Source organism: Trichosurus vulpecula, assembly GCF_011100635.1.
Source record: "Trichosurus vulpecula isolate mTriVul1 chromosome X unlocalized genomic scaffold, mTriVul1.pri SUPER_X_unloc_3, whole genome shotgun sequence".
NCBI classification, from domain to species: domain Eukaryota; kingdom Metazoa; phylum Chordata; class Mammalia; order Diprotodontia; family Phalangeridae; genus Trichosurus; species Trichosurus vulpecula.
The window spans coordinates 313,656-385,744 of NW_023494379.1; the positions used below are offsets into that span (position 1 = coordinate 313,656).

The following is a 72,089-nucleotide window of genomic DNA, read 5'->3' on the forward strand; positions in this document are numbered from 1 at the left end:
TTTTTATTTGTGGATGATAACAATTTTAGACTATGCACCTGAACCAGCAGGGTAAGATGGAATGAGTGTTAGATTAGATATGAGAGAACCTAGATTCAAACCCTAGCCCTGCATCATGATATAGCAGAAACTATGCTGCATTTGGAGTTGGGGGCTCTGGGCTCAAAATCAAGCTCTGCTCACTACCTGTGGAGCCTAGTACAAGTCAATTAATCTCCCTGGGCCTCAGTCTCTTCACCTGTAAATTGGGACAGATTAGACTAGCTCACCTCTATGGTACCTTCTAATTCTTCATCTATCATCCTATTACCCATGTGATATTGGGCAAATCATGTGACTCCTCTGGGCCTCATTTTCCTCATCCATAAAATGAAATTGTTGTTGCTGTTTCTGCTTCATTCTTGTAGAGGACATGGCATCAGGAAGGTGATGCCATGACTTGCAAGTGAATTGGATTTAAGTGAGGGAGGGCTGCGCAAAGTCACCGGCCTCACTCTCTCCTCTGGAACCATCTGGGTCCAGTGGCCAAATATGGATCAAAACAACTGGAGATGGCCCTAGATGCACTGAGAGACCTTGGCCTTTTTAAGCTAAGGTCCTTCCTAGGTCTCAGTTTGACTGAGGCAACACCCATTCAGTGATTAAGGCAAGGTAAGAAGAAATGAGGCAAAGAATAATTTCTTTACCTAGTCAGAAAAAAATCAACCTGGGAGGAGAAGACCTTCAGGGTTTCTGGCCAAAACAAAAACAATTGCTATTTCCACTGACAGATAGTTTGTGTGTCAAATGAGCAGTAGTTTACTTAACTTCAGAAAGGGATATCACGTGTTTGGCTTCAGCGTGATGAACGTCTTTGGTCATACAAAAATTTGAAGACCATTTAGCAAGTTTTAGAGTATTCTATAATTTATACATTAATTAAGGAATGTCCATACCAACAAAATCACTGCTCTTGGAAGCACTGGAAGTATTTAGATGTACTCAAATATTCACTTCCAATATTGGCTTTGAGATCTCTTAGATTTGGAAGTCAACAGTGTAGACAGATCACAACCACCCATGTCTGCCTATCATCTGATACTCTTGTCTGTGACCCTCATAAATTCTTCCCCCTGAGGTTCTGTCCAGTATGCCAGAGGCCTTCCTTGCTTTCTCCTGATGTCATGAGGATATCAGTAGAAGGGATTGGTTGTCCATTGGTCATTCCTCATTTGTTACATGACCAGCCATCATCTTTTTTATATCACACATTTCTTTAAATATATGCTTTGCTCTGTCTTTTTGTAATTTTTTATTTGCTAAATGCTGCAACTTGCTTATCCACCCCACATTTACAACAATGTGCATACTTTGATGTCCTTGTCACAACGGTATTAAAGAGTACCATAAAATGAAAGAGTCAGACTGGATGAACCCCTGAATACCTTATAGCTTTAAACTGATGATCTTACAAGTTACTCTAAAGAGTTTCTGGGATTTTCCAATTCAAGTGCATAGGTCTTTAGCATATTGAATGTGTACTGGGAATCTCTATCATTTATCCTGAAGTAAGTATCCTGTATCTAGAGCATTTAGACTGAGCATCATTGTCGACAAATTAGAGAAGTGTCTTTTTCACAGGGGCCTTCCCTCTGGATTAGGAACACTAATGTCTGCAGTCTTCTGGCCAAGTAGACAGGGATAACAAGCCTCTTTCAGCAGTCCTGACCCTGATAAAAGGTCATTGCAGCCAATTGTTCCTAATATTTCTCCTGAGACATCAACTACTTTAAATAACTAACTAAAATCCCAGTCATCTCCATTCTGCCAGACTCTTTGGGGATCCACAATTGCCTGGGATTGGTCTCATTTTACTAAAGGTCACTAATGAATTCCATTTTGTGGCATGGACAGGATAGGTACAAGCTGAGTCCTTCAAGGTCTGGAACTCTAAAAAAAAATACAATAAATAAAACTCACAAATGATTATATAAAAGCTTCAACGAGGGCTGCAGTCACCTCTAGCTGACACATTCTTGTGAAAATAGTAATAACGGCTGACATTTGTGTTGAGAAGCCAAAAATCCCCTGGATTTAGAGTCAAGTGTCAAGTGTCAAGTACTGCGCTGTCTCCTTGGTACCCACCTGACTGTGGACAAGTAAATTAAACTCTGTAAGGCTAAATTTCCTCATATATAAAATTCACCTCCTAACAGAGATTATGGATTCAGAGTGCAGAATTTTATGAGTGTGTATATATATGTACACATATATATACACATATATATACATACATACACACACACACATATATATATATATGTATATACATACATATATACATACACATAGACTCCACCTCTGACTCTAACCCTAAATGGGCCTCTAACTCATGTGCCTCCAACTCTAACCCTAACCCTGACTCTATATATGTATATGTATACACACACACACAGAGTCAAATGAAGAAATTTATTTTATTTGTTTGCATTCATACTACAGGGAATTTGTCTTTCTTGCCCTCCCACTGTCCACTTCACCCACTACAGTATAGGACAGGGTGGGAGAGAAAAGAGATTTTTATTATTTTTTTTAAAAATAAAACTATATTTGAAATAAATAAAATAAGGTAGGTTGGTCTCATGACCTCTAAAAGCCCTCTCTAGCTTTAAATTTTATAAAGCACATTGTATTATTTCTTTTTTTAAGTAGGATTTATTTATTTATTTGGAGGGGAGAAGGCAGAGCAATTGGAGTTAAATGACTTACACAAGGTCACACAGCTAATAAGTGTGTCAAGTGTCTAAGACTGGATTTGAACTCAGGTCCTCCTGCCTCCAGGGCCAGTGTTCTACTCACTGTGCCACCTAGCTGCCCCACATTGTATCATTTCATTTAAAGCAACCCTATGAAGTAGTTACCATGGACAGAGCTATCTCCATTTTACTCATGAGGAAACCAAAGCTCAGAGAGATTAAATGGCTTGCCCTTGGTCAAATAGCTAGTTAAATGGTGGAGGAAGAATTCAAAGCCAAATCTTCCTGACCTCTCAAAGCACAGCTGAGATAACCATATTGTTAAAAAGAAGTAAAACCAAATCATTTCAGAAGTCACATAAAAGACCTCTGAAGTTCTCTTTCAGCTTAGCACTGGGGCTTCCTGGCCTTTCTTGGGAGCAGAACAAAGGGCATTATAAATGGGAATGTGTTAGCTTTCACCCAGGTAGATTCCATAGAATTACCTCGATGTCATCATTAGGGCAAGCAATTAAGGCTCAGAAGGACTAAATGCCTCGCTGAAAGCCAACCAGTGAATTAATGCCATGCAGACCCAAATTCCCTGACTCAGCATTCAAGAGATTCAAATCAGCTGATTTTCATAAATTATTGTGAGCTGATGGCAAACATTCCACCTCCCTCATTCCTGAATGTAAACATCTGGCAGCCTGGATTTGGGACCCAATTTTTTCATGGTCAAATATTTTTCTTTTTGCAGTACAGGTGCTCCCCCAGCCTCATTGCCAGATTTTGAAAAAATGTGACACAGAACCAACATCATAAGAGACAGTCAGGGCGCAGATAATTAAAAAGACAAATAACGCATAATTATTTTATAAGACTTATTTACCTTTGGCTGAATGAAGATGTCAACCCGACAAGCCCCAAACAAATCTAATTACAATCATTGCATATACACTCAGTCTTGGCTCTTCACTCTTAAAATCTTGTTCAGATTATTATAAAAAAATTGCACCTAATCTGCTTCCAAACAGGTTATCATTCAGGTTTACAGCTTGAGCACAAACTGACATCAGGATGTATTTACTGAAATAAGTTCTAGACTGGAATGGCTCATACAAATAGTTGAGATAGAATCTACTCCCACTGAGGACAAGGAAGTTATCATTCCCATTTTATACATAGTGAAATAGACAAAGAAAGGTTGTTACTTCCTGAAGGACATACAGATACCCAATAGCCAAATCATTCATTCAATCAATGAGAATTTATTAAGCATCTACTAATGTGCCAAGCATTGTAGTAAGCTATGAAAATACAAATACAAAAGTGAGAGCATACCTGCCCTCAAGAGGCTTATGCTCTATTGTTCTGGAACCGACCTTGATAGATTAATTCCTAAGCAAGTGCTTTTCCCCCACTAGGCCAAGCAGACCACCAGAAAACTTCTATTGTAAATGATTGTCTCCTTTGAAAATCTCCAAATGTAAAAAACATTCTAGTCAGGACCCAAGTAGCATGTGGCTAAGATAAACCTTTACCCCATAGTCTAACAGCAACACTGTCTTCCAGAATAAGAGAAAGCTACTTAAAGATATGTATAAACCATGAGAATTTATCAGTAATGACTTTTATTCTGAGAGTAAGACAAGAAAGGACAATGGCATTATGTCTGCTTCCATTTAGCTACCAAATAATAAATTTGAACAAAAACCTCCACATGAAGAATGACCATCTTTTGCCATGTGGTTAAAGGATATATTTTCTATTTTTTCAAATTTCACTAATTTTTATGTTTCTACAAATAACTAACGAGGAAACAAACGAAAAAAATACAGAGGGGAGGAGAGAGATTTTTTAAAAAGGAATTATTCGGAAATGGCATTCCTAAAGGCTTTGCCTAATTCAAGCAGTGTGGAAGTGCTGGTTCTACAGTTAGAGGACCTGGCTTCAGATTCTGACCTTCGGCCTTTAGAGCTTACTTCTGATGGTGCCTTTAGTGGCTCACAACCTTTCCTGGCCTCATTTTCCTCCCCCTTTCCTTATAGGTCCTTTCTAGGAGGCTGTGACCAAATCCAGCGTGGCCTAAAATTCTCAGTGCAGTTTTAAGCTTAAAAACTTCAGAAGGCTAAATGCTACAAACTTACACAAACAACATTTGAAGGATTAATTATTATTATTTTTAAATTTCATTTTCAAAATATTGATGTTTCTTTTAAAAAATTCAACATAACCACTATCTTGTGCTAATAGATGGCTCTACTTGCTTTTCATAGTTTGTAAAATCTTGCATCCATCGATGCATTTGTCACCCCACCCAAAAAAGGAGATTTTGAGACATATGCCAAAGTGTTGACATGATCCCATGAGAACAAGTCTAATGGAGCTAGAATAGATGACTGAGAGGGTCAACAAAGCAAGAGGCCCTCCTCCACCAATTCCCATACACAATGCATAATGACAGGCTGCCCAAGCTTGTGAAAATGTAAAGGAAAAAATGTATTATTTGCAATTCACAAAGCTAAACAAGTGTTAAGGAAATGATGTGATTAAACTTGCAAATGATTTTTTGGTAAGTTTGTAGCATTTCTACTTCTGCAGTTATTAAGGCTTAAAAGTACACTCTTTGGGACACACTGTATCAAGTAAGGATCCAACTGGAGTCATGAGACCTGAGAGTCTCATCTCTTCCCCTCACTAGCTCTGTGAGTGTGAACAAGTCATTTAAACTCTAGGAAATCCACTTTCCCCATCCTGAAAACCGGGATGAATCACAGCCTCAGTATTGAAAAGGATCCTATAAGGCATCTAGACCAACCCCCTCATTTTACAAATGGTGAAGCAAAGGCCCAGCAAGGGAACTGACATCCCCGAGGACACACGAGTAGCAAGTAACTGGCAGCAAGAGCTGGGATTGGAAATCAGGTCCTCTGATTATAAATCTAGGCTGCTTTCTTCTATCATGCTATCTACTGCATGAAGTTGTGAGGAAAATATAAACATGATATAAAGATTATTGTTAGGATTATTTTAGTTTCTGGATGATTTAATTAAATTAAATAAGCATTTATTGGCATCCTATGTGCAAAGTACAAGCTAAGAAGGGAAAAGAATTTCTTTTACCCTCTATATATTTTTTATTTTAGACAAATACTAAAACTTAAATACATAATAGGAAAAGAAAAAGAAACATTATAAACTTAAATATTAAACTTAAATATAAAATAAGAAAAGGAAAAAATGTCATGTGCACAGCAGAACATAGGAGAGGATTCAAAATATATAGCAATAGCTTATCATTTCAAGAGAGCCTATATATTAAATATTGTGTGTTAAGTTGAAAGCTGTCCAACTTTTCTTTGCTTCCTTGTAGGTTTTCTTTTGTTCTCTGCTGCGCACTTTTTACTTTGTTCCTTTGTCCCCCTTCCTTCCCCCTACCTGTCACCCCAAGGCTACAATTGAGCATGGATATATTTATATATAGGTATTGATACATACATACATGTACACATACATACATACATATATAAACATATAATTTCCTTAAGAGATTCTACTTCTAATCTTGTTTTTATGTTTGTGCATATCTCTTTTTTTCCTATCTCTCCTAACTCCTCTGCTTTACTTCTACCTGCTACTTTCCCTTCCTGTTACTTAACCTATGCCTCCTCCAGCAATCCCTCCCTTATCCTCCCATTCCCCTAAAACTAAGTTCCCTTTTGTACACCCCTTTGACCTATTCGGTCCCCCTCCCCTCTAAAGCTCCTTTCTTTATCCTCCCATTTCCCTAAATCTAAACACCCAGTCTTAAAAGGTTATGATACAGCATGCAAGACAGATACATAAATAACATACTTTATAACACATCTTACGAAAAGGAGACAGCCAAATAAATGTTCAAGGAAGGACTATACAAAGTATTAGGAGAGTTCACAATCCTTTGGAAGAGAAGGATGTCATTTTTTGGTTAAGGAAGATGAAGAATGATTTTAAAAGGTGACATGAGTTGGGCTTTGATGAATGGTTAGTATTTCACGGCCAATGGAATTAGAAAATTGAAGAGTAGTAAGATGTCTTCCAACCCAAGCTACACCCAAAGAATCGATCCGACATGGAACAGCTAACGTTTTTTTTGAAGACTCCCATTGACAGGAGTCGTACTGAGCCATTCCAGCTTTGCGATCTCAAATTGTCAGAATGTTTTTATTGTTGAGCTAAAATCAATCTCCCATTCAATTTCACCCATTGCTCCTAACGAGATGCTCTGAGAAGAAAAAAATCGAATTCCTCTCCCATTTGACAATTCTTCAAATATTTCATGACAGTTGCCATTACATTTCCCCAACCACGCGCACACCATGTCTTCTCTAAGATAAATATTCTCAGGTCCTCCAACTGGTCTGACATGATTCTGCTACCTTGCCTTCTTAGGATCTCTTGATCCTCTGAACATACTCCAGGTTGTCCCCAGAAACAGGCCCCTTACTTCAGACACGATCTGAGCACATGAGCACTGTAGGGGACTCTAGCTTTTCTACCCCCTTGGATCAGTGGGATCACCCTGCATGGTCATATGGAGCTTGCAGTCCACTAAAATCTTGGGCTTTTTTCCACCTAGCAATGTCTCCCTCATATCTTGTCCAGTTGATTTTTAAAATCCAGGTGGACAACAGTATACTGATCCCTAAATAGTTTCATTTTATTTTCCTCAGCTCACCATTATAATGTCTGGAATTTTTTTGGTGGGGTGGAGGGGCACACCAACTATATCATTCTATATATTAACTATCCCTTTATCACTCCCAGATTTGTGTTTTCCACAAATTTAGTAAGCATATCATCTGCCTGATAATTTGATCATTTAATAACTAGAAGCAGCTGGTGGCTCGATGGATAGAACTCTGGGCCTGCAGTTAGAAAGACCTGAATTCAAATCTGACCTTAGACACCTACTAACTGTGTGACCCTGGGCAAGTCACCAAGCCCCTCTTTGCCTTGGTTTCCTCAACTGAAAATAGGGATGACAATAGCAACTGCCTCACAGGGCAATACTTGTAATACTTGTAAAAAGCACATAACACACACAGTACCTGGCAAATAGTAGTTGCTATATAAATCCTTATTTCCTGCCTCCCACCTTCTCACCCATGTCATTGATAAGAATGTTGAATAGAATTGGGTAAAAGATACTATTCTGAGGGCAGCTAGGTGGCAGAGTGAATACAGAACTGGCCCTGGAGTCAGGAAGACCTGAGTTCAAATCTGGACTCAGACACTTGACATACTTACTAGCTGTATGATCTTGGGCAAGTCACTTAACCCTGACTGCCCTGCCTCTTCCCTCCAAAAAAAAATACTATTCTGGGGCACTCCATTACTCTAATTAACCAACACTCTTTTTAGGTGTTGCGCTCCAAATAATTCTAACCATTCTATCAGATAGTCTACTTCTCTTGTTGTTGTTTCAACAATCCAGCTAGCAGCTTTTGTGGGGGTGCAAGATCCACCAACGGCCAGCACCCGGCAAGCTGCCAACAGCACAGGTTCTTTTGATCTGCTTAACTAAGGAAAGCTACGTGAAGCGGTTGGCAAGCTTACTTTAATTCAGAACACAAATATCATTCACTTAGTTCAGGGGAAAAAGCCAGCACCCTGAACTTCAGAGAAAATTACAAACAAATTACAAACATCAACAGACGGACTCAATACAGATTCATAGTTACCAACATCTAGGTTCAGCCCGGGAGCTCAGAACAAGGGCTGGACCAGAGTCACGAGCGCCACCACTGCTGCAGCAAAGAGCTCCAAAGAAGAGACAGCCAACCCTTGGTTTTATATCTTTTTCAGGGTCAGGGGTGAGTCACACATGCGACTCACCCACGTGACCTAGAATCGTCACAAAGAGGCGACTTAAACCCACGTGGTCTAAAAGCCTCTGCTCTCCCAGACATGTAAACTAGGCCCTCCCTGGAGTTAGCCCCACCTTAGTTGCCAATCCATACCCACATAGGTTTTACATCTAATAGGGCTTTGGGCCTGGGGCTTAGCACTTAGTAAGGCTCCATGAAATACACTGAATCACTCAAAGAGAACAAAAGCCAAACTCTTCAAGGGCACTTGGTTGATCTAAGTGCTAAGGAGCCCATTTTGCTTACCAACACAACACAGTGGTCCATAAGAATATCATCAGATACTTTACCAAATGACTTCCAGAAATCCAGATATACCATGTCCATGGTATTCTATTTAGTCACCAGTCTAGCAACCCTGTCAAACTATGCTAATCAGGTGTAGCTTGTTCTTAATGAACCCATGCTGGCTCATAGTAATCTTTTTAAAAAATTTCTAAGTACTCATAAACTATTTAAAAAAAATAATCAACTCTAGAATTTTATCAAGAATTGGAATTAAGCTCATTGCCTCAAAGTTCTAAATATCCATATATTATGCTTTGGAAAACTTGGCATGAGGTTTGCCTGTGTCCAGACCTGAAGCACCATTTTTCCTTAAGAGGTACTGGACTTGCTTAAGGTCACTAGGCACTATTCAGCAACTCTTTCAATACTCTAGGCTAAAATGATCTTTATTAAAGTCATTTCAGAAGACTTGAGCTGAGCGAAGGCAGCTAAGAGCTCTTACTGGGTCCTCACTTATGTTGGGTTGAAATTCCTTTTTGGCTTCCTGTGGAGCTACAAGATGATGAGTAGCCAAAAGACACTTGGATGTACAATCTTGGACTGGTCTGGACTGAAATCTCAGTTCTGATGCTTACTATTTGCACCTTCTGGGACAAGTCATCTTTCTTCTCTGAGGCACAGTTTCATAGTAGTTTATAGTAGAAGGTGAGAATGATGGGATAGATCATCTAGATGAGCCATTTCATATTAGAGGTAAAGAAACTGAGCCCTAAAGAATGTAAGTGACTCGTCCTTTTTATTGGAGAATCAAGAGCTGTAACATGTACACAGGTGAATGATCGGGGCTATGACTTCTAGAAAACATTGGAGGAGGGGTAGAACCATTTTCAAATAGAAAGATCTAGAAGGTCTACATGGAGGGAGTGGGCCCTAATCTAAACTTTGGAGGAAGAGGATTCCAAAAAGCAGGAATGAGAAGCAAATGTTTTCCAGGCCTAGGAGACTGTCATGGATGCATGGTAGCTGGCTATTTGGGTGATATCTGTGAAGGTATTGTAGAGATCAAGAGTATTCTTGGTATACTGGAGAAAGTGCTAGACCAGAGTCAGGAGACATGCATTGAAATCCTGGCTGCTGGCTCCAAGTCTAGCTAGCACCCCCTCCAGTATATCAAGAAACCTCTTGATCTCTACAATACCTTCACAGACATCATCCAAATAGTCAGGCTAATTAGCAGAACGTTTTTCTTTTTGCAGCTATTAAACATCCCATCCGTGGAGACATACTAACCCACCCCACTCTCTCCATTACTTATTTAAGGAAAATATTAAGAAATATTCTATCATTCTGTGTTCCTTGAAGATTCATCTCAATGAAATAAACCTTGTCAGCACATAATTAAATTCCAAGGGTTTAGTGTCCTGCTATGAAGTCCTTTTGTAGTTTTTTTTATTTGATAATACTGTTTAATGTCCAATAACTGAATGTCCACTTAAGAATGGCACAAAGCTAAATAAGGGGGGGGCGGAGCCAAGATAGCAGCTGGAAAGCAGGGACTAGCATGAGCTTCCCACCGAGTCCCTCCAAAAACCTATAAAAATGGCTCTGAACCAATTCTAGAACTACAGAACCCACAAAACAGCAGAGGGAAGCAGGGCTCCAGCCCAGGACAGTCTGGATGGTCTCTGGGTGAGGTCTATCCCACACGGAGCTGGGAGCTGGGAGCTAGGAGCTGGGAGCAGAGCAGAGCAGAGCCCAGCCGGAGCCGCGCGGACCAACCAGACCAGCAGCCGGGCGGAGTGGGCCCTAGTGCCCTGAATCAGTGACCTGCGGCAGTTACCAGACTTCTCAACCAACAAACACCAAAGACAGTGGAGAAGGTTAGTGGGAAAAGCTGTGGGAGTGGAAAGAGTTGGCAGTTCCGCCACTGCCCCCGGGGCAGCGGAGGTGGGGCAGCTACAGCTGCAGTTGTTTCCGGCCCCAGGCCCACATGGTGGGAGGAATTAAGTGGCGGATCAGAGCAGGAGTGCACAGCCTGCTGAAGATCTAAGCCCAGTCCGGGTTTGGGGTTCTTGGGGTAGGAGGAGTGCTGGTGTGGCAGAGCTGGCACCTCCCCCCCAAACGTGGAACATAGAACTCTGTAATCTACAAGCAGTCATACCCCACTGAAAAACTCAAGGGTCAAGTTAGTTGGTTGGGAACATGGCCAGGCAGTGAAAACGCACCCAGATTCAGTCTCAGACTTTGGATTCCTTCTTTGGTGACAAAGAAGACCAAAACATAGAGACAGAAGAAGACAACAAAGTCAAAGAGCCTACAACAGAAGCCTCCCAGAAAAGCATGTACTGGTCCCAGTCCATGGAAGAGCTCAAAAAGGAGTTGGAAAAGCAAGTTAGAGAAGTAGAGGGAAAATTGAGAAGAGAAATGAGAAGGATGCGAGAAAACCATGAAAAACAAGTCAATAACTTGCTAAAGGAGACCCAAAAAAATACTGAAAAATACACTGAAGAAAACAACACCTTAAATAATAGACTAACTCAAATGGCAAAAGAGCTCCAAAAAGCCAATGAGGAGAAGAAAGCCTTGAAAGGCAGAATTAGCCCAATGGAAAAGGAGGTTCAACAGACCACTGAAGAAAATACTACCTTAAAAATTAGATTGGAGCAAGTGGAAGCTAGTGAATTTATGAGAAATCAGGATATTATAAAACAGAACCAGAGGAATGAAAAAATGGAAGACAATGTGAAATATCTCATTGGAAAAACCACTGACCTGGAAAATAGATCCAAGAGAGAGAATTTAAAAATTATTGGACTACCTGAAAGCCATGATCAAAAAAAGAGCCTAGATACCATCTTTCAAGAAATTATCAAGGAGAATTGCCCTGATATTCTAGAGCCACAGGGCAAAATAGAAATTGAAAGAATCCATCGATCGCCTCCTCAAATAAATCCCAAAAAGAAATCTGCTAGGAATATTGTCGCCAAATTCCAGAGCTCCCAGATCAAGGAGAAAATATTGCAAGCAGCCAGAAAGAAACAATTTGAGTATTGTGGAAACCCAATCAGAATAACCCAAGATCTGGCAGCTTCTACATTAAGAGATCAAATGGCTTGGAATACGATATTCCGGAGGTCAATGGAGCTAGGATTAAAAGCTAGAATCACCTACCCAGCAAAACTGAGTATCATGCTCCAAGGCAAAATATGGATTTCAATAAAATAGAGGACTTTCAATCTTTCTTAGTGAAAAGACCAGAGCTGAACAGAAAATTTGACTTTCAAACACAAGAATCAAGAGAAGCATGAAAAGGTAATCAAGAAACAGAAATTGCAAGGGACTTACTAAAGTTGAACTGTTTTGTTTACATCCCTACATGGAAAGATGATGTGTATGATTCATGAGACCTCAGTATTAGGGTAGCTGAAGGGAATATTCATAATTATATATATATATACATATATATGTATATATATACATATGTTTATATACATAAGTGAATGTGTATGTATGTATGTATGTATGTGTGTGTATATATATATATATATATATAGAGAGAGAGAGAGAGAGAGAGAGAGAGAGAGAGAGCCGACACAGGTTGAGTTGAAGATGAAAGGAAGATATCTAAAAGAAATAAAATCAAATTAAGGGATGAGAGAGGAATATATTGAGAGAGGGAGATAGGGAGAGATAGAATGGGGTGGATTATCTCGAACAAAGGTGGCAAGAGGAAGCAGTTCTGTGGGAGGAGGGGAGAGGGCAGGTGAGGGGGGAATGAGTGAACCTTGCTCTCATCAGATTTGGCCTGAGGGGGAATACCATACATACTCAGCTGGGTATCTTACCCCACAGGAAAGAAGAGGGAAGAAGATAAAAAAAAGGTGGGGATGATGGAGGGGAGGGCAGATGGGGGTGGAGGTAATCAAAAACAAATACTTTCGAAATGGGGACAGGGTCAAGGGAGAAAATTCAATAAAGGGGGATGGGTTGGGAAGGAGCAAAATGTAGTTAGTCTTTCACAACATGAGTATTGTGGAAGGGTTATACATAATGATACACATGTGGCCTATGTTGAATTGCTTGACTCCTTAGGGAGGGTGGGTGGGAAGGGAAGAGGGGAGAGAATTTGGAACTCAAAGTTTTAAAAACAGATGTTCAAAAACAAAAAAAGGTAAAAAAATAAAAAAGAATGATACAAAGCATCAGACACATACCCAGACAACTTGTCATTTTTCAACATCTTTCATGTGTTCCCAGCACAAGGAGGTTTCAGACTTCATATTCCAGCAAAAACATGTTGCCCCACAAAGATCCAAACAAACAAAACAAAAAACCCCAAAGCTTTCAATTATAGCAGCCATTTAGACATTTCTTAATACTTATAAGCAAAGATTTGAAAATAACTATAATGTAAACTTTATAAAAAATATTTTGAGTTGTTTGCAGAAAGAAGAGCATGGAGGATGGGTAGAAAGAACAGTGCTTAGAATGTATGACATATAAATTAAAACAATGGCAAATGAAGACCCTTCATAAATAATAGACACATACATATATGTGGTAATTATTTAGGGCTCCGTATCTCCCCTGCAACTGGAGTGTTTTTCTTTCCTATTATTATTATATATATTTATTTCTTTATATGCAGCCTGACATTGTAGGCATTTGAACAAGAAAGTCTAAAAGGAAAAAAGCCAAGGCAATTCAATCGATCTTCACAGGCTCTCTCCCTCTGTGTTAAGTGCTTGGATTGGAGGCGGTTAGGAGGGGGAAACACAGCACAGTAATCATGGGACCGCTGCTCAAAACAAGGAAAAGGGAAATCAGAGAAAGAACGAAATGTCACATGTTGCATATGATTTAAGCACAAAGCAAGCAAATGGGGGTGTTCTATTGACTTGACTAGAATGAAATCACTTCCATTGGTCCACTGTGACATCTTTAAAACCTTCTACTGACATTGAGCATGAAAATGTCCCTAAAGCAGGTCTGCAGGGGATTATTTCTGGATGTTCTCTCAATAATCTGCCCAAGAAAGACAAATTATTATGGCCTAGTCTGGCTGAATCCCGTGCCATTCAGGAGTCACTCACTGTTTTGGGGTCACTGCAGAATAGGCTCAAATGATGACAGTTTGGTGAAGCAGTTTCACAGAAGAAGGATGCCTCATAGGCTGCCAGGTTTTAGTTTAATTACTCTTTCTTTCTCTCTGTGGTATGTGTGTGTGTGTGTATGTGTCTGTCTGTCTGTCTGTCTGTCTCTTCTGGAAGCAGGTTACTTTCACAACAGAGGCAGAACAGAGGCTACTAACTTCCCTTTGCTGTCAGTAAAGCTTTTTGCCCATGTTACTTCTAATTACTAGGCACCATGAACCATCCTTAGGAAACAGCAAGTAGTATCCTGCCCTGGGGCCATCTGATTTGCTTCACTATATTGTATTTCTGGCATGGAAAATATAAGCAGATGACAGCATACCTGGCATCTGCATTGATGAATTCAATTTTGCGACAAGATGCCTCTGAAGCAAGCCATAATGTTGTAGAGGAGCCCAGGCAGAAACAGGAGCTTCAGTTCACCTTATTACCTCCAAAATCTCTTTCTTCCCTATATATGAATCCATAGGACTAGGTTGCTAGTCAAATAACATTTACAGAAACCTGAGAGTAAAATGACAAACATCAGTCTTTGGGAGTCTAGAGGAACATGGACAGCAATGCTAGATACCCACGTCATCCGCACAACTGCCACGGAATTCTCAGGATTCAAAGCTGAGAGTTACATAGACCAGCGCATCCTTCATTACTCTTCCTTCCTAAGTCTTTGATGTTCAGCATGGAATCCAACAGATTTGAACTGTGGGAGACAGACTAAAGCTCAAAACTGTGTTCAGCTGGAAATGTTGCTGCCTCTGCATACTTCTAGGGTCCCTGGGGTGCCATTCTGTTGGGTGATAAGGTTTAGGTGTCTTCAAAACCAGGAAGTCTGGATGCTGGTTGTACAAATGGCATTTCATAGAAGATTCTGAGAACCTGTGAAAGGCACAGACACAGGGAAATAGGGGTGGGAGGAAGAACAGGAAGGGCTTTTGGGAAAGGTAGAGACTGATGCAGTTAGAACAGAAGGGAAGGAAACTTTGTGAAATGAGGGACAGGCCACTATAGATAAGAGGTACCTGGTAGGCCTGCTACACAGAATCTTGCAATGAACCTCATTGGTTTCTCCTAAATGCAACATTCCAAAATAAGGGTGCTCCTGGTGGGGTAGAGATCATTCTAAGGAATGAGAACTGAAAAATACAGCCCTTAGCCTGAAAATAGACAAGATGGAAACTATGCCCTCCTTCTCCCCTTCCCTACAGATGTATACCATGTTTGGAAAAAAAAAGGAAAATAAAAATCACACCTAATTTTGACCCAATTGGATGATTATATTTTCATGCGGTTTCTTGGAAGTAATGTCAGAGTTGGACCTGTCTAGACTCTTGGAGGCTTTTCTATTGGCTATTAGGGTTCTGCCAGTCCAATTATAGGTCCTCAATATCAAGAAACTCCTGCTTGGGTAGGTACCCTGCACAGGGGATATCACTCCTCTTGAGACGGGGAAAATACTTGGCCTGGTGTCTGTAAATGGTCTTCTTTGTGACCCATTCCATCCACAGGTACTCATCTGGTGAAGACCCATAACACAGGATCATGGTGCATCGAGAAGTCCTATCTGGTTCTTTTTCTGTGTGGTACTCAGGGTACCCCAGAGCTGGATGAAGTCACAGAGTGTAACTAACAGGCATTTTACATTTCCTTCTGACTCCTACAATTAGATATTTTGTTTTTTCCTCCAGTGTCCAATGAGACTCCATACATTCCTGAGGATGGAGCAGTACAAATAAACTCCATATCCTTATCAGGTCCTTTAAACATCTTTATCTGTTTGATCTCCTATTGAATTCCTTTTATGGGATTTCCATAAATATCATTTTCAGAGTCTACTTCTTTCCCACTGACAGCTTTGGCTCTGATCCCTACATCTGCATCACAATGTGCCTGTTGCAGATGCAGGGGATGCACTAGTGCAGTGGGGAGTAGCTACACGCTTCTCTGGACTTATCCAGCTTCCAGAGGAGCAGATGGAGAGGAAAAGCAGGGACTTCTCCCAGCGGCCTTCATGTCTGGGAGGGCAGTGGTGTTGTTAGAAGGAGGTGCCCAGGGGCGCTTCTGCCTCAACTTCCCCCCCGGGCGCTGCTGTGGCTGCTGCCACAGCCACTCCAACCCAACTTCTAAAGAGAAACTAAGCCAGAGTTCTAGGAGGACCTCTGATGTCCCTGAAGACAGGATGAAGGTGGCAAGCAGGGAAGGGCAGAGGCCCCTCTGATTCACCCAATTCAGAGCAATACTCTTACTCTCCACTCTTGACTGCAGCGAATAGCCTTAAGGAAGTGATTTTACAGATCGCCTGGATTAACAACTGTTCCCTCTACTTTGTGCCTTTGTTTAACCTTTACTGTAGACTTTTGTGTCTTGTTCTTGAACTCTGTAAACTGTCATTGGAAAATAGCTTGGGTTAGAGAGACTTCAAAAAGCAGACCTGATCATTTTTTCCTCTCTAAGCAGAAATACAAGGACACATTTATTTATTCATTACTTTTAGTTGTCATCTTTCATTCCCTTATTCAGTCAGTTATGCATTTCTTTATTTATAGTAAGTAGCAAATAAACCCATTTAACCAAGCCAATAGCAAACAAAAACTGGAGAAGTTAGATTAGGTAGAATACATCAGAGGAGGGGTGGGAAGTGGCGGGGGAGAGGGAGAGACAGAGACAGAGAGAGACAAAGAGAGACAGAGACAGAACAGGGAGAGAGAGACAGACAGAGACAGAGACAGACAGACAGACAGGCAGACAGACAGACAGACAAAGAGAGAGTCCCCCCATCTCACTCAAGGGAAAATCGCATTGTCTCTAAAGCCACAAGTTGGAAATCAGGCACGTGTTGAGGCCTTTCTCATCCTCCAGGGGCCTCTCTCACAACCAGAAGGACAAATAATCTCTCTTCTCCCAAGCGTTCCCCAACTCTGCCCTTCACTAAAGCATGGAGAACTGTGCAATCATTTTTTTTCTGCCAATAAGGAGAGTCATGCAAATGAACCAGGATTGAACCCCAGGTCATAGTCCTCCCCTGATACATGAATTTAGATAATTAATGTCTGATTCTGACAGACTCGCATCCAAAATGCCAAGTATAAAGTTTTTCTTCCACCCACAAGATCTAAGTGAAAGCCACATGGTCATATTTACTACCCTGCCTTAAGATCTCTAGTTGACTATATGTGTATTGATAGCCCACAGGATGAATCATAGATCTAGAAGGGAACTTGGAGGTCATCTTCTCCAAGCCCTTCATCTTTCAGATGAGGAAACAGAATTCCAAAGAGGCTAAGTGATTCACTTACAGTCTCGTGTGGAGAAAATTGCAAAGCTGTGATTTGAACCCAGGTCCTTGCCTCCAAATCCAGTGTTCTTTCCACTACACTATGGTTTCATGGGTATTGTTTCTGCCTGGTTCTCTGTCATTGTCTCTTGCAAATTGCCAATTTGTTTTCCTTCTTCAACACTCATTGCTTTCATGTCATTTACCCATACACACTCCTCAACCCTTTACCACCTTATCACTTAATTGAACTGCTCTAGATGATCTTTTAATTGCCAAATGTCACGTCTTTTCTCAGTTCTCCTCCTTCTGGACTTCTATGATATGTTTGACACTATTGACCACTCCCTCTTCCCTAGATGTTCTCTCCTCTCTGAGTTTGGACAACATGGCTCTTTGCTGGTTTTCCTAGATGACTACTCCTTCTCATTCTTCTTTTGTGGTTCATTGTCTATATTAAGCTCCCTAACTGTAGGTATTCTCCAAGGTTCTGTCCTGAACCTTCTTCTCTTGTTTCTCCACATTGTCTGTTCTGTGACCTTACCAACTCTCATGAGTTTAATTATAATCTCCATGAAAAAATGGTTCCTCCAGTCACAGTCTCTACTGTTCCTCAGTCTCACATTATCGACTGCTTCTTGGACTTTTCAAAATGTCTTGTCCAAGTGTCATCATAAAATTGATGTACCCAAAACAAATCTTTCCCCCAAAACCCACCCTGCCTTCTCATTTCTATAAACAGCACTAGGTTCTCTCAACATTATCCTCAATTCCTTTTACCATACATATGCAATCACTTGCCAAATCTTGACATATTTCCTTCCACAGAGTTGACCACTCTCCACTACATTCTGTCCTGTACACACTTGCCAAAGTGGTTTTCCTTAAGTGCAGATCTGACGGTGTAGTCCATCTACTAAATAAGCTCCAATGACTACCTATTGTCTCCAGGATAAACTCTTCTCTTTAGTTTTTAAAGCCATTCACAATATGGCTCCAATCTGTCCTTATAGCCTCAGTGCATCCAAAACTGTTCCCTATACTTCATGCCTTTTTTAATTTTTATTGTGGACTTTGGCTTCCTGTTCTTGAACTCTGTAAACTGTCATTGGAAAATAGCTTGGGTTAGAGAGACTTCAAAAAGCAGACCCGATCATTTTTTCCTCTCTAAGCGGAAATCAAGAATCTATTTATTTATTCATTACTTTTAGTTGTCATCTTTCATTCCCTTATTCAGTCAGTTATGCATTTCTTTATTTATAGTAAGTAGCAAATAAACCCATTTAACCAAGCCAATAGCAAACAGAAACTGAAGAAGTTATATTGGGTAGAATATACCAGACAAGTGTGAGTGGGGGAGGGGGAAAGAGGACCAGAGAGACAGAGACAGAGAGAGATGAAAAGACAGAGACAGGGAGAGAGAGAGACAAAGACAGAGACAGAAAGAGAGTGCCTCCCATCTCAATCAAGGGAAAATTACATTGTCTCTAAAGCCACAAGTTAAAATTTGTTCCACTTGTTTCTCTTCCAGTCCTCTGTGATCCAGCTTCACTGGCTTTCTCTTGCTTCTTCCCTGAGGACACTCTATCTCCCCATTCCTGGACTGTTTCCCCACTCCTCTACCTCATAAAACCTTTCTCCTCCTTAAAGACAAAGCTCAAACACTGTGCAAGAGGCCTTTCCTGCTTTCCCCAGCTCCTATGGCCTTTCTCCATGGTTATTTTGTATCTGGTTTGAATGTGCCAGAATGTGTGTGTATACATATATTATATATTATACATATAATCGCCCCTCTATTCAAATGAATGCACCTTGAGGGCAGGTACTGGCTTTTCTTTGTATCGTTTGGTACCTAGCATGGCATCAGGCTTGTAATGTTTAACAAAGACTTGTTGACTGACCGAATTTAGTAAGTGCCTAGCAATGTGTTAAGCTAAGTGTTAGGGTCACCAGGCCAAAAGTGAAACAGTCTCTACCATCAAGTAGTTTATGTTGTATTGGAGGGAAAACGTGGAGGGCAGGTAGGTGGTGCAGTGCAGAAAGTGCTGGGCCTGGAGTCAGGAACACCCGAATTCAAATATGACCTCAGATACTTGCTAGCTTTATGACCCTAGGCAAGTCACTTAACCTCTGTTTGCCTCAGTTTCCTCATCCGTAAAATGGCGATAATAATAGCACCAACCTTCCACAATTGTTGTGAGGCTCAAATGAGATAATAATTGTAAAGCACTTAGCACAGTGCCTGGCACATAGTAAGCACCATATAAATGTTAGCTATTATAAATAAATGCGAAATATATACAAAATATTGTTTGTAGGGAACACTAAGCTCTGGTGGCAATCAGGAAATGCCTCACATAGGAGGTGACATTTGAGCTGAATCTTAAAAAGGGCTATGGATGGAAGGAGGTAGAGTTGAAAAGGACCAATTAGGAATATGAAATTGGTCTAGAAGTAGAGTATAGAGCTTCAACATGTTAAACAGAGAAATTTGTCACTTATTCTAGAGGCCTTGGGAGGCCACTGAAGCCTGCTGAGTAAGGAGAAGTCAGGATTAGAAACTGCGCTTTAGGATTATTGGTAACTAAATGGAGGATGAGCTGGAATGGGAAGGGACTGAAGAGGGAAGGGATGGAGAGGGAAGGGACCAGATAGGGAAGGTACTAGAAGCAAGGACACCAAAGATCAAAGCAGAGGGGCTAGAACTAGCATGGTATAAGGTTAATGAGGAATAAGATCTTCCACACCCATCAATAGGCCTCATGTGGAGCCCATTAAGGGAAGCTTGCTTGCTTGTGGGAAGGCCTATACACTTTTCATCAATTTCTAATTAGACACTGAGTCAGGAGGGTTCTGGCTCTTAGCCTATTAGCTGAAAGAGCATATATTCTGAGAGGTGAGCTTTTTGCTTTGGGGACTCACTTACAAGAAGGATCTTGTGATTCCCTGGTCGAGACTCAGAGTGGCCGTATGTTCAGAGCTCCCTGATATCTCAAAGGTAAAGGCTCTCTCTATCCAGTGGTGGATGTAAAGTATATATATATATATATATATATATATATATATATATATGCTATATATATATATATATATATATATATATATATATATATATATATATATATATATATATATATATATCAGCTTTGCTTTGATTCAGGCAGTAGAGCCCTGTCTGTTGATCTTAATTTTTCTTCTCTGTATTTTTTTCTGTTTAATAAAAAAAAAAAGATTGTTGATGCCAGAAACACCTTTTTTCCTTAGTAAAGCAGATAAAAGAACCTGCACTAGCAGCCATCCTGGGTATGCCAGTGTAGTTGTTGTTACACATAGGAGCTATGTAAGGGGAAAGAATGGCATGGACAGGGATGATCACTATGGGTTTAGGGGGAAAGGAAGGATTGAAGACTATGTCAAGATCACAAACCTGGCTGACTAAAGGATTGTCAGGATGCTGTTACTGGTAAATTGTGGAGAGATGTTTTAAAAGAAGGACAAGAACAAAAAATCAGATTAGAAGCTTGAGTAAGAGAGTAGTGAGGAAGGGGAAGCAGCAACAAATGACTGCCCAACTTCCTTAAAGATCTGTCTACTCTTGATACCTATTTTAAATACATACATACAATAACAATATACCTTTTTCATGATTTCTCAAAAAAACTGAGAAGAAAAATAAATGAAGTATGTTGGCAAAAATACAGCAAAAACAATCAGGCACTGAATACACAGATTTAAGACAAAGAAATTGTTAATTATCACTCAGCTTTAGGAGAATATTCCTAAAGAATCCTTGGAGTATAGACCTAAAACTGCACCATTCTGGGCAAAGTGAGGAGCAATAACCCACATGGAGGAATTAAAACACCAAGTGTCCAATGGGCAGAAGATAAAAGAGCATCCTCCACATCAAAAGCAATCAGTGCATAATTGGTAGACAGGAGTTACATGATTAAATTGTTTCATACATGATATGCAAACAGGAGGGAAAAAATCCATCTCCATGAGAAAATCAAGACTTTCTTTTGAAATTCAATTCAATATGTTTGGGTGTATTATTTAAAATGTCAGGAAAACGAGCCAAGATGGTGGTTGGAAAGCAGGGACTTGCATGAGCTCCCCGCCAGGTCCCTCCAAAAACCTATAAAAATGGCTCTGAACAAATTCTAGAACTGCAGAACCCACAAAATAGCAGAGGGAAGCAAGGATCCAGCCCAGGACAGCCTGGATGGTCACTGGATGAGGTCTGTCATGCATGGAGCTGGGAGGGGAGCAGAGCCCAGCGTGGGTAGTGGCAGGACCAACCAGACCAGGAGCCGGGCAGAACAGGCCCTAACACCCTGAATCAGTGAGCTGTGACAGTTACCAGACTTCTAAACCCACAAACTCCAAAGACAAGAGAGAAGTTTAGTGGGAAAAGCTGCGGGAGACAGAGTGAAAAGAGTTCGTGGTTCAGCCACTGCCCTGGGGAAAGCAGGGGTGATGCAGCTACAGAACTACAGCTGCAGTTGCTTCTGGCCCCAGGCCCACCTGGTGGGAGGAATTAAGTGGCAAATCAGAGTGAGAGTGTAGAGCCGGCTTAAGATCTGAGTCAGGTTTCGGTTGGCAGTTCTTGGGGAAGGAGGAGTGCTGGTGTGGCAGAGCTGGCTGTATAGAAATAGCTCTGAAATCAATGGTGCATACCATCAAGCTTGGAACAAAGTACTCTTTACTCTACAAGCAGTCATACCCCACTGAAAAACTCAAGGGTCAAGTAAGTTGGCTGGGAACATGGCCAGGCAGCAAAAATGCACTCAGATTCAGTCTCAGACTTTGGAATCTTTCTTTCGTGGCAAAGAAGACCAAAACATACAGCCAGAAGAAGTCAACAAAGTCAAAGAGCCTACATCAAAAGCCTCCAAGAAAAACATGAACTGGTCTCAGGCCATGGAAGAGCTCAAAAAGGATTTGGAAAAGCAAGTTAGAGAAGTAGAGGAAAAATTGGGAAGATAAATGAGAATGATGCAAGAAAACCATGAAAAACAACTCAATGACTTGCTAAAGGAGACTCAAAAAAATACTGAAAAAAATATTGAAGAAAACAACACCTTAAAAAATAGACTCTCAAATGGCAAAAGAGCTCCAAAAAGACAATGAAGAGAAGAATGTGTTGAAAGGCAGAATTAGCCAAATGGAAAAGGAGGTCCAAAAGACCACTGAAGAAAATACTACCTTAAAAATTAGATCGGAGCAAGTGGAAGCTAGTGACTTGATGAGAAATCAAGATATTATAAAACAGAACCAAAGGAATGAAAAAGTGGAAGACAATGTGAAATATCTCATTGGAAAAACCACTGAGCTGGAAAAAAGATCCAGGAGAGAGAATTTAAAAATTATTGGACTACCTGAAAGCCATGATCAAAAAAAAGAGCCTAGATATCATCTTTCAAGAAATCATCAAGGAGAACTGCCCTGATATTCTAGAACCAGAGGGTAAAATAGAAATTTAAAAAATCCACAGATCGCCTCCTCAAAAAGATCCCAAAAAGAAGACTCCTAGGAATATTGTCACCAAATTCCAGAGCTCCCAGGTCAAGGAGAAAATACTGCAAGCAGCCAGAAAGAAACAATTTGAGTATTGTGGAAACCCAATCAGAATAACCCAAGATCTGGCAACTTCTACATTAAGAGATCGAAGGGCTTGGAATGCGATATTCCGGAGGTCAATGGAGCTAGGATTAAAACCTAGAATCACCTACCCAGCAAAACTGAGTATCATGTTCCAAGGCAAAATATGGAGTTTCAATAAAATAGAGGACTTTCAAGCTTTCTCAGTGAAAAGACCAGAACTGAATAGAAAATTTGACTTTCAAACACAAAAATCAAGAGAAGCATGAAAAGGTAATCAAGAAACGGAAATTGCAAGGGACTTACTAAAGTTGAACTGTTTTGTTTACATTCCTACATGGAAAGATGATGTGTATGATTCATGAGACCTCAGTATTAGGGTAGTTGAAGGGAATATGCATATATATATATACATATATATATGTTTATGTATATATATAAGTGAATGTGTATGTATGTATGTATCTATGTGTATATGTATGCATGTGTATGTGGGTATATATATATGTGTGTGCTTTTGTATATGTATATACATATATATATATGTAAAAGAGAGAGAACAGACACAGGGTGAGTTGAAGATGAAGGGAAGATATGTAAAAGAAATAAAATGAAATTAAGGGATGAGAGAGCAACATACTGAGAGAGGGAGATAGGGAGAGATAGAATGGGGTGGATTATCTCGCATAAAGGTGGCAAGAGGAAGCAGTTCTGTGGGAGGAGGGGAGAGGGCAGGTGAGGGGGGAATGAGTGAACCTTGCTCTCTTCAGATTCGGCCTGAGGAGGAAATACCATACATACTCAGTTGGGTATCTTACCCCACAGGAAAGAAGAGGGAGGAAGATAAAAAAAATAAAAGGGGGGGATGATGGAGGGGAGGGCAGATGGGGGTGGAGGTAATCAAAAGAAACACTTTGGAAAGGGGACAGGGTCAAGGGAGAAAATTCAATAAAGCGGGATGGGTTGGGAAGGAGCAAAATGTAGTTAGCCTTTCACAACATGAGTATTGTGGAAGGGTTATACATAATAATACATGTGCGGCCTAGGTTGAATTGCTTGACTTCTTAGGGAGGGTGGGTGGGAAGGGAAGAGGGGAGAGAATTTGGAACTCAAAGTTTTAAAATCAGATGTTCAAAAACAAAAAAAGTTTTTGCATGCAACTAAAAAATAAGATACACAGGCAATGGGGCGTAGAAATTTACCTTCCCCTACAAGAAAGGAAGGGAAAAGGGGATGAGAGGGGAGGGGGGTGATGGAGGGGAGGGCTGACTGGGGAACAGGGCAACCAGAATATATGCCATCTTGGAGTGGGGGGGAGGGTAGAAATGGGGAGAAAATGTGTAATTCAAACTGTTGTGAAAATCAATGCTGAAAACCAAATATGTTAAATAAATAAATTAAAAAAAATTAAAAAAAATCACCTACCCAGCAAAACTGAGTATCATGCTCCAAGGCAAAATATGGATTTTCAATAAAATAGAGGACTTTCAAGCTTTCTCGGTAAAAAGACCAGAGCTGAATAGAAAATTTGACTTTCAAACACAAGAATCAAGAGAAGCATGAAGAGGTAAATGAGAAAGAGAAATCATAAGGGACTTACTAAAGTTGAACTGTTTTGTTGACATTCCTACATGGAAAGATGATGTGTATGATTCATGAGACCTCAGTATCAGAGTAGTTAAAAGGAATATGCATGTGTGTGTGTGTGTGTGTGTGTGTGTGTAGGTATATATATACATATGTGTATGATAGAAGGGAGGGCAGACAGGGGGAGGAGGTAATCAAAAAAAAACACTTTCGAAAAAGGACAGGGTCAAGGGAGAAAATTCAGTAAAGGGGGATAGGTTAGGAAGGAGCAAAAGATAGTTAATCTTTCACAACATGAGTATTGCGGAAGGGTTCTACATAATGATACTCATGTGGCCTATGTTGAATTGCTTGACTTCTTAGGGAGGGTGGGTGGGGAGGGGAGAGGGGAGAGAATTTGGAACTCAAAGTTTTAAAAACAGACATTCAAAAACAAAAACAAAAGTTTTTGCATGCAACTAGGAAATAAGATACACAGGCAATGGGGCATAGAAATTTATCTTGCCCTACAAGAAAAGAAGGGAAAGGGGGATGGGAGGGGAGTGGGGTGACAGAAGGGAGGGCTGACTGGGGAATGGGGAAACCAGAATATATGCCATCTTGGAGTGGGGGGGAGGGTAGAAATGGGGAGAAAATTTGTAATTCAAACTCTTGTGAAAATCAATGCTGAAAACTAAATATATTAAATAAATAAAATGTAATTAAATTTAAAAATATATAAAATAGTATAGACTCAAATGTGGGGATGGGGGGTTGGGGAGGAGTAAGCAAGGGTGTTTAGCAAGGGCAATAGCTTAGCATAGTCTGTGAGAACTGCTTATGTGAGGTTACGATAGCAATGTTATCATGGGAACTTAGGCCACCAGTACCTGAACTTGCTCACAAACTTTTCCTGGTGGTTAGATATACATTATTAGCTTATTCGAGCTTTTGGACAACTCTGTGAAGTAATTAATAAAGCATGCATTATTTTGTAGATGAACTATGAAACCTAGAAAGGTTAAGCAGATCTGAAGTAAGGGGCCCAACTCTCTCCTCATCATGGCACTACTATTTGATCATTTCAACCCCTTTGGAAATGTGGACTCCACCCTTGGTTCTTTGGCTCCGATAATTGAACTTTTGTCTTATCTGGCACAAGGCACGGCCCTTCTAGGCAGCGTCCTCATCACGCCTTCCCCCTTTTAGTGAGTCTTCCGTGCCCTTACGATGCTCTCTCCCTTTTAGTGCCTCATTAGAATGTAAGCTTTTATAAAGCAAGGACTATCTGGTTTGGATGTATTTTCACCTCATCTTTAGGCACAGTGCTTTATATACAGTAAACACTAATAAATGCAGACTCTATGTAAAAAAAATGTCAGGAAAACAAGCTGCAGAGAAGCTGGCAGAAGATATCAGAGGAGAGGGGACTTTGCACATGGCAGTTTGCTCATTCACATGGTAGGTTACTACTCTGCCAGGCATGACAATGTCTATAAATGATTAAAATTTCCTACTTTCTAGTGATGGCTTGGTACTAAGTCCAAATGCACTAGGATGTGATAGAACATCCAAACATTACCTTAAGTGTTAAATGCTATCATCTGCTCCACAAATTATTACATAAATAACATCTGGTAGAAACAGTGAAAAACTTGCATTTCAGCTGTAAGATGATGAGCTATCTGGGGGCCAGAGGAGGGGGAGATTACGTGTCATTTTCGCACACATTTATTGTATAGAACTGGTTAGTTGGTTGTTGTCCTTCATTCTCGAAGAGGACCTAAATGACATCACTATGTTAGAGTCAAGGTACACAATGTGTCTGATTGTGGCTGATCAGACTAATACAAGCTTGGAATGCTCTACCACAGGTCAGGCACAAATAGCCCATGTGAACATTTTGGGTAGAGTCTGTAAATTTGCACATCTCAGATTTCTTTTGAGCTACTTCAATTCTGTTTTGCTCATAGAGCACAGGCTCTTCTCTGACGTGGGAACACCATGGTGAACGGTCCTGTGCCAGTGTCTCCCATGTCACATAATCTATTCCAAAGTTCTTAAGAGAGACCTTGAGAGTGTCCTTGTATTGCTTCTTCTGACCACCATGTGAACACTTGCCCTGAGTAAGTTCTCCATAAAACAGCCTTTTTGGCAAGCATACATTTTGCATTAGAACATCGTGGCCAGCCCATCAGAGTTGTGCTCTCTGAAGCAGAGTTTGAATGCTTGGCAGTTTACTTCGAGTAAGGACCCCAGTGTCTGGTACCTTATCCTTCCAGGTGATCTTCAGAATCTTCCTAAGACAATTGAAATGGAAGCGATTCAGTTTCCTGGCATGGCACTAGTAGACTGTCCAGGTTTCACAGGCATACAGCAGTGAGGTCAGCACCACAGCTCAGCAGACCTTCAGTTTGGTAATCAGTCTAATACCTCAGTGGTGTCTGACTCTTTGTGACTCTTTTGGGGTTTTCTTGGCAAAGATACTGGAGTGGTTTGCCATTTCCTTCTCCAGCTCATTTTACAGATGAGGGAGTAAGGCAAATAGGGTTAAGTGACTTGCCCAGGGTTACACAGCTAGGAAGTGTCTGAGTTTTCCTGACTTCAGACTCAGTACTCTATCCACTGCACCACCATGCTGCCCTCATAGCATGATTAGATTTGCACAAAGCGAAGTGAAGGCTGGCAACACTATAAAAAGGTTGAACGAGTCAGGGGTGCTTGGAAAGGGAGGAGAAGAGAGGCAAAAAAGTAACAAAACAATTAGGAGGTTGAGTAATAATTGTAAGGTGATTAAAAACGGTCTGTGGTCAAGTTTGAATAGTAGATGAATAGTTGTAAGAGATACTTACTGTGCAAGTAAAACTGAGGAGACAGTAACTGATTGGCTATCAAAGTTGAGAGCAGAAGAAGACTTCACAATTCTAAATGATGGCAAGGTTCTTAACAGGGAAGGCTAGATAACTAGTGGTTAAACTAACAGAAAAAGTGAAGTTGGACACAGGAACAGGTTTGGGGGAAAGACACTAAGCCCGTTCTCTGGTAGGAGGAATCACACCCCTGGGATGTCAGCACCTAGGACATGACTATGGCCATCATATGCATCTCCTCTTCTTCAGGCATTGGCATGGCTGGTTGCATCCCTAGTTCCTTTAATTATACCTTATTATTGCATGGTGTTAAGTCACGTTCAAATAAGACTATTTCACAAAGAAGATGGTACAGATAAAAATCCCAATAGGAGATAATTTCTGGTCACTTTTGCTTTGATAAAGAGTGATAAGAGGGAACATATTCAGTGAAATGAAATGAAAATTGAATTTCTTCCAGTTCTAGAGATAGCTGGTGGTGGGTATTGAGGTCTTGTGTTTCCTCCTCTATGTTGAAAGTACACCATCACTCCAACCCTATCTTGATAGAGCAGTTGCAGTTCTAAAATAGGGGTTCTTAAGCTGGTGTCCATGGACAGACATGGGAGGGCTGGGAACTTGGGCGGGAAAATATGATATCTTTATTTTCAATGACGTCTAACTGAAATTTAGCATCTCTTTCGATTATTTAAAGACATCATTCTGAGAAATTGTACATAGACTTCACTAGGCTGCCAAAGGGCTCCATCACACACCACAGAGAGAGAGAGAGAGAGAGAGAGAGAGGAGAGAGAGAGAGAGAGAGAGAAAGAGAGAGAGATGTTAAAAATTTCTGTATGAGAGATTCAAGAATAATTGATGGGTTTTAGTTTCATTATGTTGTTTTTGGTAAAAACAGAGCTTGCCATTTTGGCACAAGACTCTTCTTTTGTGTCACCAGACCACTGTCAATTCTAAGTAAGGACTCCTGGCAAACAACAGAGCACAGCTGCACCTCAGTCAGACATGGTGGCCCCATCGGTTAAGGTTGACTGCCTAGTGACACTGGCCAGTCCCAAAACCTAGTTAAGACAAAAACCAAAACCAAAAACAGCCCCGTCCCTTATGAATATCAGGAGAAGAGATGGTAAAGGCAATACAGTAATGAGGAAAATTAAGCTGAAGATGATAAAGAACATTCTGTTTCTAGGATCATATAGCAACCAGGAAAATACATTGGACATATAGCTGGTGTCTACCACATACAGAATTTTCTTTTAACTACTAAATCCCACTAATGCATTTGACACATTTAATTAATATTTATATACTGCTCCATATTTAATTAATATTTATATACTGCTCCATGTTAGGTCAGCATGGTGATTCACAATGTATACTAAATATTAGCACTAAGAAATAAGACAATATATTGAATCATTCTCCTCTCCCTGGTCTTTGGATGGAACCACTCCTGAACAGGAAAAGAAAAGAAGAAGAAGAGGAAGAAGAAGAAGAAGAAGAAGAAGAAGAAGAAGAAGAAGAAGAAGAAGAAGAAGAAGAAGAAGAAGAAGAAGAAGAAGAAGAAGAAGAAGAAGAAGAAGAAGAAGAAGAAGAAGGAGACATTTAACAGAACCTAATGCATTTATCTATGACAATAATAGTTCCTAGGTGATCTTCCTAGAGCCTTTGAGATATAAAAAATCTGTAGATCCCAATAGATATAACAGTAGGTGCTAAGCTCCACCATTACCAGATAGTGGAGTTTCCTCATGTATAGGTCTGAATGTGTCCATTCACTGGCCCCAAACTGGCAAATGAGTCTCTGATGCCAACTGAACAATGTACTTATCTCACACCATTCTCCTTCGTGTACTCTGGCTTCTCAGTGTTCCTTGATGATGTCTCCAGCTTTCCTCCTTCCATGCCTGCCCTCACTCATGACATTCCCAAGCTTGAGATGTCTTTAATCTCCACCGTTGACATCTACACTTCATTCAACACCCCTAGTTCAAATTCCTCTTCCTGACGCTCCTTCACAAATGTTTCAAAGAACTTTGACTACTGTTTATACATTTACCTTCTTTATTTTTATTTTTATTATCATTACTTGTTATGTATCCTAGCTTTCTTACTAGATTGTAAGCTTCATGCAAGTGAGCATGTGCATATGTATACACATAGAGAGGTCTGGGAAGTACATGTGTTAATAATTATGTATTAATTATTACATGTAATTATTTTCTGGTTGTTTCTGGGGCAGCTAGGTGGTGCAGGTTCTGCATGTATAACCTATATAAATTACTATCTCAGGGTGGGGTGAGGTGAGGGAGGGAAAGAGAAAATTTGGAACTCAAAAAAATGTTTAAATGAATGTTAAAAATTGTCTTTACATGTAATTGGAGAAAAATAAAGTATTATTTAAAAATAAAATTGTAGAGCCATGTTTTTTTTAAAAAAAAAAAAAGAATGCAGGTTCCAGAGTCTGGAAAATCTGAGTTCAAATCTAGCTGTGTGACCTTAAGGAAGTCACTTAACCCTGTTTCCTTTAGTTTCCTTATCTGTAAAATAAGCTGGAGAAGGAAATGGAAAACCACTCCAGTATCTTTGCTAAGAAAACCCCAGAGTCAAACACGACTGAAAGAACTGAACGACAATAATCTGTTTCATTAGGGTTTGCAGAGATTCTAGACTCTGGCCTAAGAGAACTTAATCCTGAATTCATTTAGTCAGCTCCTTTGTGTTATGGATTTGAAATCATGTCTATTATTACTATTATCACTACTACTACCACTACCACTACGGCTAATAATAATGATGATGATATAATGCTAATCATAATAGCTAACATTTATATAGAGTACTTCAGGGATTTCAAAGCATTTTTCATATATTATCTCATTTGATTCTAACAACAGCCTGGTAAGGTAAGTGCTATTATGATCCCCATTTTCTAGATGAAAAAAACTATGGCTGAGAATTTAAGTCTGGAGCCCATGTTCACATAACTATTTGTGGCAGGATTTGAATGTAGGTCTTCCTGACTCTAAGGCCATCATTCTATCTGTTGCGCTGATATGTTCCTGCAGATCAGTTCCAAAAACCTTCTTGGGAATAAAATTCTCTATTGGCTCCTCCTATGGTTGGGGAAAGGGGAGCAAATTCTCCCTCTCAGGTAAAGGTTCACAGGGTTTCTCTCAAAGATACTGCAATAACCCTGCCTTTGCTAAGCAGTGAGTGTGTGTGTGCATATGTGTGTGCATGTGTGTGCACAGCACAGATATCAAGTAGGCATCAAAGGTGGCCTAGCAGCTCATCTCAGCTGCACTGGATTTCCTCTGATCTGGCTCTCTGGCTGCTTCAAATACCTCTCCATCTGGCCTATTTTATGCTACAAAGATTTCCTGTTTCTTTGGCTGACTATTGCTTAATAATCTTACCTCACCTTCTTCCACCCCTCTGAGACAGTTTGTGGATCTGCTCCAGGGCTGGCTTCTCCTTACAACCTTACTCTGATTGACCAGAAGCATGGACTTAGACGATTCACTGCCATACACCAGGAATTTAGTAAAAGACTAAAAGACGAGCTATAAAAGGAACAGCCAAATATACAACATTTTAGCACAATGTGGCAAAACAAAAGACACTATTTTTTAAAATAGCAAAGTAAAGTCATGTAAATAAAGTCTTTATAAGTCCTTCCAGAAAATATAGCATTTAGTAGAATCTAAGACAAGGCAATTCATGGAATATTTCACAAAAACAGAACTATATGTTTTCAACACTCCGGGTTGGGCCCTCAAAGTCAAAATCCTTTTACCCATGGATATCTGGTTTAGAGCACAATACAGATCTTGCTGGGAATGCTTCATTTCTTTATGAAATTGCTTTTAAAGCTTGACGCCATTATGACTTATGACCGCATGAAATGTTTTAAATTAAGATTTGATTGTCTATTTCTATCAGGGTGACCATAATAGCAATTTTCCATTTCCAAACAAATGCTCTGCTGAGTGTTGCAACACAGAGCCCATGCATGGGGGCTGATAGTGATTAATTTCTGTCACTAAATTCTTTATTTTCAATAACTAAGATAGCTGCCACTTTTTTAATAATGAAAGGATATAAGCTTGTAGGGTACTTTCTTCAAGTAATTGATATAGTATCTTCATATTAATGACTATAAATTATGGTCCCCTTTCCCAAATTGGTCACCTATGAAGGTTTCTAGGAGTACTCACATGCAGACAACTGCTGTACACTGAGGCATAGGATGTATCCCCTCAAAACAACAAATCATTGAGAACAACACTGTTTGAGGCAGCCCCTCAAAAATAATATACCTCCCTAAAACCTTTTAGGGATGAGAGAGATCACCTCCAGTCCCTCCCATCATGTTCTCCTCTCTCTCAAAGAGGACCAAAGTGACATCACTATACTAGAGTCAAGTTACAATGCATCCGACTGTGGCTGATCAGACCAATACAAGTTTGGAATGCTCTACCACACGTTGGGCACAAATAGTCCATGTGAACATTTGGGGTGGATTCTCTAAATTTTCACATCCTGTGTTTCCTTTGAGCTGTTTCAATTCTGCTTTGCTCATAGAGCACAGCACCTTCTTGGATGAGGGCACACCATGCTGGGCCAAGCTGTGCCTGTGTCTCCCATGTCACAAAATCAATTCCAAAGCTCTTCAGAGAGACCTTGAACAGCTTCTTCTGACCTCCATGTAAGCAAATTTCTTGTGTAAGTTCTCCATAAAACAGTCTTTTAGGCAAGCATATGTTTGGCACTTGAATAATGTGGCCAGCCCATCAGAGTTGCGCTCTCTGCAGCAGAGTTTGAATGTTTGGCAGTGTAATTTGAGAAAGGACCTCAATGTCTGGTACCTTATCCTGTCAAGTGATCTTCAGAATCTTCCTAAGACAATTCAAATGGAAGAAAACTTGATTATGGGAATCAGAAGTGTTTGCCTATTTTATGATTCTCTGACTCATTACAACTGATTTACATGCCATTTTCTTCTATAGGGCTATGAAAATACCTCACCTATTTTCTCTTAGGCTGAGGCTACATATAATGCTACCCCAGTGGAGGAAAACTGGAGGGCCAAAATGATTCTAAAACACCAACTAGATAAAATTTTTGCCACTATTTTGCCTTTAAATCCTATATTTAAAGTCAAGAAAATCAGTTTTATTATTTTATATTTTGACTTATTATTTTATGACTTATTATGACTTATATTTAAAGACTCCTCCATATTAGAGAGCTCAATGGCCAAAGAAAGCATGAAAATTATATCTTGGCCATCCAGATAGTTTCATGTAAAACTGAGAGGAGGACATGTCCTCTAAGCATCAACCACTATAAAAAAAACAAAAACAAATTCAAAACCATTTCAGGACTTTTCTTAGATCAAGGAATTCAACATAAATGGATTGAAGATCACAGTAAAATTTATCTACCAGACAGTTACAGGATCCATAAGTATTAAAATATTAATTTGTTTTTCATTTTTAATATATTTTATTTTGTCCCCACTTGCATGTTAAAAAATTTTTAACTTTTCTTTTAAATTTTGAATTCCAAATTCTATCCTTCCCCTCCCCACTCCCTGAGATGATAAGCAGTTACATATAGGTTATACATGTGCAATTATATAAAACATTTCTATATTAGTCATTTTGTACAAGAAGACTCAAATAAAAGGAAAAGAATGAAAGAAATTGAAAATAGCATGCTTCAATCTGTATTCAATCAATATCAGTTCTTTGAAAAGATTTTTAAAGCAACCTTTGAATGCTTACATACAATGTTTATTAAGTACAATTTGTGTGTCTTGTATCATGCCAACACCCAAACAGCCTAAACATGGGGTTTCACTGGTTTCCATAAAGGACTCCCATAGGAGGACAGCCCACCTACCCAAGTAGATGAGGACCTTCCCTGCAAGGTTGGGGGAAGGAGGAGAGGTGGGGTGGGGCAGAGTGGCCACTGAGATGCTGTGATTTGTCTAGAATCACAAAGCCAGTATGTGACGTAGGCAGGACTTGTACCCAAATGTTCTACCAGATTGCTCTCTGGCTACAAGGCCATGCCCTCTCTTATATGGAAATCTACAGAGAGCCATCCATATGTCTATGTACATGAGTATACCCAGAAGCAGTGTTACCTAAGGGATAGAGTGCTGTCTTTTGAAATCAGGAACACCTGGCTTCAAGTCTGATCTAGGAAAAATACTAGCTCTGTGGCCATGAATGAGGCACATAACCTCTCCATGCCCCTATACAGCTCCAAAATCATAAATTAAAGGCAAGTTGCTGATCTTCATGAGTGGAAAGATTTCCATGAATGGTAGTGGTGGGGAGGGAGGGTTTCCCTACCCTGAAAAAATTACATTTGGGGGGAAAATTATACACGCATATATGTACTTCAAAATTATAATAATTTCATGATCTCAATTATATAGGTACTCCCTTTACCAGTGCAGATAGCAACCCTCTTATCCTGTGCAACTACTTTCAATGTGTATCATGCTAAAGTATATTCCCAACATACCGACAGCTTTCCAGCACTCATCTATCCATCTATTACCTCTCATTCTTGCTATATGAACATTACCAACTGACCTCCTTTTCCAAATACACACACACATACGTGTGTGTGTGTGTGTGTGTGTGTGTAATATACACAGGACAGTTAGGTGGAACAGTAAATAGAGTGCCAGGCCTGGAGTCAGGAAGATGAGTCTTCCCAAGTTCCATCGGCCTCAGGCACTTATTAGCTGTGTGACCCTGGGCAAGTCACTTTACCCTGTTTCCCTCAATTTCTTCATCTGTAAAATGAGCTGGAGAAGGAAATGGCAAACCAGTCCAGGATTTCTGCCAAGAAAGCCCCAAATGGGGTCAAAAAGTGTTGGACACAACTGAAATGACTGAATACATGCATATGTACATATATTCATATATTTATATTGTATATGTAGACATAAACATATGTGTATGTATATACATACAAATGTAATGTCATATAGAATGTATATATGCATGTGTATATTCGCATATATGTATGCTGTATATAAAATTAAGATGAGTTCATCTTTCTATAGGATATGATTATAAAGAGAGGTAGTATGGTTTAGAAGCTAGAGCTGGACTTGAAGTTAGGAAGTTCTGGACCTCAGTTAGGCCCCAGGTTGGCTGTGTGTGTGGTGCCAGCTAAGTCTCTTAGTCTCTGAGGCTCTATGTTTCAGAATTGTGACTGATATGCATTGGTGGTGAGTGCGGGCTTCCTCACCACAAGTTCCGTCCTCCATGAAATCAGTGTGGTTCAAAAAAATCATTATAAAATAGCAAAAGTGCTCTTCTTGAGTGATGTGTTGTAGGGGAGAGTGATCTGAATGAAGGCACGTGGAAAGGTTTTGCTAGGTGCAATAGGAGTCAGTGTTAAGTCAGCAGTTATGATGCTGATGTTAAGGTTGATGCTAAACAACTCTACAAAGGATAGAGGTGGCATGTTAATACTCAGAGTTCCTTAAGTAAGATAAGGAGGTAGTCTATAAATAGTCGACAAAGCAGTCACCCTGTTGAAAACTGTGAGACTGCCAAATGGAGATATGGTTCATTGATCTAGGCAAGTACCATGGTAAAATGAGAAAGAAAAAAAAGGAAGAGTGAGCTTCACTCTGAATTAAGAAGATCTCATTATGAGCAAAAGTTGGAGATAAATGTGCCACACCTTTCAAGAGAAGAACAGAAAGAGGGAAAACAATTCCTCTTTTGGTCTTTTAGTGGAAATAGGACAAATTAGTAGCTGTTGATGGATCATGGTGTTTCCAGTACAATATGGAAACGAAGCCTCCAAGTCTGCAGTGGAAAATGCCAACAGCCCAATACCCAAGAAAGCACCTAGATCAACATTCTTGGTGATGAATGGCATTGTGGCATCCAGAAGGGAAGTTGGGCAACTAACCTCATTTTTCAGAAATACTGAAGCTTTTAAGAGATGCTGTGTGGCACAAAAGGAGTTAAGTAGGCCTTAGCAATTCTTCTCAGCTTCCTCATCATCACATGTGATGTGATGATCATAGCTTTTGAGGCGGGAAGGCTTAGCCAACAGATGAGGATACCAAGGTTGTGGAAGGTGGAGTCACTTGCCCAAGGTCACACTGGTTGTGTCAAAGGTAGAATTTAAACTAATGTCTTCTGATGCCAGGAATTAAATATTTTATCATTTGAAATATATCCCTTTCTGTAATCTAAAGCTGCCTCTCCTTCTTTTGTAATAAATTCATTGGAGAATTATGAATTATAGTAGTTCACATTAGATAGTGTTTATTTTTATACTAAGGAAGCAAGGAAGAAAGAATACCTACTATGTACAAGGCACTGTGCCAAGTGCTTTGCAAATACCTCATTTGAACCTTACAACAACCGTGGGAAGTTTATCTCCATTTTATAGCAATGAGGCAGACAGGGTTAAGTGACTTGCCCAAGATCATACAGCTAATAAGTGTCTGAGGCAAGATCATTAATTTGACCAACTTTGAGGGAGAAGGGAAGAAGTATCATGGTGTAGCGAATAGAAAGTTTAGACTAAAGCCAGGAGGACCTAAGTCCAAAGGATTGCCTTTGACTCTTACTGGCTGTGTGATCTTGGGTAAAGTACTTAACTTCTAAACACACTATGACAACTTGCTAAAACTATGTTGCAGAAAAGGTACTGACTGGCATTGGCAGAAAGAGTTTCCTTACCCAAGTTTCTTATACCAAGGAAATGACAGTTCCTATCTCTAGGCCTTAAAGGTTTATAAAACATTTACTACAGCATTATTAGCCTGATTTTACAGATGAGAAGATTGAGACACAAACTAGTTAGTTAGGAGAGTTGCCCAGGGTCTTGTTCAGTCCTGTCCACCTTGCACCCAGCCCTCACCTGTGGCTTGGAAGTCAAGCTGGATACACGTTTTTCTGGAGTGGCTGCAGTGAAGGGGAGCGCCACTGTGAAGCTGGTGTAGGTTTCACAATCAAAACTAATCTAGTCAGCAAGCTTGTATGCCTCCCCAAAGGAGTGGATGACAGGCTCACGACCCTGAGATTGCCACCATCATCAATGCCTATGCTCCTACCATGAAAAACCCTGATGAGGTCAAAGAAAAATGTTATGAAGACCTGGAGACCCTCTTCTTCAATGGGCCAAAAGAGGACAAGCTTCTAATTCTGGGAGGTTCAGACTACCAGACACGGCAGGGAGTCCTTGGGAGGAATGGAGCTGGAAAGAGCAATGGTCACTTACTACAAAGACTTGTGCATCTCATGAAAATCTCATTATCAACACTGTCATCTGTTTACCTAAACCCAATAACGTTTAGTGGATGTGCCCTCCCAGCAAACATTGGGAAGAGCTCTCACCTGTAATCCCAAGAGTCTGTGGCATGAGTAGCAGTGACACCACAGTAAACCATTTCAGCAGAAGGGCTAAAATAGGGGCCTCAAACTCATCAGTGAGTTAAGCATGTGGAAACTTGCCCCAACTGAAAGGTAGATATGAACAATTTGTTCCAACAGAGCATGAAGGCAGTGGAAGCAGGCACTGGGGAGTGCTTAGAACTTGGTTAGAAGTCAAAGACAAGAAGATCATCCACTGCATCCTGAGCCATCACCAGTCATCTTGATTTTTCTATTGGCACTGGATGATTCTGTTGGGGTTTATTTGTTTGTTTTTTAGGCAATCAGGTTAAGTGATTTGCCCAGGGTCACATAGTAAGTGGGTGAGGCCAGATTTTAATTCAGGTCCTCCCAAATCCAGGGCCAGTTCTCTACAACTTGTGCCACCTAGCTGCCCCAACACTGGTGATTCTAGAAGAAAGAGTGAACCTGATCAATTCACGCAACTCTGACTCATTTAAATCAAAATTATGCACCAAATGAAAGTCATCACCTATGCTATTTTATCATTTTTACCTGTCACCACAGGACATGAAGTTGGACACAAATGAAAAGCAACTTAAAAAACAACCCCCAACATTCTTCCTTTCCAAACTTTCTTATTACCCCTGAAGGTACCAACACCTCCCAGTCGCCCAGATTCACAACCTTTGTCATCCTTTACTCCTTATTCCCTCACCACCACCCCAAAACCAATATGTTGCCAAGATTTATCAATTTTACCTTTGCAACAACTATCATACCTTTTACCTTTGCAACACACTCCTCTCTCCAGTGTTACTAAAAATCTTTAAAATGCCAGATCTAATGTCCTCTTCTCAGTCCTCCTTCTATTCAGACTATTCTGTAATCTTTAACACTGTCATTCATCTTCTTCTTAATACTTTTGTCTCTCTACGTTCTCATGACCCTATTCTCTCCTGGTTCTCCTCCCAATCAGTCAGTTAATAAATATTCATTAAGCATTTATTATATTCCAGGCACAATACTAAGCACTACATATATAAATAAAGGCAAAAGACAGTACCTGCCCCCAAGCACCTCCCCATGGCCATTCCTCAGTGTACTTAACTGGATCTTCATCCAAGTCATGCCTGTTAACCATAAGTGATCCACTGGGCTCTGTCTTACACTGCCTTCCCCTCTGTCTTGATACTATTTCACTTCCTGCTCTCATCAGCTCCCATAGATGCAATCATGATCTCTATGCAGATAATTCTCAAGTTGTCTAATCTGAACTTCTCTGCTGTTCTCTAGTCTTGCATCTCCAAACTCATCTATCAGGCATATCCAACTACATGTTGTGTAGACATTTACCTTCAACATGTCAAAAATTGAACTCCTTCCATTCCCCCCACCCTCACCATTCCTCCCTTCCAAACTTCCTTATTACTGTTGAAGGTACCACCACCTTCCAGTCACCCAGATTCACAACCTGTGTCATCCTTTACTCCTTACTCCCTCACCACCACCCCAAAACCAATATGTTGCCAAGATTTGTCAATTTTGCCTTTGCAACAACTCTCACATATGACCCCTTATCTCCTCTGATACTGCCACTATCTTGGGGCAGGACCTCATCATTTCCCACAATGGACTACTGAAACAGCCTTCTGTTTGGAGGCTCTTCCTCCAGTATATATCCATTCGATTCTGTCCTGCACTCAGCCTACAAAATCATCTTCCAAAACCACAAGTCTAACTACATCCTCCCTACCCCCTGTCCTTCCACTCAATCAATCCAGTGGCTCCCTATCAGCTCCACGATCAAATATAAAATTCTTGCTGGCATTCAGCGTCTTTCATAACCTACCCACCCTCACATTTCTAATTTCCTTACACCTTGCACAATTCTCTCCTTGCCTTCAATCCACCAACATCACCCTCCTTGGTGTTCCTAGCAAAAGATACCCCATCCCCCAGATCTCAGCATTTTCAGTGACTGGTCCCACACACCTGGAATATTCTCCCTCCTCATCTCTGCCTCCTGATTTCTTTGGCTTTCTTCTAGGCTCAGCTAAAAGCCCAACATCTACAGGAAGCTTCTCCCTTTCCCAAAAATTTCTAGCACCTTCCTTGTGTTGATTATTTCCAGTATTTCCTGTATCTGTCTGGTTTGTACAGAGTTGTTTGAATGTTGACTCCTCCATTAGTCTGTGAGCTCCTTGAGAGCGCAGACTGTCTTTTACAGTTAATAATATTTCCAGTGTTTAGCGCAGAACCTGACACAGAGAAAATGGCTTAAAAATGTTTATTGATGGACTGACTGATTGACCGAATGGAAGTTGATTGAACCCAGTTTCCCTGATGTAGCTTCCTGGTCTCCTAAAGGTATAAAAAGGCAGTAAGAACCTCTCCAACTTGGTGGATTTCCGAAGGCCACTCAAGTCACCCGACTTTTCCCTGGCAGCCTGCTCTGATATAGATATATAGATATATACATGGAGACAAGGGAGGCTGTGTCCACAGAAGCTGTGACACTATATCAGCATTGCATTTCCATGTTGTAGTACCTCAAAGTAAACTGGCTACTGCCAACTGTCCAATGACTTCCCAGTACCGTGTTTCATCCCAACATTGAGCCTGAACTAAGACTGCTCGTACCCAAGCCTCCTCAATGATCCTGGCACAAAAGAGATGCTCAGAGATTTCTGGCCAAAGGAAGCCTCCACCTGACTGTAGGGCTGGCAAGTCAGAGAGCACAATAAATTACAAAAACAATAGTTTACATGAAAGAGTTGGGAGAATGAGGAACACCATTCCTAGGCTCAAAAAAAATTGATGAAGTGCAGAGTTGAAAATTAACAAAAACTGAGTTAGGCAGTTCCTTGTTTATTAAATTTTAAGGCAAATCACTTTAAAACAAACACCATTTGTAGGGCACCTATTGAATGGTCAGCCCAATGCCAGGCTCCATGGAGAAGTGGGGGTGGGGATAAGAGAGAAGAAGGGTGGATGAGGGGGAACAGCACCCCCAGGGAAGTCCCAGAACTAGCTGGGCTGGCTCTGTTCTTCTTCTTCTTCCTATTTCTCCTCATTCCCTTTCAACCAAGGACATTGCCCACCAAATTAGACATCACTTTGTGATAATAACATTTAATAAATGGACATAGATTTGTGTTGGTTCAGAAAGAAGAAGTGGGGATTGGCAATGGGAGTATGGAGTACAATTCTTTGCACATAGTCAGTGCTTAACAAATGCTTTTTTCATTCATTCACATCATTCATTCACAGCTCACCTTAAATAAATGGTGGGTTGGGGAGTATTAAGTTATCAAGAGCCTCCACCATTTTTCCCTGGAAAAAATCTAAAGGCAATGTCAAAAACATCATGAAAATGCAAGTGGGATGAGAACTCGAGAAGATGGAGTTGCCATGGCAACCCTCTCCGTGACTATTTTACAGATTATAGGAATAGAGCCTGGTAATTTTCCTTCAGGATGTGTTCTGCTTGCTTGAGGAGGTCTGTTAACTGTTTCAGGCAATGGTGGCAATTACCTCTCAAAGGTAATGGAAGGGAAGACAGGAGGCAACATGAGCCAGACAAGTCAATATATCACCACCACCTTGTCCTACATCTGCTCACAGACCCCAGCAGAGACAGACCCATACCCTGAGTCCCAGAAACTTGGGAAGAACAGCCCCCCCAAGCCATCAGACCTGCTTCCAGCCCAGCCCCCACAGACATCACTGAGGAGAGAAATCATTGTGAAGATGGAGTCCACCTTCCTCATCAGCAGCACTGCTGGCCAGCTGTCATCAAACCACACAAAAACACACAAGGGTGCTTGGAGTGACAGCATTCTCCAGTGGACTCATCCTTCTTCCAGCCCATCTCTCACAACCATCACCTGGGGAAGCAATTCCTATAGAGAAGGGCCAGCCATCTCCACTAAAATGCCAACCAGTTGTAACTCACAGGGCAGGCAAGCCAGGCTAGCTGAAGAAGCAAAGCAACCTGAGGGAAGGACAGGAGGCAGCCTGGGCTTCAATCCACTTTGGGATTCTTCTACTCAGTGTGTGGGGGGCAGGGGGGATGTTTCTCACATCAAGTCTAAATCTCTCTTTTTCCAAGATCCATTCCATTGCTCAGATTGCTGCCCTCTGTCTAATCCATTTTGCAAGACTCAACCCTTTAAAAACCTGAAGAAACTGCAGAGCAGAAGGGGTTGAGGTGCTCCCTGGAGGTGGGAGATCTACAGGTGTTACACACTCACATGTTTGCAGACTTTTTCACTGTATCAATCAGTTGTGCTGAATTATTTTTTTTCTTTAAGAAAATACTATAAGAAATATGGGATGGCTCTCTGGGAGGGAGCAGAGAGGGAATATTTGAAATAAATATGTTTATATACAGAAAATAACCATAAAAACTTATTGTTAGAAAAAGAGAAAAATTTTAAAATATCTCATAGCTAAAACAATAGACCTGGAAAACAGATTGAGGAGTGAGAATTTACCAATTATTGGACAACCTGAGAACTGTCATAAATAAGACTCTAGATAGAATATTTCAAGAAGTCAGACAAAAAAAAACCCTGTCTAGTCCTCTCTGAACCAGAAAACAAAGAGGAAACAGAATCTTTAGGTTACCTCCTGAAAGAAACCCCAAAATCAAAATTACCGGGAACATTACAAAAATGGAATGGAACAAAGAACTTATAGGTTGAAGAAAAAATATTGCAAGAAGTCTGAAAAAGGGTCCTTCAAGTATCAAAGAGGGACAGGGAGTTATGCACATGATTTTTAGCCATTGCCCTAAAAGAGCTGAGAGCTAGAAATCTGATATTCCAGAAAGCAAAGGATAGAGGCTTACAAGAATATGAGATACAAGAATAACTCTCACTGGGGAAAATGGACTCTTATTGAAATGGTAGACCTCCAGACATGCCTGATAAAAAGCCAAGAGCTGCACAGAAACCTCAAAGTGTAAACATGGTACTCAAGAGTGATAGTAAAAGGTAAACATGAATGAAAAATCATAAAAGATACAAGGCTAACCTGACGACACTCTGAACCCTAGCTGACCAGCTAATCAGGGGTGACAGAGGGAGTCTACCTACACAGAATGCCTGGACATTCTCTTTTACCTTGATGAGCTTTTAAAAAGAGTAGAAAGGGAGAGAAAGAGAAATATTTACTGAGTAAAAGGGAGAGGAGTGAGCAAAAATATTCTGGGCATACAAGTAGAAATCTATACACAAGGAAGAAGGTGTGAGGAGAGTGACTGACAAGAGCACTTTACTCTCACTGGAACTGGCCAAGGGAGGGAAGAAAACACATGCACACACACACACACACACACACCATAGTCTCAAGGGCTGCAATGCCAAATAGGAATGGTTCAGTGCTCAGATGGAAGCCGTATAAGGCAGAACGCACAGGCTCCCCCTGGGTCACCGGACTCCAGTATATTCTCTGGCCTGGTACGGTATTCCTGCAGGCTGGCTGGGGACAGAGTGAGCTGCTGAACCACTCATTTCCTGAGAAACAAAGTGCTTTAATATTGGAGGGATCCTGAATATGGAACGGTGAAGCTTGTTGGCAGGGCTGACCTTTCCTGTAGGCAGTATAAGTGTGTGCCTGTGAAGCCTAATTCCAGGGGCACAGAAAGAACCCTCTCTCATTATCCCCAACTCTCTCTTGCCCAGACCTGTAAATTCCCCTCCTGGCCCATTCCTGACTTTCTGAACCTCAAAGTCATGTCTCTCCTGATGTCTCATCCTGCAACATCTCTCAACACCTGGGGTCACTTTGCCCTCCAACATCCTATCAATTCTGAGGTCTATTCAATATGCAATCTCCCTCCACAAGCCCACCCACTTTTCCCATTGGTGAGACCCTTTTGGCCCCTCCATTTTGTGAAAGGCTGAAGCCAGCTTTGCCTAGGACAGCTAAGTAGCACAGTTGATATAGTATCTACCCTGGAGTCAGGAAGACTCATCTTTCTTTTTTATTTATTTTTTTATTTTTAGTTTACAACACTCAGTTCCACAAGTTTTTTGAGTTCCAAATTTTCTCTCCCTCCCTCTCTTTGCCCCTTCCCCCCCAAGAAGGCATGTAATCTGCTATAGATTCTACATATATGTATATCTTTGCATTGAACTTCTTTACATAATAGTCCAGTTGTAAAAAAGAACTGTAACCAATGGAATGAATCATGAGAGAGGAGAAACAAAACCAAAAAAGAAGGGAAAAAAGAGAAAGCAAATAGTTTGCCTCAATCTGCATTCAGACTCCATAACAACTTTCTCTGGATGTGCATAGCTTTTTCCATCATGGGTCTTTTGGAGCTGTCTGAACCTTACATTGCTGAAAAGGGCCAAGTCTATCAAAGTTAGTCATCACAGATACTGTGTGTCTGTAATCGTGTATAATGATCTCCTGGTTCTGCTCCCCTCACTCAGCATCAGATCATGGAAGTCTTTCCAGGTTATTATGAAGTCTGTCTGTTCCTCATTTCTTATAGCACAATAGTATTCCATTATACTCATATACCACAATTTGTTTAGCCATTCCCCAGTTGAAGGGCATCCCTTTGATTTCAATTCTTTCCTACCACAAAAAGAGTTGCTATAAATATTTTTGTACATAGAGATGCATTTCCTTCTTGTGTGGTCTCTTTGGGATACAGCCCTAGAAGGGGTATTGCTGGGTCAAAGGGTACGCACATTTTTATAGCCCTTTGGGCAAAGTTCCAAATTGTTCTTCAGAATGGTTGGACCAGTTCACAACTCTACCAACAATGCATTAGTGTTCCAATTTTCCCACATCCTCTCCAGCATTTATCATTTTCCTGTTTTGTCATGTTAGCCAATCTGACAGGAGAGATGTGGTACCTAAGAGTTGTTTTGATTTGTATTTCTCTAATCAATAGTGATTTAGAGCATTTTTATATGCCAATAGATATCTTTAATTTCTTCCTCTGAAAACTGCCTTTTCATATCCTTTGACCATTTCTCAACTGGGGAAAACACTCATCTTCCTGAGTTCAAACCTTGCCTTATTCAAATCCTGCTTCAAATCCACTTAGTAGCTGTGTGATTCTGGGCAAGTCACTTAACCCTGTTTGCCTCAGTTTCCTCATCTGTAAAATGAACTGGAGAAGGAAATGACAAACAGCTCCAGCAGCTTTGCCCAAAAAAACTCCAAATGGGGTCACAAAGAGTCAGACATGATTTGAACAATTGAACAACAACAAGGAGGCCAGCCTGCCTGCACTGCCTTATGGTCCCTGTTTCTGACTTTCGGGACTTCAAGGCAGTGCTTGAGGACAAGGACCATCTTTCTTTTTGCTTGTCTTTATATTCTCAGTGCTGAGCACAAGACCTGGCACACAGTAAGTGCTTAATAAATGCTTGTTTCCAGTCTTCCTCCTTACATTCATTCACTGTGATGTTGTAGGAGAGCCTCTGGTTTGGGACTTGGAGTCACCAAGCATCACCCTTGGCCCACTTTCTCTCTTGCCTCTACTTTCCTTCTGGCTCAGGGTTCAAAATACACCTGCCTCTTTCGAAGTGTGTGTGTGTGTTCGTGTGTGTGTGTGTGTGTGCATGCATACGCTCATGTCGGGGGGGGGGGGTGTGAGGGTGTCCCTTGGAACAGTCTATGCAACATTGGCGGTCCCTAGTGTAGAGTCAGCTCGAGGTAGGTGGGAAACCACTGGCCTCAACTGGCAGAGAAAGTTTCTTCCTCCAGGAATTCCCTTGACCAATGACATCACAGGTCCAGTCCTGATCTCCACTGGTATTTGTTCTTCACTTTCCTCCATTTTCTTTGTGGACTGGGCAGAATCAGTGTCTGGCATTGGATGTAGGGGTAAGGAAGTGTTTGATGTATGGAATGACAAAATCTCTTAAGAAATACGAGCCCAGGCAGGATTTCACTTGGTGAGTGGGTCCTTGGTAGAAAATAGGGGGGAGGCATTGGGAGAGGGGTGCAAAGTCAGGCTTTCAAAATGATTGTGCTGCTCCACTGTTACTTCACATGGATTTTACCTGGCTGAGACGTTTTCTTCTTCATCCTATGGACTAGGGCATCTGAGATGTTTTCTTCTTCATCCTATGGACTAGGGCATCATTGCTCTACATGTGGGGCATAATTCCTTGATTTCTGGAGATTTTGGTCACTATTGGAGTGTAAAGGAGAAGTCTAATCTCCCGCCTTGTTGTTCCCATAATCCAGAAGTCCTCAGGTTCCTTTTGAATGAGGTGCATTACTTTTCAGAGCAATATTCCAGCATTCAGTCATTCAATGAACTCTTACTAAGCCTCTACTATGTGCCAGGCATTGTATTAAGTGATGGGGATACAAAGATAGGAAAAAATAGGCCCAGCCCAGAAAGAGCTCACAATCTAATGGGGAGAAAACATGTCAAAATTATGTATAAACAAGGTATATACTGGGTATACTGGTAGCAATCTCAGAGGCAAACCTCCAGGCATGAGGGAGTCTGGGAAACACTTCTTGCAAAAGGTAGGGTTTTAGGTGGAATCTGAAGGAAACAAGATCAGCCAGGAGGAAGAGACAGAGCATTCAAGGCAAAGGAATGCCAGGGGACATCCCCTGATGATGGCCAGAGGTGGAAGACGGAGTGTCCCTGATGATGGCCAGATATGGGAGACAGAGTGTCCCTGATGATGGCCAGAGCTAGGAGATGGAGTGCCTCATGACAGGAACAGCCAGGAGGCCAGTGTCACTGGATCACAGAGTAGGGGAGAGTAATAAAGTTCAAGAAGACTGGAAAAGCAGGAGGGAACTGGTTGGGAAAGACTTCAGGTTATATGTGCAAAGTCATCAGTCTCATTTTCTCCTCCAGAGTCATTTTGAGTCCAGTGGAAAGACATAGGTCAGAACGACTGGCAATGGCCCTGGATCCAGTGGGAGACCTTGGCCTTTTTAAGCTAAGGTCTTTCCTAGGTCTCCATTTGTCTGAGTGATTAAAGGCAAGGTAAGAATTGAGGCAAAAGATGGCCTAGTTTGCCTCCTCAAAAGAATCAATCTGAGAGAGGAAGACCCTCAGGGTTTCTGGCCAGAATAGAAGCAATTACTATTTACACTCACTCTGAATCATCGAAATGATCAAAATCATCAACGAGCAAGTGAGGCTTGGGCTGGGACCAATCAGTGAGAGCTTAAAGGCACAGTCAAATAGCTCCATTTGAATCCTGATGGGCTTTATCAAAGCCTAGTTTTTCAGAGCTATATTTCCAGAAAATATAAATGAAAACTACATGAGACAAAAGGGTTAATTGTCCCAGTTTTGGGGGGAAAGCAATGATAGAATAAATAAGTGGTAAAGAGAGAAAAATCAAGCCCCCAAACCCCAAGATATCTTGCAAAGTATAAGTGATCAAAATTTATATTCCTTTGGACAGAGCCCCTACATGTAAGGGTATGATATCCTATATGGATGGAGGAAGGGAAGGAAGGAAGGAAGGAAGGAAGGAAGGAAGGAAGGAAGGAAGTAGCATTGGGCAGCACTGCCCAATGGGAAATGGCCAGTTGGGTCCCCAGTAGGGCAGCTCCTACTACTAACAGTTTATCCTTCATCCTCAAAGAGGACCAATGACATCAGGAGAGTGATGTCTTGACTGACAAGTGAATTGGATTGAAGTAGGGTGCAAAGTTGTCAGCTTCACTCTCTCCTCCAGAGTCATTTGGAGTCCAGTGGCCATAAGCCCAGGCTACTGGAGATGGCCCCCTAAAGGATCAATAGGAAAGAAGTAAAAGAGGAAAAGCACTGGGATTAGGAGGGGCTGGCTTCCTGTAGGAGGTATAATCAAAGTGGTCAGAGCCAAGGAGATAGAGTGATATAGGCTAGGCAGACAGCCAGAGAAAACGTCTGGAGCTGAGAGAGAAGGAGCGCCATGCTCATGGCCAGGAGGCCAGTGTCACTGGACCGAGGAGTACATGTCAGGGGATAAGTATAAGGTACAAGAAGACTGGAGAGGTAGGAGGGGGCTAGGTTATGAAGGGTTTTGAAAGCCAAACAGAGCATTTTGTATTTCCTCCAGAAGGCAATAGGGAGTCACTAGAATTTACGGAACAGGGGAGTAACAGCTACATTTTAGCCTAAGCACTTTCTGGGCTGAATGGAGGATGAATCAAAGGGGAGAGACTGGAGGCAGGCAGATCGTGCAATATAATCGAGGCATGAGGTGACCAGGACCTGGCAGCATCAGAGGAGAGAAGCTCATGGATTCTGCAAAGGTAAAATTGACAGGTCTTGTCACCAGATTGGATATAAGGGATGGGAGGGAGTGAGGAACCCAGGATGGCTCCTAATTCTGAGCCTGAGGGACTGGCATGAAGATGCTGCCCTTCAAGGGATTAAATGGGCAGAAGCAAGCCCACAATTCTGGACGTGGCCAATGGGGAAATTTCTTTTGCTTGATGATGCATATTTTTTTCATTGTAAAAGGTGAAATTTAATGAAAACATTAAAGAGGATCAGGAGATTGTAGATAGCAGCCTGACACACCAGCTGGGAAATGGGCAGTGACACTGGATGGCAGGGAGGAGAGAGAATGGGGACCCCCAAATATCCAGTAGGACTAGCCTGGTGGCTGCTAAAGAAGGTTGGCACTGAGGATGGGGAGAGTAGCAGATCAAACATCTCCTTGCTTTTTTTGGCTTTTACAATTTCATGTTTATTGAATGCCAGCAAGTCCCTTAGGGCTGTCCAAAAGAGGGGAGGATATAGTCTTGCCCAATAGGTTTACATTTCTTTTTCAACTAGTTTTAGTTGAAAAATAATCATACAAAGAAGCTATGTTATCATTAAAAATATATACAGAGGCCATCTTTTCCACTTAGGTGGCTTCATGAGGAAAGCAGTAAGAATTTCTGTATTGGAGAGGATTCTGGGAAAATGGTGGAGCAGGTAAAAAATTTTCAAGCTCTCAAGATTTTACCCCACAAAAGAGATGAAATGGCACACCAGGACAAATATTGAGCAGCAAAAATAAATAAGAATAGGGGCAAAACAATGAAATTTCCCTGGGAAAATCGAAGGAAAGTCCCAGGATGAGGTTTGGTCCCTGTGAAGAGTCAACACCTACAGGCTAGGGTCCACTTAACCAACAAGTGGCAAGTTAGCTGGGTAAGGAGGCTGCCTTAACCCCAGCCACAGGAACTGTTACCCCTGGAACAGTGAGGGGTGTTGGGTATCTGTACCAGGGAAGATCAAGGGAACGTCTGCTGACAAGGAACGCCAGAACCAGCTATGCTGTGAAGAGAGGTGGGGGTGAAAAAGAAAGAGCACATGCCCAGTGAGTGCAGAAGCAGTGGGGCAGAATGACCCTGGCTGTGGGCACTTACAGGAGGCTGGAAGATTTGGTTCCAGTGCCAAGCCAGAGGGGATAACTGAAGGATGATCTGAGGCCAAAAGCACCATACCCCAGGACTAGAGGTGATTATCAAAACTGAGCTACTACAAATTTAAAAAAATACATAGGCAGAGGAGAAAAAATTCAACCATTGCAAGCTACCATGGGAATAGAGAAGACCAAGGTTCATCTTCAGAGGAGGATACTGAAGCAAAATTTCTACCCCAAAGAGTAACGTCAAATGGTCACCTGCTCAAAAAGAATTCATAGAAGAGCTTTAAAAAGACTTTAAAAATCAAATGAGAGAGATCGAGGAAAAACTAAAAAAAACAAGAACAGTCCAATAAAAATAAGATTATGAAAAGAAGGTCAACCAATTAGAAAAGGCGATCCAGAATCTTAAGGAAAAAAAATGACTCCTTGAAAATCAGAACTGGGCAAGGGGAAGTCAATGAAGTTATAAGAGATGAAGAAATAATTAAACAAAATATAAAGAATGAACAAATAGAAGAGAATGTGAAATCTCATAAGAAAAAGAACTGATCTGGGGAACAGATCAAGAAGAAAAAACATAAGAATAATTGGACTACCTGAAAGTTCTGATCGAAAAAGAATCTTGATACGATAATATAAGAAATAAGTAAAAAAAAATTGTCCTGAAGCATTAGAACAGGAGGGGAAAGTAGAAATAGAAAAAATCCACCGATCACCACCTGAAAGAGATCCTATGAGGAAAACCCGCAGGAACATTAGAGTCAAATTCTGAAACCCCATAAAATATTATGAGCAACAAGAAAAAAATTTAAATATGGCAGTGCTGCATTAGAATCACACAAGACCTAGCAGCGGTGACATTAAAGGACTTCAGGTCTTGGAACTCCATATATCGAAGAGCAAAAGAACTGGGCCTCTGGCCAAAAATATCATACCCAGCAAAACTAAACATAATCCCGAATGAAAAAATGGACATTTGATGAACTGTCAGACTTTCAGGACGTTGTTTAAAAAAATAGAACTTAATAGAAGATTTGACATACAAGAGCCGAAAGAAATATAAGGTACATAAAAAGACTAATTACAAGGGACTCAATAAGGACAGCCTGTTTACCTTTTATGTATGTGAAATGTAAAATGTATGTCTAATATTGTTAATAATAATTCGGTAGTTTGTAAGAAAGATTGGGGTAGACCTGACTATGATATGACTTTAAAAAGTAAAATCGTTTAGGAAAAGCTAAAAAGAGTTATTATCTTATACAAATGAGGTGAGAGAATAAGAACTGACATAGAGGAATTAGATGGGAGAGGAGGGCTGGTAGTTCTGGTAACCTACTATCATCAGGAATGGATTCGAGAGGGAACAATGTGTGTGTGTGTGTGTGTGTGTGTGTGTATACACATATATATGTATGTATAAAAGTATTCTAAATTCAGAAAAAAATAAAATGCTAAGGGGATAAGGACTAGAGAGAGGATAAGGGAGGGATATCAAGAGAGGGAATAGGTTAAAGGGGAGTTCACAAGGATGTTTAGCTTTAAAAGAATGGAAGGATAAGGGAGGGATCCTTGGAGGGGAGATAGGTTAAGTAATAGGAGGGCAAGGTAGTGGGTAGTAGTAAAGTAGAGGAGTTAGGAGGGATAGGAAATAAGAGATATGACAAACATAAAAACAAAGATCAGAAGTAGAATTTGTTAGAGAAAGCATATGTCTATGTATGTATGTATGCATGTATATAAGGATATGTATTATATATATGTATGTATATATATATATGTATACACACACACATATACGAGCTTAATTGTAGCCTTCTGGGGTGGGGTGGGGAGAGGAAGAAGGGGGATAAAAGAACAAAATAAAAAGTGCACAGCAGAGAACAAAAGAAAACTAACAAGGAAGCAAAGAAAAGACAGACAGTTCTCAACACAATTTGTAGTATTTATTACATAGGCTTTCTTGAAATAGAAATTTATTGCTGTATGTTTTGAATCTTCTCTTACATTCTGCAATGCACATAACATGTTTTTCCCTTTTATTATTATGTATTTAAGTTTCAATATGTAAGGTTATAATGTTTCTTTTTCTTTTCTTATTGTATATTTAAGTTTCAGTAACAAAAAATAAAATAAAAAAATTTCTGTATCTATGCTTATGGGTGAAAATTGTTTTGAATACAAAAAGACACTCCCTGAGGTCCTGGGAAGAAAGGGAAAAAGCCATTGACAAATGACTAATGTTGATTTGGATGCAATGTGTCTCTCTCTGTGTGTGTATGGGGTAGGAGGGAGTCAGGGATTTGGAGGCTGCCTGGCACAGATATGGTATACAATATGTGCCCTACAGGTTTGTAGCCTGTATTTGTCTTTTTCTCCTGACGTGTGCAGAAATCCATTCTAGCCCCTTTTCATTTTCCCAAAGCTCTGCTCCCTGGTATGGGAGGGTATCCTGAGTGTAATGCCTTCTGGTTGTTCACACTCATCAGAATCTCCTCTTGCATTTCCCAGACATGGAATCAATAAGATGGAGGACTAGACATTTTCTCTATTCTCAACAACCTCTCAAACCTCTTGAAAACAGAAATTTTGTGCCAAAGAATACCAACTGAGGCATTTCTATGGCTCCCTCACCATACATTTAAAAAAATTCTATGCTGACCTTCACAGATATGGAAAAAGAATATTTATATGTACAAACTAAAACTTAAAAAGAAACATTTGTATGCTTTGCCCCCTTTTTAAAAAAATTATATAATGCTCCTTGCTGCAGTAAGTTTTTGATTTAGTTTTTAGGAAAAAATACATATTTCTGCAATAACCTTAAATAATCATAATAATAATAGCATTGTACTCCTTGATTCCCTCCAGCTCTGACATTCTATAATTCTAAGACCTAGTTTTCATTCCCATTATGAACCCCAGCATCAGAGAAGGCTTCCTTCAGCTTGCTTGTGAAGGACTCCAGGCATCCATGATGGGGAGGATCCGTCTGGGAGGGAGGTTGGTTCATTTTCCTTGTGTTTCTGATAGGCTGAGATGGAGATTTGGCCAGAGAGGAAGAATTAACTGCCCAAAAGAGATCAGTGCTTCTGGAGCCTGGAACCTGGGTCAGAGTAGCTATCTGATGACAAAATGTAAAGAGAGCAGGACTGAACATTAAAGGACTTGGCCCACATCTGGGTTCAGATCTCTGGGTGACCTTAGGCAAATCAGGCCCCTTGCTGGGCCTCTTCTCATCTGCTCTATAAAATGAGGGAGTCCATACTCAAAGATCACTAACACCTCTTTTATCTAGAGGAGAGGTGTCAAACATGAGGAACCATGTTAAAATGTAATTGGGAAATATTTAATAAAATCAAACTACAATAAAATATAGATAACATTATATCTTAAAACTGGGTCAATATGTGGTCCTAAGGGATCCTTATGCATAGATTAGTGGTCCCCCATAGCTGTCTGAGCTTGACCTTACCACCCTAGGGAGTCTAGCATCCCTCATCCCAAACCAGGCCTTCGAATACAACTCAGGAAACATTTTTTGTGTCCCTACTGTGTACAGACAGGGCTCTGTGCTTTTCACAGGGAATACAAAGAAGAAAATTAACACCCCATGGGCCAGGGGGAAAGGATGATTAGTGGGACCGGACAGAGACATAGAAAAAAAAAGAAAGGAAAGCACATCAGTATATCATCAAAACACACAAGAAAAAGACAAAAATAAATTCAGAAGAGAGCACAGAAACAAAGGGGACATTTTGTTACTAAATTTTTTCATAAACACATAAAAACTGCAAATGCCACAAGCTCAGAGTTTCACACATGATCTTTTACTCTTCTCTGCATGTTTAAATGTTTGAATTTAGTGATGACTACGAAGTTCATAACCCAAAAAGAAGATTGCCACATTTCAATCAACCAGTCACTGCTTTCCAGGACGTTAGCCAGAAGGGATGTGGGGGCGGGTACATGGCATGGGGGGATGGAGATAGAGGCAGAGTGGGGATAAGAATGTCCATGGGAAGCAGCAAGATCCAAGGCTAGAATCAAACCTGATGAAAATGGCAAAGTAGGTGGCTCTCAAATTTCTTCCATAGAAAGAGACACAACATTGCCACAGATGGAATATAGAGGAGCAAAAATAAACAAGAGTCAGGGTAAGGCAGTTGTCCTCCAAGAAGAACTTGAGAAGACCCCAAGAAAGACACTTCCTCCAGGGGTAGAGTTTTGGCCTCAGTGAAGTGCAAACACCTCCAATCCTACTCTGTGAAATCAATAAACAATAAGCCCCAGGGGCAGCTTGGTTGAGAGGCAGCCTCAGGAACTTTCACCTCATGGACAGTGTGGAGGTCCAAAGGTTGAGGCAGAGAAGACTGAAGGACATTCCACTGTCAAGGGAATGCCAAACCTACTTATGCTGATGTGATGTGGTCCCTAGCTGCAACTGCAGGAGAGAAGGAGCTAGCACATGCCTGGTGAGTGCAGTAGCAGAGGGGTAGGGACCCTGCTGGCTGTGGGCACTTGCAAGAGAGCAGAGTCCCTGGCTTCAGTTCCATGGCAGAGAAGACATCTGTACTTTGCAACCACCAGAGAACATTTGTGGAACAGCATGGCTGGGGGTCCTAGCCATGGCTAAGGAGTGGAGAGTTAAGCCCAAGGTTGGGCCCTGGGAACAGACTTCAGAAAATAACAGTAAGATGGATCTAAAGCTTGGGGCATCATTCCCCACACCTCAGGGGGAATATAATAGCTGCTAAAAACAAAATAAAACAAAATATAAGTGATTAAGCAAAGGAGAAAGAATTCAACCATAGATAGTTACTATGGGGATACCGAAGATCTGGGTTCATAGTGAGAGGAAGATAATGGAGCTTTAAAAACACAACTTCTTTATGAGAAATACCAAATGGTCCCAAGCACAAAAAGATGTCTTGGAAGAATTTAAAAAGGACTTTAAAAATCAAATAAAAGACATCAAGGAAAAAGAAAAAAATAAGAGCAATCCAAGAAAATCATAAAAAGAAAGACAACCAACTGGAAATAGAGAAACAAAAGCTAGGAAAAAATCTCCAGGGCCAGATGGTTTTACATGTGAATTCTATCAAACATTTAAAGAACAACTAATTCCAATACTTTGTAGACTATTTGGGAAAATAGGTGAAGAAGGAGTCCTACCAAATTCTTTTTATGACACAAATATGGTACTAATACCCAAACCAGGTAGAGTTAAAACAGAGAAAGAAAATTATAGACCAATTTCTCTAATGAATATTGATGCAAAAATTTTAAATAAAATATTAGCAAAAAGATTGCAGCAACTCATTACGAGAATAATACACCATGACCAGGTAGGATTTATTCCAGGAATGCAAGGCTGGTTCAATATTAGGAAAACTATTAGCATAATTGACCATATCAACAACAAAACTAGCAAAAACCATATGATCATCTCAATAGACGCAGAAAAAGCCTTTGACAAAGTACAACACCCATTCCTATTAAAAACACTAGAAAGCATAGGAATAAAGGGAACCTTCCTCAAAATTATAAATAGCATCTACCTAAAACCATCAACAAGCATTATTTGTAATGGGGATAAACTAGATGCATTCCCAATAAGATCAGGGGTGAAACAAGGATGTCCTTTATCACCCCTATTATTATTATTATTCAATTTGGTTCTAGAAACATTAGCTGTAGCAATAAGAGAAGAAAAAGAAATTGAAGGAATTAGAATAGGAAAAGAAGAAAACTAAATCATCACTTTTTGCAGATGATATGATGATTTATCTAGAGAATCCTAGAGAATCAAGTAAAAAACTACTTGAAATAATAAACAACTTTAGCAAAGTTGCAGGATATAAAATAAACCCACATAAATCCTCAGCATTCCTATACATTACTGACAAAGCCCAACAGCAAGAGATAGAAAGAGAAATTCCATTCAAAGTTACTGAAGGCACTATAAAATATTTGGGAGTCTATTTGCCAAGACAAACCCAGGGCCTATATGAACATAACTATGAAACACTTTTCACGCGAATAAAATCAGATCTAAATAAATGGAGAAATATCAGTTGCTCATGGTTAGGCCGAGCTAATATAATAAAAATGACAATTCTACCTAAATTAATCTATCTATTCAGTGCCATACCAATCGAACTAACAAAAAAATTTTTTACTGAGCTGGACAAAATAATAACAAAATTCATTTGGAAAAACAAGAGGTCTAGAGTATCTAGGATATTAATGAAAAGACATGCTAGAGATGGTGGTTTAGCCATACCAGATATTAAACTGTACTACACAGCAGCAGTCATCAAAACTGCCTGGTACTGGTTAAGAAACAGGGGTGTGGATCAGTGGAATAGGATAGGTACACAAGTAGGTGAAATCAACAAGTTTAGCAATCTACTCTTTGATAAACCCAAAGAAGCCAGTTTCTGGCTAATAATTCACTATTTCACAAAAACTGTTGGGAAAATTGGAAAATGGTAGGGCAAAAACTGGGCATAGACCAATATCTTACACCATATACCAAAATAAAGTCAAAATGGGTTCATGATTTAGGAGTAAAAGTTGATACTCTAAGTAATTTGGGAAAGCAAGGAATGGTTTACTTATCAGATTTGTGGAAAAGTAAAGAATTCATGACCCAACAAGAGATAGAGAGCATTACAAAATGCAAAATGGATAATTTTGATTATGTCAAATTGAAATGTTTTTGTACAAAAACAGCCAATGCAACAAGAATTAGGAGGGAAGCAGAAAATTGGGAGAAAATCTTTGCAACTAGTATCTCTGATAAAGGCCTCATCTCTAAAATATACAGGGAGCTAAGCCAAATATATAGGAATACAAGCCATTCCCCAATTGAGAAATGGTCTAAGGATATGAACAGGCAGTTTTCAGAGGAAGAAATTAAAGCTATCTACAGGCATATGGAAAAATGCTCTGGATCGCTGCTGATTAGAGAAATGCAAATCAAAACAACTCTTAGATACCACATCTCTCCTGTCAGATTGGCTAAAATAACAAATCAGGAGAATGATAAATGCTGGAAAGGATGTGGGGAAATTGGAACATTGTTGCATTGCTGGTGGAGTTGTGAGCTGATCCAGCCATTTTGGAGGGCGGTTTGGAACTATGCCCAAAGGGCTATAGAAATGTTCATACCCTTTGACCCAGCAATACCACTTCTAGGGTTGTATCCCAAAGAAATCACGCAAACGGGAAAAGGACCCATATGTACAAGAATATTTATAGCAGCTCTCTTTGTGGTAGCCAAGAATTGGAAAGCAAAGGGATGCCCATCAATTGGGGAATGGCTGAACAAGCTGTGGTATATGAAGGTGATGGAATACTATTGTGCCATAAGAAATGGGGATGATGCAGACTTCATAACAACCTGGAAAAACCTACACGACATAATGCTGAGTGAGCGGAGCAGAACCAGGAGAACGTTGTGCACAGCCACAGATATGTGGATTCCGTGAGGACCAACCCTGACATACTGCGCTTCTCTCAGCAACCTAAAGGGGCAAGGACAACTCCAGGGGACTCACAATGGAGAATGCTATCTTCATTCAGAGAAAGAACTGCGAAGTTTGAATACAGACTGAGGCACACTACATGCTCGCCTTTTATGCTTCTCTTTTGTTTTTGTTTTTGGGGTTTTTTTTTTGTTTTTTTTTTTTGGTTCTGTTTCTTCTTTCTCATGATTCATTCCATTGGTCAAAATTCTTCTCCACGACTTGACTAGAGCATAAATTAATTCAATGCGAAGTTATACATGACAGTTATATGAGACTTCATGCCGTCTTGGGGAGGGAGGGGGGAGGGAGGGGAGAAAAACTGGAACTCAAAACTATGTAGAACCGTGTGTGGTAAACTAAAAATAAATAAAGAAAAAAAATCTGCAGAGATATCAAAAAAAAAATATTTGGGAGTCTACCTGCCAAAACAAACCCAAACACAATTACAAAACACTTTACAAAAATAAAGCCACATCTAAATGACTGAAAAAACATTCGTTGCTCATTGAGTAGGCTGAGCTAATATAATAAAAATGACAATTCTACCTAAATTACTTTACTTATTCAGTGCCATATCAATCAAACTACCAAAAATTATTTTATAGAGCTGGAAAAAATAATAACAAAATTCATCTGGAAGACAAAAAGGTCCAGAATATCAAGGGAATTAAGGAAAAGGTGGCCTATCCATACCAGATCTTAAATTGTATTATAAAGCAGCAATCATCAAAACTACTTGGTATTGGCTAAGAAACATTGTGGTGGATCATTGGAATAGATAGGTCCCCAAGACACAATAGTCAATGATTATAGTAATCTACTGTTTCATAAACCCAAAGACCCCAGCTTCTCGGAGAATTACTCACTATTTGACAAAAACTGCTGGGAAAACTGCAAAATAGTGTGGCAGAAACTGGGCACAGACCAATGCCCAACACCGTTGTTTCAATAATTTGGCTAGCAGCTGTGGTGGAGGTGAAAGACCAACACAAGCCCAACAACAAGAATGCTGACAGCACAGGCTCTTTGATCTGATTTACTAAGGAAAGTAATGTTAAGGGGTTAACAATCTTACTTTAATCCAACATATACATATATCATTCATTTAGTTTAGGGGAAAAAGCCAGCACCCTGAACTTCAGAGCAAATACAAACAGAAATTTCAGAGACAATACAAACAGATCCCCATTTCTGTCTAACCAGATTACAATATACATAGTTACCAGACAAGCCCTAACATCTGGGTTTTTCCAAGCTGGGGGGGCTCCTTAATGGCTACTCAGAGTCTCCACACCAGCACTCTTCCAATGAGTGAGAGCTCGAGGAAGAATGCCAACCTCTGGGTTTATATATCTTGTTCAGGGTCAAAGGTGAGTCACACACGTGACTCACCCACATGACCTAAAAGCATCACAAAAGTGCGACTTAAACCCATGGGGTCTAAAAGCTTCTGATGTCACAAACATGTCACTCAAACCCATGTAAACTAGGCTTTTATATTAGGAAGGCAGAATTTATGATTTCAAAGAAAATCTCATATGTGCCTAAAAGATCCGGAACCACAGGATACAAGGAATTCTCTAGGCAGAAGGCAGGAGAACTAAAGCATGTATTTACACTCCACAATAACAAGCTCACAAACCAGCATCCTCATTTTGATATTTTCATCAAAAGCTTCCAGACCCAATAAGTCCGCCTCACAAGGGTAACCAGGAGGCCACAGAGAAGTGAGATAGTATAAGGCAAAATCGTATACATGCTTCCCCTCTACGGTAAGAAGATTACCCACTAGCCTCCAGTCAGCTCTTCTACCGGCAGCTCAGCTTCGGCTGTAGGCGTCTCTGGCTCCAACCAGAAAAGGAAAGGAGGATCTTCAAGCTGTCCTCTCCCCTCTTATATAGTTTTTGACATCATCAAGTGCCGCCTGAACGACCAGGGCCGATTGGTTCTTGACTTGGCCACTCCCCCTAGTGTAGACCAGGTTAACACACCTCCCCTCAGCCAGCCCCATGACTCATCACACAGGAAGCTCTCTAATCCCCGGCACAGCTGCTGGGCCTCCTGCCCCGGAAGAGCAAGCCCCAGTGTCCAGGGAAGCTGAGTCATTCAAAGAAAACAAAGTCCATTCTGGTTACAGATTTCCCTTGAGGCAAGGAGGTCATCAAGGACTCCTAATTTAATCAAGGATACAAAGGCCAAACTCTTCAAGGGCACTTGGTTGAATAAGTGCTAAAATCCCTCCCTAATTGCCAATACAACCATATACTAAAATAAAGTCCAAATGGGTACATGATTTAGATATAAAGTCTGACACTACAAAAAAATTAAGGGAGCAAGGAATAGTTTATCTGTCAGATTTATGGAGAATGGAGGAATTTATGATCAAACAAGAGATAGAGAACATTATGAAACGCAAAATGGATAAATTTGATTACATTAAATTGAAAAGCTTTTGCACAAACAAAGCCAATGCAACCAAGATTAGGAGGGAAGCAGAAAACTGGGAAAGAATTTTTACAACTAGTGTCTCTGATAAAAGCTTCATTTCTAAAATATATAGAGAACGGAGTCAAATTTAAAAGAATAAAAAAGCAAAGGATAGGAAATTAGCACTGCAAAGGTTCAAGGGCCAGTTCAAGCTGTAAAATTTTTGAAGATACAGTGGAATAAAGGACTGCGAGAAATTCTCCCACAAGCTCAACAAAAAATCCAGGATTTTCCCACCCCACTAATAAGAAAGCGGCCCAAAAGTTCATAGGGCTATTTGGTTATTGGAGACACCACATCCCACACTTGGAACACATTTTGAAGCCATTGTATAAAGTCACCAGGAAGAAATACAAATTTGATTGGGGACTTGAACAAAGTAGAGCTTTTGAGGAAGCAAAGGCTGCTATACAATTAGCTGTAGATTTATGGCCTATGCAAAATGGACCAGTGGAATTACAAGTGACTGTACAAGATGACTATGGAAATTGGAGTTTATGGCAAAAACAAGAAAGTCAAAGTGTACCTTTAGGATTTTGGTCAAGAAAACTACCTTCATCTGGGATGCAATACACACTTTTTGAGAAGCAGTTGTTAGCTGCATATTGGGTTTTGGTACAAACTGAGCAACTGACTCTGGGCCATGAAGTGGTATTAAGGCCTGGAATTCTGATTATGACTTGGGTAATGAGTACTCTGCTTCCCACAGAATTGGACATGCGCAAGAGGCCAGCACAGTCAAATGGAAATGGTATATTCAGAATAGATCAAGAGCAGGTAAAAGCGGAGGTTCTGTTCTACATGAATCTGTGGTGAACACTGACACTGAGGGGAATGAAAAACTGCCTGAACCAAAGCAACAGTTGGTACAATCCTAGGTGAAATGGAATGATGGATGTGATGGCCTAACTGAGGAACAGAAGAAACATGCTTGTTTTACTGATGGGACAGCAAAATATTTGAGATACAAGAGACATTGGAAAGCAGAAGCCTATAACCCCTGTATTAGGTGAACTTTGGAAAGTTCTGGGATAGGTGGAAGTAGTCAATATGTTGAACTGATGGCACTGCTTTAAACCATCAAAACAGAGAAAAGAGGACAGTATCACATATTTACTGACACATGGGTGGTAGCTAATGGGTTAGCTACATGGATGCCTATGTGGAAAAATCAGAATTGGGAGATACATGGCAAACAAGTTTGGGGTAAAGAATTATGGGAAGATATATGGGGCGCTTCTCTGGTAACAAATTTCACATTGATGCTCATGTGACCCTCACCACACCAGAACGTGAGTATAATGCATATGCCAATTGGCTAGCAAAGATTGCTACTGAACATATTGTCCCTACTCTGACCCCAACTAATGATCCAGTATTATCAAAATAGGTCCACAAGACAGCCAGCCATTTAGGGATCCAGGCCACACATTGATGGACATAGGATAAAGGTATTAGTATCTCTCGTGCATTGTTAAAACAAATAACAGAGGAGTGTTGTATATGCCAATTAGAAAAAGCATGAACTATTCCCAGAGAAGTAACTAGAGAAATAGCAAGGGGAAAAGTTCCAGCCGAAATTTGGCAGATATATTACATTGGACCACTACCCCAAGATAAGGGATGTAAATATGTATGTACGTGTGTTGACATCTACTCAGGTGTGCTAGTGGCTTGTCCCTATAAGAATGCAACTCAGAAAAACACCTGTAAAATCCTAGATATTGTAAGTCTATACTATGCAACCCGATGCAGATTCAAAGTAACCAATGGGTCACATTTGAAGGGTAATAAAATGAAGAGATATTGTGTATTGAGTAAGATAAAGTATATCATATTCCATATTCCCCACAAGAATCTGGGCTAATTGGAAGAATGAATGGATTGTTGAAAGAACAGTTAAGAAAGTTAAGCCTAATAATTCGTACCGTCATTGGAAGGATAATTTGTTTACTGCCCTACATAACTTGAATAATAGGCCCTTAGGAGGAAGTACACCTCTAGCCAGAATGATGACCCCAAATGTGCAGATTAGAAAACAGCAAACACGTGAGATCTAAAATATTGAATTTTGGATTATAAGGGAAGATGTCCCAACACCATGTCAAGGAACGCCTGGTTTGGCAGGATATGATTTATATTGTATAGAGAACTTTAGGGTGAATAGAAAAAAGATAAGAAAAACCTCTACTGGGATATGTATTAGGATCCTTAAGAATCACTTTGGACAGATATTACCTCAACCAGGATTAGCAGATCAAGGAATACATGTATTGGCTGAGGTGATAGATTCTAATTATCAAAAAGAAATTGTTGTGACACTCCAGAATTTGGGTGAAGAACCTGTGCTGGCAGGCCTTCTGTGTGTTCTTGTTGTTGGTCTTTCACCCCCACATCAGCTGCTAGCAACATTGTTATTACAGTCATTCCCCAATTGATAAATGGTCAAAGGATATGAACAGGCAGTTTTCAGAGAAAGAAATTAAATGTATCTATAGTCATATGAAAAAATGCTCTAGATCACCATTGATTAGAGAAATGCAAATCAAAATAACTCTGAGGTACCACATCTCACCTATCAGATTGACTAACATGACAAAACAAGAAAATAATAAATGTTGGAGAAGATGTGGGAAAATTGGAACACTAATTCATTGTTGGTGGAGTTGTGAACTGATCCAACCATTCTGGAGAGCAATTTGGAACTATGCCCAAAGGGCTATAAAAATATGTATACCCTTTGACCCAGCAATACCTCTTCTAGGGCTGTATCCCAAAGAGATCATAAAAATGGGAAAAGGACCCACATGTACAAAAATATTTATAGCAGCTCTTTTTGTGATGGCCAAGAACTGGAAATTGAGGGGACGCCCATCAATTGGGGAATGGCTGAACAAGGTGTGGTATTTGAATGTAATGGAATACTATTGTGCTATAAGAAATGAGGAGCAGAAAAACCTGGAAAGACTTACATGATCTGATGGTGAGTGAAGGGAGCAGAACAAGGAGAGCATATACATGATTACAGATACACAGTATCTGTGATGACTAACTTTGACAGATTTGGCTCTTCTCATCAATGCAAGGTTCTAAGACAGCTCCAAAAGACTCATGATGGAAAAAGCTATTCACATACGGAGAAAGAATTATGCAGTCTGAATGCAGATTGAGGCAAACTATTTGCTCTCTTTTTTTCTTTCTTGTTTTTTCCTTCTTTCTCGTGGCTCATCACAATGGTTATAACTCTTCTTTACAACTTGACTATTGTGAAAATAAGTTTAATGTGACTACATGCCATCTTGGGGGGAGAGGGGGGAGGAGAAGGAGGGGGAGAAAATTTGGAACTCAAAAACTGTGGAACTGAGTGTTATAAACTAAAAATAAAAAAAACTTCAAAAAAGAAAAGAAATGATGAACAGGCAGACTTCAGAAAAACCTGGAAAGACTTATATGAACTGATCTTGAGAGAAGTGAGCAGAACCAGGAGAACATTAAACACAGTAACAGCCACAATGTGAAATAACTTACTTTGATAGACTTAGCTCCTCTCAGCAATTCAAGGACCTAAAACAATTCCAAATGACTCATGATGGAAAATGTTATCCGCATTCAGAAAAAGAAATATGGAGTCCGAATGTAGATCAAAGCAGACCACTTTCTTTTTTTGTTGTTTTGTTTTGTTTTATGTTTTTCTTTCTCATAGCTACTCTCATTTGTTCTAATTGTTCTATACAACATGACTAATATGAAAATATGTTTAATAGGAATGTATATGTAGAGCCTATATTGAATTGCATGCCATCTTGGAGAGGGGGAGGGGAGGGAGCAGTAGAAAATTAAAAACTTACGGAAGTGAATGTTGAAAACTAAAAATAAATAAACTTAATAAAAAAACTAGAATTGGACAAGGGGAAACTAATGACATTATAAGACACCAAGAGCTAACAAAACAAAATCAAAAGAATGAAAAAGTAGAAGAGAATGCAAAACATCTCATCAGAAAAACAACTGATCTGGAAAAAAGATTGAGGAGAAATAATATAAGAATAGTTGGACTACCTGAAAATTATGACAAAAAAGGAATCTTGATACAATATTATAAAAAAATTATCAAGGAAAATTGTCCTAAAGTTCTAGAACAAGAAGGTTAAGCAGAAATAGAAAAAAAATCCATCAATCACCACCTGAAAGAGATCCCCTGGAGGAAAACTTACAGGAATATCATAGTCAAATTTCAAAGCTCCCAGGTTAAAACATTGTAAGCGACAAGAAAAAAACAATTTAAATGTCACACAGCTACAATAAGGGTTACATAAGACCTAGCAGCTACTACTCTGAAGGACTAGAGATTCTGGAATACTATATTTTGTAGAGCAAAAGAACTGGGGTTATGACCAAGGGTAACTTACCTAGCAAAGTTAAGTATAATCCTGAATGAAAAAAATAAGCATTTAATGAACTGAAAGACTTTCAGGTATTTGTTATAAAAACAGCAGAACTTAATGGAAAATTTGACATATGAGACCTAGGAGAAATATAAGGTAAACATTAAAGACCAAGGATGTGTTGTTGTGTGTTTGTCCTTCGTTGTCAAAGAGGACCGTGACATCAGGGAAATGATGCCATGACTTGCAGTTGACTTTGATTTGAGTGAGGGAGGGCTGTGTAAGGTCACCAGCCTCACTTTCTCCTCCAGAGCCATCTGGGTCCAGTGGCCTGATATTCACCAGGATGACTGCAGATGGCCCAGGATGCAATGGGAGACCCTGGCCCTTTCAGGCTAAGGCCTTTTCAAAGACCAAGGATAAGGGACTCAATAAGGTCAAACTGTTTGCTTTTCATATGTGAAAATGTTATCAATACTCATAACTGTTATCATTATTTGGGTAGTTTGAAAGAAAGGCTTGGGCTGAGCTGCGGATGATGGGGTAAGCCTAAAAAATAAAACTGTGTATATGGGGAGAGATAAAAAGGAGTAAGAAAACGTACAAGGATGTAAAGAAAAGCTGGGTAGTTTTGAAAACAATTTGTAGTATTTATTATACAGGTTTTCTTGAAATGGAAATTTATTGTTTTATACTGAATCTTACGGTCTGCTGCATACATGGAAATGTTCTTTTTTATTTTCTTGTTTTGTGTTTAAAGTGAATTAAAAAATTTACAAAAGAAAAAGAAAAGAAGAGCATACTAACTTAGCAGTTTGTGGAGGAGAGGAGACAAACGAAGGCAATTAAGACCAATTAGAAGAAATTCCACTGGTCAATCTGAGAAAGGATGGGGGCCTGCAGTAGTGATGTTGGGCTGTCAGGGCTGAGAAAGCCAGAAGGGAGGGGAGGGAAGATAGGAAAATAATGCAAATCATTTGTATGTTGACATTTTCTATGAAATCACCATTTCCTTGGCACCTCCACTAAAACAAATCAAACCTGATCAGCATATAAAGTGCTTTGCAAACTTCAAGGCCCTACATAAAGGTCAGCTGATGGGAGACAGAGAGCAGCAAATGAGAGATCTAAACGTCATGGAAAACTGCAGGAAGCAGAGAACATTCTGGCTCTCTGTCACCACGGGCAAGTCAAAATTTCCCAGACCCTTATCTTCTCTCTTCATATTTCACATACGTCCCCCTCCCCCACTCTCTCAGCTAAGAATCTTCCTTCACTTCATTGAGAAAGCAGAGCCTATTCACTGAGAGCTCCCTCTTCTCACACCTCCCCCCATCTCCTAGAGCTCAGATGCCTTCCTCCACTATCTCCTCCTCCCCTGTCTCTCATGATGAGGTGATTCTTCAGAGCTAATTAATATCACCCCCCTCCACTCCCCACCTCCTACCCCCAACATTTCAACTGTGGCAAGAGATGGGATGTGTGAAGTACAAATGGATTCTACCTAATCTTGGAGTGGTGCCTTCTGTGTGATTTTTAGTAATAAATGAAAAAGTAAAAAATGCATTTTCCCTAATAGAGCCACACATGCAAATCCAAGCAAACCCCATACAGCTTAGCCCCCTGCTAATGTATAACTGACTGATGCTGTATGGTTTTGCGCAATTAATCATTTTAATTGACTAGAGTTGATATATTTAATGTATGCAAAGAGAAAAGGAAAAAGAAGGGACATTCAATACTCATTGGGCAGAAAGCCACCAGTAGTCCCAAAAATGCTTTACCCTGTGGGAAAAAGGAAGACTGCCCAAACTGAGGAGGGTCTCCAATGTCCAGATCAGCGGAGCCAGATCAGGGCAGCCATGTTGAATACTGTTTTTATAAGCTCACTAAAGGAAAAATTTAGGGTTTAGGAAGATTGCAGTAGCCAGTCTGCCAGTCCTAATCGTCGGTTGCCATGGTGACTGGTCCATCTCTAGGGATACAACACATCCTGAACTGCCTGCATTCACTCTAGCTCCTTATCAGGCCTGTGTTATGACTCATACACCAAGAGGAGGGGGAGGATTCTTCTCCATTTTTCTCTGGACTACCAGGTTGGCATGGCCATAGCTCTCTAGATACTACAGAATATCAAGAGGTATGCACACAGGTACCCACACCCATGCGTATCTCTTGAGGGAGACAGGCAGGGAGAGACAGAATCTAACTGCAGAACAGTATGGATAAGAAGATATGTAAACCAGCTGCTGCACCAAGACCTGACACACAGGAAATAAACTTAGCATTTGTCATTCCAAGCAAAGACTCGCTGATCAGCTCCAAGCCAGGTGGCAATAAATCAGTCCCTGATGGAAATATATGACTGAACTACACACATTGCCAAAATAGCCTCTGACCTTTAGGGCATGTTACCCATACTAACACAAAATGCTTTCAGGATGCCAAAGACTTTTCAAAACAAGCCTCATCTCATTCTCACAAGACCCCAGTGAAAGAGGGAGTAGTTTAACAGCAATGTGTTTATTGCCACCATTTTTCAGACGAAGGAACTAATGCCCAGAGGACAGAAATTACCTGCCTTAGAGAAATCACCCTTGGGTCAGCATGCTCCTAACCTCCAGAAGCCACAACTTAGGAGACTTCATCCACTCAGTTTAAGGATTCCCCTCCTGGGTCCCAGCTGTCCTGACAGGGACAAAGTCACCTAGCCCACTCTATGGAGTCAGCCTGAGACCAAACCATGCTGCCCTTCCTATCCAGCCATCTATCCAGGCCATGCCCTGGTCTTGCCATCTTCCCTAGAGAAGTATCACAGAATAGGACTGATGTGGGAGACATTCGTATACTTCACCACCACTTAAGTCCAACCTGTGTGACCTCATCTCCAATGAATTAGAGGATTAGAACAGGTTACTTCATCTTTCAGAGCCTCGGTCTTCTCAACTGTAAATTGGACTGATGGTACCTGCATCACCACTTTCCAAGGTGACTGTGAGGAAGGTGTTTGCAAACCTTAAAGCTTTAGGAAAATAGCTTGGGGTATATGGGGCAAGGGCTTGCCCAACTCTTTTCAGGGCTGCTCATCCATCTTAGTGTCCACCTAATACCCACCTCTCACGTGTGGCTCCAAGGAGCTGTACCAGGCACAGTGGCCACACCTCAGTAAAACCTTTTCAGCAGAAAGGCTAAACCAGGGTTAGAGGAGCCGACAGGCCTCGGACCTGTCAGTGAGTTAGGGAGGTGCCTACACCAAGCATGTGAAGACTTCCCCTGGCAGAATAGACAGATAAGAACAATTTGTTCCAATGGCCATGAATGCAGCTGAAGCAGGCACTGCACAGCGCTCAAAGCTTGATCAGACATTGAACATGCAAAGGTTAGCCACTGTATCCTGGGCCATTGCCATGTGTCCTAACTTTTGTCCTACCACTAAACTTCAATGACTCTGGAGGAGAGAGTGAGGCTGACAGCTTTGTGTAACTCTGCCTCACTTAAATCCAATTCACAGTCAAGTCAAGACATAACCCGACATTATGTGGTGGATCCGCTTCAAAAAAGGAAGGATGAACAGCAACAATAGAAAAAGCTGATATTGGCCACTTTAAGGCTTGCAAATCATGTTCTGTGTGTAAAGGTGAAACAATCACTAATTCAATGGAAGACAGGTGTGGCTCAGGTGAGCAGAAGCCCAGGACACTTCTGGCATGTCCTCTCCTGTACCAGGAAGTCAGTCCAGATTGGTTGAGGCTTGGATAAAACCAGTACGCTGGTCTGGCCAAGATCAGGAGAGGTGCATCTAGCAGAGAAAGACCTTGTGTGGACATTCAGGGGAACTGAGGATCTGTGGACTTGTCATTCAACACTCTAGCACTGTGCATGGTGACCAGCCCTGAGTGTCTGGATGAGGAACCAAAGGAAGATGGGATACAAGAGGAAAGGCAGATTCAAGGCTTGACAAAAAGCCCAGCAGAAAAGCTACACCAGAAATTGGAAGGGGGGGAACCTGAGGACTCGAGCAAAAGGATGTCCAAGATCTGGGAGTTTCTCCTTTGCCACGGGTGCTTCCTATCCTGGAGTCCACTTTCCCCTGGACCCTGTATATCCTGTGTCATGGACTTGGGGGAGTGATCGGCCCGGGGAGAAATTGTTTGGTTCCAATTCTGTTCCTCTATTGAATACCCACAATTAAGTCATATGGACTAATTGACATCAACTGATTATCATTGTGGAGCCACACTGTTGGGGGCTTGTGAGCTAGGACCCTCTGCCTCATCCCCTCAGGGCTTCTCCCAGAAGCCAGAGCAGAGCTGGGGCGGTTACCCTCTGCCAACCTGGAATGCCAGTGGCAGTGGGGCAAGGGAGAGTAGCTCCACAGTCTGTGCTAGGCATGCCTGGCCTCAACTGATTCTCGCAACCCCCTAGAAGGTATTATTATCCCAATTTTACAGGTGAGAAAACTGAAGCTCAGAGACCTTAGGTCTTTTACCCATGGCCACACAGCTACGATCAGAAGTAGGGTTTCAACTCATGTTTCTTCAGCCTCCCAAGTTTGTCATTCTGACCATTAAACCATTATGCTACTTCCTTTTTTGTTGTTAAAACAAAACAAACCAAAATATTTTGCCTCAGTCATTTGATGATATCCACCCTCCCCAAAAGAACTGTCGGCTGTAACAAAGAAAATGAGTTATTCGAAATGAACCTACAATGTGGCCATACTAAAATTACATCCAATATTCTGCAGCTGTAGCACCCCCCCACACCCCGCCCAGCACACACTTCTGTCTAAAGAATTGGGAAGACCACAATGTCTAGTGACAAAATGTTAAGTATTGGTATAATTCAAGGATTCATGATGGGTACCACCTCCCATACCCTCTCTCTCTGTAAAATCCTTCTAAGTGCTCTAATAATTATCAAATTCTTAGAAGATACAGAAATCATCTTCCCTTATAGACAGGAACACAGGTTAACCTCGAGTCCTTTATGAGTTCTCTTTCGTGTTTACCTTTTTATGCTTCTCTTGAGTCCTGTAGGTGAAAGTCAAATTTTCTCTTCAGCTCTGGTCTTTTCATCAGGAATGCTTGAAAGTCCTCTATTTCATTAAATATCCATTTTTCCCCATTTTTATCCATTTTTGGAAGGATTATACAGTTTTGCTGGGTAGGTTATTCTTGGTTGTAATCCCAGCTGTTTGCCTTCCAGAATGGCATATTTCAAGCCCTCCACTCCTTTAACGTGGTAGCTGCTATCGTGTGTGATCCTGACTGTGGCTCTATTATATTTGAAAGGTTTCTTTCTGGCTGCTCCAAGTATTTTCTCTGACCTGGGAGCTCTGGAATTTGGCTACAACATTGCTGGGAGTTTTGATTTGGGGATCTCTTTCAGGTGGTGATCAGTGGATTCTTTCCATCTCTATTTTACCCTCTGGTTCTACCACATCAAGGACATGTAGTAATAGGAATATTCCCAGAGACAACATCTCCAGCCCCAAGTATCTTCTCCTCCGAGGGTTCAGAGACTAGATGTGTTTCCAGAGAGCACGCCTGTAGTAAAGGGAATGTTCTCAGAGACAATGTGTCCAGCCATAAGTAGCTTGTCCTCTGAATGTTACATAGTTGTGCTGACTTTTTTTTTCCTCCCTAAAACAAAAAACAGGATTTGTCATACGGGATGGCTCTCAGGGAGGGGGGGAGGGAAGGGGAGGGATAACATGGGATGCCTGTGATATAAGAATCAGAAAACATCAACAATAAATTTTAAAAGGAGGTTAAGAATCTCAAGGGTAATAATGGAGGTGGGGGGGGAAGGAGGAAGAAAAAGGGGTTTTGGCCGCGCAGAGAGACCACCACCCCCGCCCCTGCCGCCAGATCTGGGACTTGACTTGAGATCTCAGGCGCATAGGAGACCTTTGCCCTGCTCCACCCACCCGCCTGTGTGTCTGGCTTCCATCCATCCGAGCTCGGGTACCTTGGGTCTGTCCCCGGCCCCCGCGTGTCCCCCGTCCTCCCCTGTCTTTGTCCGCATCCAGTCCCCACGTTTCTGCCCCACCCCCGTGTGTTCTTGCTCTCCGTGGCTGGACCGGGACCCACGTGTTCCTCCTCTGTCAGGCGGTGGGAGGGGGATGACGGAGGGAGTGGGGGAAGGGGAAGAAAAAGGGTGAGGGGCTGGAGACGCAGCTGGAGGGGTGGAGTGGGTACTTACCTCACACACCCCGTGTGAAGTGCATAGAGGGGTCAGCCCAAAGACTGTCCCCCAGGTCATCCCTGCCCTGAGAAGCTGGGGAGGCCAATGACCATGCCCTTCTAGTTGGATAAGGGAGAGAGAGAAATGTCAGAGGGCCACTGAGCAGGTGAGTCCAAGGAAATGGGGAAGAAACTAAGCCCAGAGGCCATGCACCAGGCAAAGTATTAATGTAGCCCACTGACAGGGACTAAACATGGGGAAAATAAGTACAAGCAAATGTACTTAGCTAGGAAGGAAATTTGTTAAGTAACTAGCAAATTGTGTCCGACTTTACCAGTGTCCAATCAGGCAAGCCCAGGGATAGTGTAAAAGAAAAAATTAACCCTGGAGTATACAAAATCAGGCATTAAAGACAGACTAGATGGAGTCTTTGGGGAGGGGGTAGAGCTGAGGCTCCAAGCTGGCTCCTCGAACTCCATATCCCAGCGTTCTCGCCATTGGACCATGGCCTCCATCGCTCTCCTACTGCGGCCCTCCATGCTGAACAAAGTCTCTCCTATGGGAGTTCCCTATCTGCTGCCTCACTACCCTCTTGACCCAGTCCTTACTTCAAGCTCTAAAATAAGTTCACAAGATCACAGACATAAATCTCCAGCTCACAGCACCCTCAGAGAACACCTAATCCAATCCCTCTATGTTACAGAGGAAAATAAAGCCCAGAAAGGTTTGGGCTTGCCCAAGATCACACTTAGGATCAGAGATCTAGAGTTGGAAGGGGCCTCAAATGCCATCTAGTCGAACTTTCTCATTTTACAGAGGAAATGCACTCAAACCCAGAGAGGGGAAGTGAGTTGTCTGAGGCCACACAGCTAGTTAGTGTCAGAGGAAGCATTTGAACTCAGATCTTCCCAACTCAAAATAAATCGATATATCCATTAGATTCTGCTTTCTGTTCTACTCTTAGCTCTCTCTAGTGTACTTTCATCTCTCTAGAAACTCTAAGACTAGTAGTGTGAGGGCTAAGTTACTTTTGTATATGGGAAAAGAAAAGTAATTTGCAAAAACTATGCAATTTCACCTCATGAACTTCAATAGGCCTTTACTGGACTGAACTGAATAGTCTGGCTATCTACTCTCTCTCAAATGTGAGAAGTCCTTATCCCAGTTTTACCTTGGCTGCAACGAGTTTTCGAGGATTTATACAACAGCTTAGTTTACATGAGCTATCCACAGATAAAAACCCCATCACTTCAGCACCAAAGACAGAGGAAAGCTCTGCCAGGTGACCCCCTCAGGAAGCCACCTAATCTAGTCATAGTCACCTATGTGTGCATCAGAGAGACCCTAGCGGTACATGGTAGCACAACCCCCCCTGTGGTTCTTCAAAAACATTATGTCTGATGCACCCAGACCCACACTGGTCACCTGCCATGACCACAGACAACAATGTATCATCATCAAAGAGCAAAATGACAGATGCTAGTCTATAAAACCAGGGTCCAGGGTTATTACTTCCCAGAAAACCTCATTCTTCTTGCAGCTGCTTTACTATACGAAGAGAATAATGAAAGACACGACCCAAGGTGCCATTTCATTTCCGTTTCCCAATCTGGAAATCATTGACAATGAATTTGTAAAGGACTGATGTGAAATTCACCAAGATATTGTTTTCATTTCAATTTCAAATCCTGTATGATAGGACTAATGTCCACCAGCATTTCTCCACAACGTGGGTTTGGTCCATTCATCCTCCTTCTCTACTAAAATAGCAATTAGCTTTCCCCAAAAGGTGACAAAGCTATTCCTGGATCCCCAAGGGCATCTTTTTATACTTCCCTAATTAGCTCATTATCCCACTCACCACAGTGGCCCTTCAGAAATTTTTCATCCCTCCTCAGATGCCCCATGGCTCCCTCCCACCCCCATGCTCTCAGCTGAGAACCTTGACTCATATTTTACTGAAAATATTGAGGCCACTCCCTTAGAGCTCCTTCTTCTCTCCTCCTCTTCTTCTCACACTGCTCAGATGCCTTCTGCCACTGTCTTCTCCTTCACCTCCGTATCACACATAGAGGTTGCCTTACTTCTTATCAAGCCAAACCCCTCTACATAAAAAAGTGGTCCCATGCCATCCCATTCCCTCCTCCAGATTGGTCCTTCTATCATCCCTGCTCTCTCACTTATCTTCAATCTCTCCCGGTCTACTGGCTGCTCCTCTACTGCCTACAGACATGTCTGTGGCTTCCCTATAGGTGTGCGTGCACACGCGCGTGTACACACACACACACACACACACACACAAACTACCCCTGAAGCCATCTGTCTCCTCCACCATCCCATATATCACATCACTTTTGTGGCTAAACTCCTTGAAAAGGCATATACAAAAGTGGCCTCTATTTGCTTTCCTCTCTCTTCTTAAGAATGTAGCTTCTGCCCTCATGATTCAACTGAAACTCCTCTCTCCAGTGTTACTAAAAATCTTTAAAATGCCAGATCTAATGTCCTCTTCTCAGTCCTCCTTCTATTCAGACTATTCTGTAATCTTTAACACTGTCATTCATCTTCTTCTTAATACTTTTGTCTCTCTACGTTCTCATGACCCTATTCTCTCCTGGTTCTCCTCCCAATCAGTCAGTTAATAAATATTCATTAAGCATTTATTATATTCCAGGCACAATACTAAGCACTACATATATAAATAAAGGCAAAAGACAGTACCTGCCCCCAGGCACCTCCCCATGGCCATTCCTCAGTGTACTTAACTGGATCTTCATCCAAGTCATGCCTGTTAACCATAAGTGATCCACTGGGCTCTGTCTTACACTGCCTTCCCCTCTATCTTGATACTATTTCACTTCCTGCTCTCATCAGCTCCCATGGATGCAATCATGATCTCTATGCAGATAATTCTCAAGTTGTCTAATCTGAACTTCTCTGCTGTTCTCTAGTCTTGCATCTCCAAACTCATCTATCAGGCATATCCAACTACATGTTGTGTAGACATTTACATTCAACATGTCAAAAATTGAACTCCTTCCATTCCCCCCACCCTCACCATTCCTCCCTTCCAAACTTCCTTATTACTGTTGAAGGTACCACCACCTTCCAGTCACCCAGATTCACAACCTGTGTCATCCTTTACTCCTTACTCCCTCACCACCACCCCAAAACCAATATGTTGCCAAGATTTGTCAATTTTGCCTTTGCAACAACTCTCACATATGACCCCTTATCTCCTCTGATACTGCCACTATCTTGGGGCAGGACCTCATCATTTCCCACAATGGACTACTGAAACAGCCTTCTGTTTGGAGGCTCTTCCTCCAGTATATATCCATTCGATTCTGTCCTGCACTCAGCCTACAAAATCATCTTCCAAAACCACAAGTCTAACTACATCCTCCCTACCCCCTGTCC

General features: G+C 41.0%; 1 pseudogene; it reads right to left on the bottom strand.

Annotated features, from left to right (window-relative positions):
* Positions 1 to 15,377: 15,377 nt before the first annotated feature.
* LOC118833186 lies at positions 15,378 to 36,766 on the bottom strand (annotated as a pseudogene).
* Positions 36,767 to 72,089: the final 35,323 nt, after the last annotated feature.